This window comes from Gymnoscopelus braueri (genome assembly GCF_963280865.1).
Source record: "Gymnoscopelus braueri genome assembly, chromosome: 9".
Classification (NCBI taxonomy): domain Eukaryota; kingdom Metazoa; phylum Chordata; class Actinopteri; order Myctophiformes; family Myctophidae; genus Gymnoscopelus; species Gymnoscopelus braueri.
This window is the reverse complement of record NC_137610.1, coordinates 23,704,539-23,775,925: the sequence shown is the minus strand read 5'-3', so window position 1 is coordinate 23,775,925 and position 71,387 is coordinate 23,704,539. Positions and strand designations below refer to the sequence as shown.

Genomic DNA, 71,387 nt, shown 5'->3' with positions numbered 1-71,387 from the left:
TTGGTAAATAACTGTCTCCACGGATACAATCACTATGGGGACTCGAGGTAACTGTTGCTACCCCCTACTCCAGTTTACTCTTTAAGTACCCTGTCTGGCCACTGAGGCGTGTCATAGATTACGCATCACAGCCAATCACAGATGTCTGACGTCACAGTGTTAGTACTGTGATGTCAGACATGTGACACAGTACTGATGTCATAGACTGGCTTCCAAGATATATAAGGCCAAACGCCACCGGCTACTCAGCAGTGCTGCAGTATCTGTCTCGATTGACAACAGAAGTTATAAGCCTAAATAAGATCCAGACAACAGTTTGTACCTTTGATTTCAATCGATCCGCTATAACACACTTAAATACGGTCTTTGTGATCTGACAGCTAGTCTGGTGTAAGGAGTGTCAGAGATAGGTAAAGAAGATAGAGATGGCTAAACTGAGGACCTTTCTGTCTGGTGTAAGGAGTATGGTGGGAGAGGGAACAGAGGTGCATAAACTGATCAACATGTGCGTGACCACCATGGACAGAGAGCAGCTGGAATTTCAAATGAAGCCAAATACAACAGGCAAACAGCTCTTTGATCAGGTGGTGAAGACTATGGGTCTGCAGGAGGAGTGGTTCTTTGGCCTGGAGTATATTGACAGTAAAGGTGATCTCAATTGGCTCCAGCTCGATAAGAAACTCACCCAGCAGGACGTGAGGAAAGAGAACCCGCTTCAGTTTGACTTCAGGGCAAGGCTATTCCCTGAGGATGTGTCAGAGGAGCTGATCCAGGAAATCACTCAGAGACTCTTCTTCCTTGAGGTGAAAGAGGCCATTCTGAACGACGAGATCTACAGTCCCCCAGAGACGGCTGTGCTGCTCTCCTCCTACTCTGTCCAGGCCCAGTATGCTGACTATAGCAAAGAAGTTCATAAGCCAGGATACCTCGCCCAAGATAGATTACTTCCTCAGAGAGTCCTGGAACAGCAGAAGTTAACAAAGGAACAGTGGGATGACAAGATGCAGACCTTGCACGAAGAACGCAGAGGAATGTTCAGACAAGACTCCATGATGGAGTACCTGAAGATTGCACAGGACCTGGAGATGTACGGAGTCAATTACTTTGAGATCAAGAACAAGAAAGGTACAGAAGTGTGGCTGGGAGTGCACGCCCTGGGCCTTAACATATACAAACACGAAGACAAGTTGATACCAGAGAATGGTTTCCGGTGGAGTGAGATTAGAATACTCTCCTACAATGGCACTAAGTTTATCATCAAACTCACTGACAAGAAAGCTCCCGACTTGGTGTTCTATGTGCCACGATTGCGTATCAACAAGCGTATCCTAGCGCTGTGCAAAGACAACCATGGGCTGTACACGACTAGGAGGAAGCCAGACACTATCAAGATGCAACAGATGAAGGCTCAGGCCAATGAACACAAACAGATGGCGAGGGCTCTTGAGCAGAAACTTGAGCACGCTCAAAAGGAGAAAGAGAGGTTAGAGCGAGAGAAGGATGAGCTGTTTGAAAGCCTGAGACAGAAAGAGGAGCATACACTCAGGGCCCAGAAAGAGCTTGAGGAGCAGACCCGGTGTGCTTTGGAGTTGGAGCAGGAGAGGAGTAGAGTGAGGGAGGAGGTGGAGAGGTTGGAGAAGGAGAGACTCGCTACAGAGGAGGCAATGGCAGAGCTGACCAAACAGGCTGCTGACCAGACAAAGAACCAGGAGCAACGGGCTGCTGAGTTGGGTGAATTCATGGCTAAGATTGGCATCCTGGAGGAGGCCAAGAGGAAGCAGGAAGAGGAGGCGTCAGAATGGCAACATAAGGCGATGTCGGCCCAGGAGGACCTAGAGAAGACCAAGGATGAACTGAAGACAGCCATGATGACTATGCCCGCGTTAGCGGCCCCTGTACCGGCGCAAAAGGAGAATGACGAGCAGGACGACGATAGCCACACCAAGGCCAGTGTCGAGCTGTCCAATGACCACGACCTGCGTAACGAGGAGGAGGAGCGTGCCACCGAGGCCCAGAAGAATGAGAGCACCAAAATGCAGTTGCAGGCATTGAGCTTGGAGCTGGCCCAGACTCAGGACGAGACCAAGATGACCCAGAATGACGTGCTGCACGTCATGAACGTCAAGGCCGGCCGAGACAAGTACAAGACACTGCGGCAGATCCGCCAGGGCAACACCAAGCAGCGCATCGACGAGTTTGAGTCCATGTGAGAGAGACTTAAGGCAGCTATATGCTCCAAATTAATTATTACAAAATGACGCCACTTAGCAGCGGTGATAAGCTCTGAGGTGGACACCTCAGCCCACGTACCTGTTTTCACTCTCTCAGTGGTTCTTAATGTTGGTCCCGGGACCACCAGGGGGGTGTGTGTATTGTAAATGGAACCAGATGGACCCTTACTGGTTCCAATTGTAGACTCAGTTGAATTAAAGGATTTTACAGTGTAGATCAGGGTCCCAGAGCAAAAACCAAAATACTGTGTCAAATGGGGGTCCGAGGCCTAATGCATATCAAACTGGGGGTCCTTGAATTTTTTAAGGTTGAGAATCACTAAACTACATTATGTTGTACCTACAGTACAGCCTGTAATACATTGTAAAGTCTTCAGTGATAAAACTAGAATTGAAAAAAAAGTTAGCTAATTGAAATAGGGCTGCAACAGTTAATCGAACGAATCGATTTGATCGTTTATAAAATAAAAAATCCATAATCAATAATTCAATAAAATACTTTGGGCACGTCATTATAGGGATCGATTATTAAATGAGTATTTTATAAAAAATAATGCAAAAATTGTGAAAATTTAGTTAGCTGGTTTCTGCCGGATAGCAACGATATTATTATATTATATATTATAACAATATGTATTATAATGTATATTATATATTATAATATAATAAATATTGTATTAATTAAATTATTAAATTATTAAAATATTAATATCTTATATCTCTCAGACCCAATTAGTTCAGAATGCGGCCGCCACATTCCTTACTAGTAGGTCACATATAACGCCAGTGCTGTCTGCACTGCACTGGCTGCACATTATATGTTAGATTTTAAAACCCTTTGAATAACTTCTAAAGCATTACACTTATAAAGCATTACATGTCCGTCGCATCGCACTACAATGAGTAGTTCCGTTGTGACTTTTAGATCGGTTAGTTTCACTATTTTTACACAAGTGACGAAGTATAAAATATTCGAAAACGAAATCAATAGAATGATTGCTTAGATAATCGATAGTTGCAGCCCCCCCTGCCCATAAAAAAAAAGAAAAAAAGGCCTTTACAATATAAATTAAAACAAACTAAAATCATAAAAAGAAAAAATACTTACCTTTGTTGATCAGCTATTTTCATTATTTGTCATATGATGTATAGGGCTAAAACAGTTAATGGTGGCCCAAACCTCTAGTTAATTAAATCTTCTAACACAGACGTTGTCAAATTGTATAAATCTGTACGTCCGTCCGCCTGTAGTTCACGTATCTCGAGAACCGTCTGACTTCAAACTTGGGACAACCACCCAAGAGACATTTATATGCCCAGCACCGATAGGCGGTTGTCCAGATATGGAGATCTAGTCCAGAACTGCAGAGCCAATCGATATGCCCATATGGCCTCGGAACTCCCACTGCCAATTGGATTGTGGCTTACAGAGGTAAACGGCTGTACCCTAGAAAAGATAACATACTCTCTAAGAAATAATATACACGTGTTATAGGATATGATACGGCAACCCTTTCTTACTTATCTAGAAAATATCCCATCCCACATGATTGATTGATCATTAGCATGGTCTGATGATACGTCCCAGGTGCATCCATGTGATGTTTTCTTTATAGTTAGTGACTCTATTTATATCGGCACAAATCACTACATCTGGGGTAGTCGGCAGGACATGGAGGAGGTTCTCGTGTGAGCGACATGAAAAGACGTGCGTCGTTGAGTGTGTATCGTCAACGGTGTACCGTAGTAGTGTGAAGCACGAGGACGCGCTACCAAAAACTAAGGGGGTAGGTAGTGCCCCAGAAAAACTCCGGGCACAACAATGCTACCAAGTACCAACCGAGCTCAGCTCTATATGGTAGGTTGTGCGTCCGTTTGCCGAGTGGGAGACTGGGGTTTGATCCCAACTCAGTGCAAATCAGTGTTAATTTTGACAGCAAATTCTGATTTAGTCTTAGTCCTATGAATAACACACCATAGTCTTAGTCGACTAAATGTCAAAATCTTAGTCTTTTAGTCTTAGTCTTAGTCAACAAAATGTATTTTGACAGCAAATTCTGATTTAGTCTTAGTCTTAGTCTTTTGAATAACACACCATTTAGTTATAGTCCTATTTTAGTCAACTGAAATTATATAGTCTTAGTCTAGTCTTAGTCGACTAAATATTTAGTTTTTTAGTCTTAGTCTTAGTCAACAAAATGAACAGTGGTGCGAATCACTACATCTGGTGTAGTCGGCAGGACATGGAGGAGGTTCTCGTGTGAGCTACATGAAAAGTCGTGCCTCGTTGAGTGCGTATCGTGAACAGTGTACCGTAGTAGTGTGAAGCACGAGGACGGGCTCCCAAAAACTAAGGGGGTAGATGTAGTGCCCCAGACGAGAACAGGCCACAACAACTCTGCCAATTGGGCTCAGCTCTATTGGCATGGTAGGTTGTGCGTCGATTTGCCGAGTGGGAGACTGGGGTTTGATCCCAGCTCAGCGCGAATCACTACACATAGAAATAAAGTTCTGTGTTTTTGGGGTTGCAGATTCTAATAGACACATTAGTTTTCTTGTCAGACCACAATTTAATAGGTGGAGGAAAGCTTATTATAATAGAGTGAATGTCATTGCACAACCAGGGCACAATGGTGACATCACTGCTGTGATGTCACCATTCAGCATGGGGTTCAGTGCCATCTGGTTTTACTAATAGTAATAGTATAGCTTATCGGTGTCACAAATGCTGTCTAACAGCCAAGAGCACCATCTATTGGAAACACCAAAAAACACAAAAAGTCGTCAAAGTTGTCTTTGGCAGTCTGGGCCTTTGGAAAAAAGTTGTCAAAGTCGTCCTTGGCAGTGAATGTTAAGTTAAGTGTGTGACATTGCTTTATGATGTGTTTCTTTTGTTTAAATGTTTTTAAAGCACATTGCCTTTTGCCATCATCCGCATCAGCATTATAGCAGGAGGAGTCTTTGCACTGATCACTGTAGCCAAAGTCAAAGTCTTCATCTTTCTCTACCAGCCCATTACCACAGATAGGCTGGCCAGATTTAACAAAGCAGAAGTGCATCCTCTTCTTCAGTTGCTTGCTCACATGGCATGGATGCTGCACATTCCTTTCCTGGGGTGCATTCAGGCGTTTCGTCATGAGGAGTGCCAAAGTTGTGTCCGATCTCGGGCTAAGGTGAGATGTGAGACCTTAGGAGGGACATGATTATTGGAGTTCTTCACAGTAACGACGCCTGTGTTCATAGAATTCTTTTTGTATAACCACCCATGCTTGTCACAGACGGTTGATTCCCAAGCAGCTCCGAGCACATTCCCAAAGTTTCTGTTGGTGAAGACATAGGCCAGACAGTAATTATCATGGTTCTGTTGTATAAACTCTGTCAGACTCAGGTCGGGAAAGCGAAAAGGATTGGACTCGTCATTTGATAATCGTTTTCACCACAAAGTTGATGTTGCGGATGCCATTGAAATCTATGCGCTGATAAATGGAGTTAATAAACTTCACATGGTTGGCAATCTGATCCATGACCTTCTGTCTTGTGCCGTAGTATTCGAAGAAGAGGTGGTCAGTCTGGATTAAGAGCTCACAGGTGGTCCTCTCATTCTGCATGGTGACTGGACCAGGAGCTCCGTCCACCAGTGGCTCATGTCGTGAACTGGATCCTGGTACTTAGGCAGTGACTCGTGAACTGGTTCCTCGCGGAGTCGCGGTACATCTGTATCCGATCAATTAGCTAGTAATAGTTAGATGTCGTTAGATAGCCGTGCCTGAATTGACAGGGTGTGCCAGCGTGGGAGAGTTGAGCCAAGGGTAAGCGGCGCTATTCATGACTTGTTCATGTGTACTTACCCGGAAGGTGTACAGATCACACTGGACTTAAAAGGCACTGGATGAATGATCGTTTTAGGTTAAGCTACTTTGATCTTTGATCTACTTTTATCTTGGATTTTTGAGAGGCCAGCGCCTTTTTCCATAAGAGTGGCATTTATGGAGCAGAAAGTGATATAATATTTCAGGTTGTGATACAAGGATGAAGGAAGGAAGGATTCGGCACAAATACTCTGTAAGGGCCACTGAAGTATCTACTGTGTGGACACACCGTGGAAAGGAAACGTGGAATAACGCTAGCCTTTAGTGAGAGTGCAGAACAAAAGGAGACGGTCCGAAGGTGATAAGGTTTTCTCCTGTGTCTTTATTTGTCGATAAGGAGCATCAAAATGGTTACTGCAAGAGGGTCCAGAAATTAGCAGCACACAGCATTCACATTCAAATGGCTCATATATACTGTAGATTTGAAAGACGCTCCTTAGTTTCAAAGCTCCTCCTAGTCCTCATTCTCAACCAATCAGGAGCTGATCCGTCGTGGCCCGAGCGGACAGCTACAGCACATATTATAGTAGGATCACACAGTACAGGGAATCAATTCAACAATATCTGCTTTCAGTACAGAACCATATTTCACAATGAAGTTTCATTATGAGATTAATACTTTGCACATTATACACTTTAGAATGATACCAAGAATCACATCCCCATTCATCTGTAAACAATAGTTAACTCAATGAGGCTTTTAATGACACAGGAATCAATTCAGAGTGAATACTTTTTACCTCTCCTGGCTTTTACCCATATTAAAACTACACAGGCCATAGTTAAAGGCTTTGTTCATTTTAACTTCAGTATATGTTTTCACCAAAAGATAATACCATCTTTAAAAGTAACTTTGTATTTTAACCCAGTGATTTAAATAAACTTGTGAAGGCTACTCAGACAGGTAGGCCTATGCTAAATAAATTCGGGCTTGACACTCTGTCCCCCAGGGGACCAAGCTTCAAACGGTCTGAATACAATAGAACAAAAGCTCATCTTCTGTAGGTAAACACATGTTTCTTTTGTTAACCAAGGCAAGGTGTTTGTCTTTGTTTTCCCAAACACCTACTGTGTCACTGTGGCCGACTTTCCAGGGCAAATGGCCCCACTCTTTACCTGTTGTGCCCCTTTAAGGAACATTAAGCAGACTTCTTATTGTCTCCGCCAGGCCGAAGGCATGGTGGAGAGTATGTTTTTGTCTCCGCCAGGCCGAAGGCATGGTGGAGAGTATGTTTTACCCTCCGTGTGTGTGTCCGTCTCAGCCAAGCTAACATTGGTCAAGCTTCACGTGACACGTGACGACACGTGACAATATGTAATATTGTACCGTGATTGGCTGACTCTATTCAGACCCTTTGCTTTGATTGGCTAGCGAGACGCATAATGAAATAATAACCTATAAATAGAACCACGCACTTTTTTTGGAAGTGAGGTCTCCGCCTGGTGGGAACCTGTGCTCCGAGGAGCACATTTTCTAGTTTTGACTATTTATTTGTACTAATTAAATGATTGATTGAATATTGATTGAATATTTTATTAGGCAAAAAAATGTAAAACAGCAGTTACATTTAAAATACTTTGTCTAACAGGTCCGTTCATAAAAGTCCTTGCGGACTTGTTTCCAATGAGGGCCTTGGTATTCAATTCATAGGCATATATAGTGGCACCACAGTTCAAATATCATTACAAAATAAACAGCAAAAAAACACTATGTACAACAAAGAAAATAAAAAAGAGGGGGAAAAAAATATGTACCTGAAAGGTGATTTTTTAAGGCTCTTTTAAATGAGCCCAGCGAACTGCATTTTTTGAGGGATGGAGTTAGACTATTCCAATCCTGGGTGGCAGTGCTGTAGAAGGAGAATTTGCCCATGTTTGTTTTATGGGTGGGTGGTACCAAATTGTTGTTAACGCTCCCTCTGGTATTGTGACTGTGGGTGTCGCTAACCTTTTGGAGGTATTTACTCAGATATGCGGGAATAGGGGGCATATCGGGCAAATTTGCATTTACAATTTTGAAGGCCAGTCCCATTTTTAGTTAATAAGTTGAGTTCTGGCCCATTTTTATGTATGACTATGGCTGGAAGATACTTCACCACTCTTATGGAAAAAGGTGCTGGCCGCCAAAAATCCAGGATGGCGACTGATGGAGTTGAATTATTTAAACTCCAAGATCAGATGGAAAAGATGGTTTGGTTGTCAAAAAAAAATCAGTCTGTATTGCTGAGCGTGCACACAGAGACAGTGCAAGTTACAGACAAGAACACAAAATCACACTAATGATACAATAACAAACAATAGTATTTATACACAGTTGGACTTCAATGACATCAGACATAGCAGGTGTATCCTCATGATTGGCTAAGACCCTCAGTCCATAAAGAAGTTATTCCTTCGATATCATAGGGACATGTGCCCGGTTTTATCTGTGACAGGATGACAGCTGACAAAGGGAATTAGTGACAAATAATTACATATCCCGGTCATACAGAGATACAGGTCATCAGGACAGTTAACACACCATTTGACATTAAATCACAAAGCGTTGACCAAGTTTACTGATTGGAAACATATGGGTCAAATAACTCTAGCAGCGACCATTTTTTCAAGATGGCCTTACCGGAGCAGATAGTGATATAATCTTTCAGGTTGTGATACAAGGATGAAATTTGGCACAAATAATAAGGGCCCTCTTACGGAAACTAATTCTAGTATTAGTTCTCTCCTTTCCTCTAGAGACGGCATGTGTTTTGAGCAGTACAGAACCTGGGCCCTCCGAAGTCACTGATTATCTCTGGAGGAATACAATAACAGCTCATTGGAGTTAACTTGACCTTCCATGACAAAGCAACAACACCTCCAGCGACGCCGGTCAGAGTTGAGGTCAACATGGTGTTTGAGACATTTGGACGCTGTTTGTCCAAGATAAACTGTCACACCATCAGCTTGCCATCTTCTCTCTCAACCTACGCTCCTCATGGCCAGCAGTCATCGTCAGAGCTGATAACAACTTCATTTGTGTATAACTATTGGGATCATTGACTGTTTAGTCAGAGAGATAGTTTTGCTGTACGGTGCCTTGTGTATTGATTCTTTCTCTTAATACAATGTCAACTTTTTAATTTGAGAACCAGCCTGTGTCCGTCTTTGATTTCATCTCATCCTTTTTACACTGGGTTTTCAGCTGTTTAACGACAAAGAGTTTTAATTAACATAGAGCAGGATTTACGACCCTTATCAGCTCTATCAGTGACTATTATTTCAAGATGGTATACCATTACTATGGGAGAATAAAAAATAAATAACAAAAAATACAACAACACAATAGAGGTTTCAGAATATTCCACTTAATCTTTCCAATCTCATGCAACAAAGTTAAGTCAGTTCCAAAATAAAAATAAAAGCTAATGCATGGTTGGAAATGGCAATTTTCGGAAAGAAGGAAGCAAAAAAGAAAGTGAACATTTTGGAATAATTTTGAAAACATTTTTAACACAAATGTTCTCTTATGGGGGTCCCTGACACATAATCTTTCCAGATGGGGCCAAATATATATAGCAAGGGGGTCCTTGACATGAAAAAAATGTTTTAGAAACACTGTTGTAATCCACTGCAGTGGTGTGCGACCTCATGCTGTCTACAACATCAACTGAAGCAGACACTCAAAAAAATTAACAATAATAATTGAAAAAGTGCTCCTCGCAGCACAGGTCTCCACCAGGCCAGGTAGGTTATAGTGGGCTAGAAATGTTCGGTATTCAGTCATTATAGAGGTGCGTGGAATCACTGCGTTCATGATTTGAGGCATTTTGTTGAAAGCGAACAATTCCTGCAAACTTTAGATGCCAATCTTAGCAAATCAGGATGGAATATGAAAAATCGACTATAGAGATAATGTATGTCTCGTCAATGTCTGTTCCAAAATAAAAATAAGAGCTAATGCATGGTTTAAAATGGCAAGGTCTATTACCAATAAGAAAAAAGAAAGCTCTGCTATTTCCGAAAGATTAAAAACAAATCCTGAAAATATAAAGATAATGTACCGATTTGTGTGATGTTTGGACAAAATCTGTAGGAGTAATATCAAACAAATTGCTTTGCAAAAATCCGCCTGCTGGTGGTGCCAAAGTGAAAAGAGTGGCATTTCTTCCTCAGCCTAGTGGACTGTGCGTGCCATGGTTTACGGCAATTGGCCGCTGCGCTCATGATTTGAGGCATTTTGTTCAAAACAAGCCGATCCTGCAAATTTTAGAATTCACTGCCAGAATAATACATAAATCATCCACTGACCGAGATTCTTCGATTTTCTTACCTTTTCAAGTAGTCACAGAATATTTATCTCCAGTATGATCGATCCCCTGATCGTTGCAAAACACAGCTGGGTTTTACTGTGCTTCCGCGAAAGAAAAAAAAAGGCATCGCAACCCCCCGTTCGCTTGTTATAGGCCGTTGAAAATAGTATGTCTCGTCAAAAAAATATTGTAAATAAAACACAGGAGGCAAGATACAGGCGATTTCCCAAATACGTTAACCAGGAAGTGAAACCAGCAGTAAATCTTGGGATCACGTGATCTCCTGGTTCTGTGTGCATCTGGGGATTAAATGGTCACTCATGTGTTAGCGAAGAGCGCCATCTAGTGGAAACACCAAACACCAAAAAACACAAAAAGTCGTCCTTGGCAGTGAATGAGTTAAGTGTGTGACATTGCTTTATGATGTGTTTCTTTTGTTTAAATGTTTTTAAAGCACAAATAATCTTGCCTTGCCTTGCCTTTTCTTGCAGATCGTAATGAAGGCAGCCATCAACAACGTCAAAGCAATGCCAATCAACAGCACTGCCCACCAATAAGTCACAATCCACTCAGCAATGGTTTTCAACAGCTCTGTGATGCTGTGATGCTCAGGTGGGTTGCTCTCCGTACTAGTGGGAGTAGTGGGAGTAGTGGGAGTAGTGGGATTGCTTTCTATGGGAGGTTTCAATTTGCACCTTTTGCCATCATCCTCATCAGCATTATAGCAGGAGGGGTCTTTGCACTGATCACTGTAGCCACAGTCACAGTCTTCATCTTTCTCTACGAGCCCATTACCACAGATAGGCTGGCCAGATTTAACAAAGCAAATGTGCATCCTATTCATCAGATTCTTGCTCATGGCATCAATGCTGCATGACGAGAACTTCCTGTTGTTGGGACTGTCCCCTGATGAGCTTTTTGGATACATGATGTAGTTCCCCCGTTTCTTTCCCGGGGTGCATTCAGGCGTTTCGTCATGAGGAGCGCCAAGGCTGTGTCCGACCTCATGGGCTAAGGTGAGATGTGAGATCTTAGGAGGGACATGATTATTGGAGTTCTTCACAGTAATGACGCCTGTGTTCATAGAATTCTTTTTGAATAACCACCCATGCTTGTCACAGACGGTTGATTCCCAAGCAGCTCCGAGCACGGCCCCAAAGTCTCTGTTGGTGAAGGTATAGGCCAAACAGTAATTATCATAGTTCTGTTCTGAGAAAAGGGTCATAAAATCTGTCAGACTCAGGTCGGGAAAGCGAAAAGGATTGGACTCGTCATTCACGGCACTGGTAGTGTTGATGATAATCGTTTTCACCACAAAGTTGATGTTGCGGATGCCATTGAAATCTATGCGCTGATAAATGGAGTTGATAAACTTCACATGGTTGGCGATCTGATCCATGACCTTCTGCCTTGTGCCGTAGTATTCGAAGAAGAGGTGGTCAGTCTGGATTAAGAGCTCACAGGTGGTCCTCTGATTCTGTATGGTGACTGGTGTTGCTTTGTTTACACCAGGAGCTCCGTCCACCAGTGGCTCGTCGTGAACTGGATCCTGGTACTGAGGCAGTGGCTCGTGAACTGGTTCCTTGCGGTACATCTGCATCCCCTCGAGCCCTGCCTGTTCAGTACAGCCACCCTCATAAGTATAATTGACGTCATCCTCATGATAGATGACAGAGTGATAGGACACATTCCTCTCTTCGAAGTACCTCTCAGAGGGCTCAACGTAGTATGTGCCTTGATGTGTTTCGATGTAGCCCTCAAAACGGCCATCAATCACAGACCCATGGGTATAGGTATAGGTACCATTTTCACTGTTGTTGAATGTTTCTCCAGTATAAAGGAAGTCAATATCTCCGATATCCATGGGCAGATCATCTGATACCAGTATGGTGACATCTGGAGAAAACTGGGCAGTGTCCCTCTTCATCTGCAGGTTAAAGTCCCTTCCATAAGAGTGGAAGTGCAGCTGCAGCATCTTGTCCTTGACTAGTGACTGCTGTTGGCTCAGGGCTTCTGTGTCATATGACAGGCCCTCATAATGACGGATGTATTTGTTGAGAGGATACTGTCCTTCAATATTCTGTAGAGAGAAAAGCATGAGCAACAGCTGTATACATATGATGCTGAAGAAATTCATCGTAAAGCTGAAGATACTAGCTATAGCCGTATGTGGTACACCGGTGGGTAAAATAGTTTGCTTTGTTTACTCTTAATGCACAACTAACATCTACATGAAATGACTAGCACCGACTATCTCATTATTTGACTATTTATCATCTTTTGAGCAAGCAGCCTGTGACGTAAGCCAACTGATGATGCGGTTATTGTGATGTCAGATCTCATTCTATTCCGAATAGAATAGAATAGAGCACCGAAGTCTTGACGTCACTGCCGCTAGAGGGCGCTATCCCCCTAGGTCGAGGCGTTATTCTTTGGGTTGAAATCCCCATAGGGGAATCTTAGATCTTCTCATAAGAACTGTGTTCGAAAAATAAACAAATCATCCGGGAGATTTTACTCATATGGACATGAAGCATCGACTGAAGGTGGAAATATATAAATGTACCCAAAGAGTAACACAATAAACGCTTGAAACGAGGTCAAACAACCCAACGACTACATTTCCCATGAACGAGACTGCTGTAGGGACAGTGATTTCGGACCCGGAAGTGTAGTTTTTAAGACTTATTAAGGCAGAATTAATTACAATTTCCCCAGAAGAATCAGAATCAGCTTTTTGTCTGAAATTCGTTTTCGTGCATAGTGCCCATTGTATCGTTATTTCCATAGAAAAAAGAGAGGGAAGAATAAGAGGGGGGGGGGGGGGGGCAAGGGGGAAAGGAGATCAAACAAGAGAAAAGTTATTTACTTACACATGGTACCTGAGATAAGATGTAAAGGCGCGTGAGCATAGCAGCAGATGTATACTGTGTATGATATACTTATGGACGTTAGTTAAGGTGCTAGAAAAACACAATGAAAAAGACAAAAGTCAGTGCGTTGTACATGGGATTAAGGTGCAAAATGTCAGTGCGTGTCAACCGCATAATCCACATAAAGTAGACTGACACTGGTATAATCCGCAAGTAGGTCCATGAGGAAGAGCTAAAGAACAGTCAAGTCAATACTTGTCCCTAGTATAATCCACAGGTAGGTCCAAGGAAGAGCTAAATCCAAGTAATTTGTCCCTGGTACAATCCACTGGTAGGTTCAAGGAAGAGCAAAGGTCCGAGACCAGCCTGACAGCACCGCCTTGGTCCGCCTGTCATCAGGCTGCTGAACAGCCAGGCTCATACTTTGTTCAGCAGTCTGACGGCAGCCGGTTGAAAACTGTTCAAGAAGCGTGCTGTGATCGTTTATTTTTTGTTGTTGTTGTATTTAATCAAAATAACAACAGTGAAAACAGTATGAGCAGATTTCAATTAAATGTGTTAATCACAGGCCCGGGCCGCTTATTAAAAAAAGAAGCCAAACACACACATTTCAGGTACAGTAGCACCACAGAGAATACAGCGACGGACGGACAGAGGAACCACACACACACACACACACACACACACACACACACACACACACACTCTAACGATAGCCACACACCAAACGCACTGAAAGTAGCCAAATCAATGCCAAATTGCAAATTACTCTGTAAAAAGGCCAAATTAACATAAATCATAAAGTGCAACACAATCACCACTGTCTCCGTGGCTGTTTGGATGTCTACTGTAGGTTTATGGATGACCATTACGGTCACGTAGAAGATGAGTGAGGTAGGCTATGGCTTTAATGTTGTCTGAATTAAACTGATCAGCTGCTCATTGGAACCAACACATCTTGAATGAATAGTCCTACCTGAACGAATGGAATATGTTGGTATTGTTGCTGGAACAGCTATTTACATTAATATTCACGCAACAACAAAGGCACCGCACAGCATTGGCGATTGCAATGTAAGCCTGCCCTACAGGGAACGGGCGTAGTGACGTCAGAGTTAAGATTCGCTGTTAACCCTGCCCACTTTCGACGCCATTTTCTATGACTAGTTTGACGGGCTGCAACGTCAGTCTGTGTAGTCTTAAGGTCCTTACACACCGGGGCGATTTTTTTCATGCGAATAGTACGTTTTATTTTAAAACCTTATAAAGTCAATGCAAGCTTACACACCAGTTTCGCGGAGCGAAAAAAGCTTCTTTTAATTATTCGGAACGAGTCCGAATTGTGCGTATATTCGCATATTCGCCGGTGTGTAACCGCCTTTATGCTTCTTGTTGAGCAAGCAGCAAGTGTAGACAGTGTACATTATCTTCCATCTCTCTTCTATCTCTAACTTATCTGTCGCTCTAATTTAGCAATGGTACGACGGTGCTGCATTGTCGGATGCAATAGCAAGTGTTCAGACGTTGGAGTTAAAATGTACGGATTTCCAACCTGGATGCTACACAGATATACTGTGGTCATATACTATGGTCACCAGTGTTGTTATGTTGTTGTTTGCACATCAAGCTGGTTTATGAGAGACAACTGAGAGACAAGAGATTAATGAATGAATATAATAATAATAATAATAATAATAATAATAATAATAAGGGTAATAATAATAATAATAATAATAATAATAAATAAATAAATAATCAGTACTCAAGATGACTCATTTTATTTCGGTTACACAACTAAGTAACAAAACTTTGTTCTTTTCAGGTAAACCAGCCTATGAAATGAATGATTGTGACTCTGACTGGGCACTAATAAATCTGTAGTGTATGCGTTCAGGACACGTCGTGAGTAACTAAATGTTGAGCATAGAGCATAGAATAGCTGGCGAACTACGTCATTCTGGGCCTGGCTCCGACCTAAGCCCGTTCCCTATACTCTATACTAATAGTGGTGTAAAGTAACTAAGTACATTTACTCAAGTACTGTACTTAAGTACAATTTTGAGCTATTTTTACTTTACTGGAGTATTTCCAATTTTCAATACTCTTACTTCTACTCCACTACATCTCAAATATTGTACTTTTACTCCACTACAATTATTTGAAAACTTTAGTTACTAGTTACTTTGCATACATTAATTTAACACTTTTTAGTACATATTGAAGATCAGCAGATCTACAAGCTCAAACGCGTCGCGTCCCCGAAGTGTTGAGAGCTTGTAGATCGGCTATTTTCGCATGTAACAACCTTACGTCATAGATTATGTCATGGTCGTCTGACATCATAGATGATTGATGTGGCGATCAGGGGCACTGAGGAGAAGAGAAGTCATCCATGGATCTGTGCAACAGAGTTAGCAAGTTCGACATCAGCAGCGAGGAGAGGAATGGGTCATGTGAGGGGGCCGTGGTGATCCTAGACGCGGGGGGCCAGTACGGGAAGGTGATTGACAGACGAATACGGGAGCTGTTTGTGCGCTCTGAGATCCTGCCCTTAGAGACTCCTGCCTTCACTATCAGAGAACAGGGCTTCAGAGCGATCATCATTTCTGGAGGCCCTGCCTCTGTTTATGCAGAAGATGCACCCTGGTTTGACCCAGACATATTTGCTATTGGAAAGCCTGTCCTAGGAATCTGTTATGGCATGCAGATGATGAACAAAGCTTTTGGTGGCACAGTACACAAGAAGAGTGTGAGAGAGGATGGAGTGTTCAACATTGGACTGGACAACACCTGCTCTCTCTTCAGAGGCCTGCAGAACGAGGAGATGGTGCTTTTGACCCATGGAGACAGTGTGGACAAGGTGGCCGATGGCTTCAAGGTGGTGGCCCAGTCAGGGAACATCATTGCTGGTATTGCCAATGAGCAGAAGAAGCTGTACGGAACACAGTTTCACCCGGAAGTAGATCTAACCGAGCCGGGAATTGAGATGCTACGCAACTTCTTGTTTGAGATTGCAGGCTGCACCAGCAACTTCACCGTACAGAACCGCCAGCGGTCCTGCATCAGTGAGATCAGAGAGAAGGTAGACAAGTCTAAAGTACTGGTGCTATTGAGTGGTGGTGTGGACTCGGCAGTGTGCACAGCACTGCTGAACAAGGCTCTGAACAAGGACCAGGTGATAGCGGTTCACATCGATAATGGTTTCATGAGGAAGAGAGAGAGCCAGAGTGTCAAGGAGGCCCTCACCAAACTGGGCATGAAAGTCAGAGTGGTAAACGCAGCCCATACCTTCTACAATGGAACGACAACCCTGCCACTCTCAGAGGAGGACAGAACACCACGGAAGCGAATCAGCAAGACCCTGAACATGACCACCGATCCTGAAGAGAAGAGGAAGATCATTGGAGACGTCTTTGTCAAGGTGGCCAACGAGGTGATACGAGAGATGAACCTGAAGCCAGAAGACGTTCTCCTGGCCCAGGGTACCCTGAGGCCTGACCTTATCGAGAGTGCCTCGCACATCGCCAGCAGCAAGGCTGAGGTCATCAAAACGCACCACAATGATACTGAGCTCATCCGCAAGCTCAGAGATGAGGGAAAAGTAATCGAGCCTCTGAAGGACTTCCACAAAGATGAGGTAAGAGCGCTGGGGAGAGAGCTGGGTTTGCCAGAGGAAATAATCTCTCGACACCCTTTCCCTGGTCCTGGTCTGGCTATAAGGGTGATCTGTGCAGACGAGCCCTACGTCTGTAAGGAGTTTGCTGAGACCAACAACATCCTCAAAATCATCATAGACTTCTCCACCAGCGTCAAAAAGCCAAATGTGTTGCTGCAGAGAGTCAGGTCATGTATATCAAAAAAGGAAGAGGAGAAACTCATGCAAATCACCAGCCTTCATTCACTCAATGCCTTCCTACTGCCTATCAAAACTGTGGGTGTCCAGGGTGACCGTCGGACCTACAGTTATGTGTGTGGTGTTACCTCTAAAGAGGCTCCCCACTGGGAGTCCCTCATGTTCCTCGCCAGACTCATCCCACGCATGTGTCACTGCATCAACAGAGTTGCGTATGTGTTTGGCTCCCACATGAAGGACCCCCCCACAGACATTACCCCAACCTTCCTGACTACAGGTATACTGAGCACGCTCAGAGAGGCTGACTTTGTAGCCCACTCTATTCTGAGAGAGTCTGGCTACTCTGGTCAAATCAGCCAGATGCCAGTTATCCTGACCCCCCTGCATTTTGACCGTGACCCCCTGCAGAAGCAGCCGTCCTGCCAGCGGTCCGTGGTGGTCCGTACCTTCATAACCAGCGACTTCATGACGGGGATCCCTGCAACTCCTGGTCACCACATCCCTGAAGAGGTGGTGCTAAAGATGGTGAATGAAATTAAGAAGATCCCAGGCATCTCCAGAGTCATGTACGACCTGACCTCCAAACCACCTGGCACCACAGAGTGGGAATAGAATCCCATCATGATGAAACACGACTACCAAGGACACGTGCACCCAACATCAGAAATGTGAAGATCATTCTCACCAGATCTACTATTTACAGTGTGTGTCTGCTTGACACCGACACTCAACCAAGTATAAATCAGTCATTAGACCTCGCTGAGTTGTGCCTGGAAAAAGCCACCTTTTTGTAGAGGTAATGGCCCTCTGGTCTAAAACGTACACAAAATAGGCTATCTGCTGCTGTTCTTCTCTCTGGAGCATCTCTCTGTACTCGCAGCAGCACCTGCGACCTGGCCATCCTTGGGCAGCCTCCCACGGACAAGGTCCCGCAGGCAGACAGGGCACACACTCCGCCGGCTGCAGAGCAGTTGCGGAGGTCATGGCACTAACCCCCTACCGACGGAGGTCATGGCTACCACTGGCCCCCTACCGACTTGAGTGTCCCTGCCCACCCGTACTGACCCCAGCCCGTGGTAGCCGCACTTGCTCCGGCCAGACCGCAGCAGTTGTGCTCCTTCTCTCTGCTCCTCTCTCACAGTTCCCTCCTTCGTCTCTGCCAGTCCCCTCTTATAGGCCTCTTAATTGGTGGCCACACCCACACCCAGGTGCAGGTCTTTAAGCTGCAGGTCCTCACCCAGCTTGGTTGAGGCCAGTCAGTGGAAAGAAAGCTAGGTTATAAAAATCATTTGCAACTCAACAGCAATACAGAATCAAATCATTAAACAATAATCTCACACTAAACATGCAGAACTAGTACAAAACATGTCAAAAACATAACATCACACAATAAACCAAAAGCAAACCAAAACACAATTTTTCCACTGGCTCACATTGAACAAAACAAAAATAAATCAGAGTACTTCACCAGTTAATTCAAAAGTCACCAAGTATACTGTGTATTGATAGTGTCATCATCATCATAGTTCATGGTAAGAGGACTTCACAAATGTTGCTGCGGATACCTGACTAAAGTTGGCCATCCAGTAGCATCGAGTGGAGCGTATAATGGAGAGTTTTATGGTCACGGAATAGATTCTTTGCCATCAACAATCACGCTCAGTGTGCGGGGATAATGAAGGGACTACTTTAATTTAAGTTCCCGAAGACACATCAGGTCAGCACTTTTAGTCCGAGTATACAGTATGAAGATACAGTTCCCATTGTAGGCAGCTCTATTCTTTTTCACAAGCAAGTGAAAGGATCTTTAACTCATACTGAAAGCAGATCTGGTGTTCTATCAGATGAGAGTGGAAGAACCTGCGTCCCTTTTATTTATGCCCATATATGGAGGTTCCTGAATCTGTCTGTCTGTGTCCATTTCATGCTCATATATGGAGTTCTGTATCAAGTTTCCCCAACTATGGAGTCCAGGCCAGTCGACGGCGGCATGCCTATTTATGGGCTTGCCACGGTTGGATTGATGGTTCTGGACAACTGGATCTCCATATACAGTATGCCTATATACTGTATGGGCATGAGTCAGACAATTACACTCACACACACACACACACACACACACACACACACACACACATGCACAGACGGACGGACAGAGATTTCACACATTTGTAGTAGGATAATGACCTTGTTTCCAGTAGTGGGTGACAATCCATGACTGCTGTGATAGATATTAACAATGATGGGCAATGAGGTAGCAAGAGACCTTTATTTTGAAGGTGGTAGGGAAATAGGGAGATTGAGATTCACTCAGCATCATGTCAAACTGCTCTGTCCAAACTAATAGTATAAAGCATTGGTTCTCAAAGTGGGATCCTGGGACCCCCAGGGGTCCTTGGGTGGGTTCCAGGGGGTCTCCCGTAATAGTAGTTAACATAGCATCACAATATAGAGCTTTCAGCGTGGCAGCCCCTGACCTCTGGAACTCTTTCCCCATGGAGATTCACCAGACGCCAACATTGGCCTCTTTCAAGTCTGCACTGAAGAGACACTTGAAGTTGTTCACTCAGGCTTTTGGTTCACACACCGATGGTGGAGGAAACCATGCAAGGCACCAACCAACCTGCTCATCGGGAGCAATTACGGGTTCAGCGTCTTGCTCTAGCCTGGGATCGAACCGAGAACCTCATGGTTCCCATTTGGCCGGTGTACCGGCCACTCTACCCCTGAGCCAATGCCGCCCCAAATAGTTTTTTATTTTTGTAATTGTAATTGTAAAGCGTCCTTGGGTTTTTGTTGTTATTATTATTATTACAATAATTTTAACCACTTTATCCATTTATATGTTGTCTATTTAAAAATAGCGCGTCACTTCGTGCCGGTGCCGCGCTGCAAGCTTGTACATCTGATATTTTTGAAAATATTTGAAACATTTTGAAAAGGTTTGGAAAATTGTGAATAATTTAGATTTTTTTTTAATACAAATCTTCTCTTCTGGGGGTCCTGGCACAAAACATTTTCAGATGGGGGTCCGCGGGCATTCGGGCAAATACATATCAATTTGCGGGTCCTTGACATGAAAAGGTTTGAGAAACACTGGTATAAAGTGTTTGTAACTTGGAAAAGGTGGATGGTTGGCCCTCATCATTGTGACTCAGGCAGCTCTGGGCGGAGCAGCTCTGTCTGAAGAGAAGGTTGAAGCCTGGATGCGGTGGGTCAGGCTGCTCAGGTTCTGACACTTTTCACTGGAACCCTGCCTTAGCAGAGGACTGGCACTGGATAGGAGGGGAAGGGGCCTGACAACAGGAGACGCATTAGATCAAATACAATGCAATTGGACCTCTGAGTGGAAATGAGCTACAACATCACCGACGCTAAAACATCGCCGACGCTGCAGAAAAGGTGTCAAGATGGTTGTGGATCAAGCGGGGGGATACGTGGACCAAACAAGCTACTTAGACACAAGCCAGGACCTGATCAACCCCGGCTGGGTCGCCTTGGCTAGAGTGTCTGTCTGATGTTGTGAGACCCGAAACACTCAGTGAACCCAGGCTACATCACTGATGTAGTGTCTAAGTGCTGCGTATTAAATTGAGTTATCCTATATTATCCATGAGTTTCCAGTGTCCCATGAGGCCTTGCGGGAATTATGGGCATCACTTCCTGTTGTCAAGTCATTCAATTAATTTGAGTGATGATCGGTATCAGTCAATAATGTGGGAACACATCAAAAAGGGTCATACCTGCATTAGCCTACCCTACAAGATCTCCCTCCACACAGCTGATTCAAATTAATGATCAATGGTCGCTCTTGACACTTGCTCTTAACTGTAGCCTCACTCCTGTCCTGTGTTTTATTCTTACTGGATGCTGTTGCTGTTGTGACACCTGAATCTCTGCGTGGGAATTAAATGGTGCTGTCTCAATTAATCCTATCCTATCCTACTACTGTAATTGAAACGACCTCCAAAGTACGTCACTCAAAAGTGTTATATACATACATGTGTTATATTATTATAGTGGGCAGTGGATAGACTTAATCCACATACTGTTATTGTGAACACTGACATGTGTTTTGGCAACACCAGTTGTTGTTTAACTAACCTTCACAAGTAAAGTGGCTATGGCTAGTAACTTCACAGATTTCTTTTCAAGCTGCTTATCTTAACAATTATCTATAAACCTGTCACCAGTTAGTCCTCAAGATATCTTAATCATCCAAGCTGTGCAGCCAGGTGACTATTCTAGTCTATACACAGTTGGTGTATGGTATCCAGGACTATATCATTTATTAAGGGTTAATAACAGTGTGGGAATTTGCAGGTGAGGCTCTGTCCTTTTGGAGTCAAGAGGATGAGACAGCAGGATGGTAAACCTATTCAAGAATGAAGGCTACAAGAAATATGAAATATGATATAAAATACATTGTTTCAGTAAAGTAGTGCTGAGTAGTGGCACAGTCATTCCATTTTCCAAAATTTGGTATTGATGGAAGTCTGAGGAGAGAGGTTCCTCAACAGCATCTTCACTCTTCGCCACTGGCAATAGTGTAAACTCTGGGATATCCTCCTCCTCTTCTGACCCAAGTAGTGCAAGTTCCTTTTCTTGTTGTTCCTCCTCATTCTTTTCCATTTCACTGGCCAAACCCTGGAGAGGTTCTGTTCTGTAGAACTCGTCCCATCTCAACATGGCGTCCAGCTGTCTCTTTAACTCGTCCCTGTTCAACATGGTGTCCAACTCCTCCCTCCTCAGCATGGCGGCCAGCTGTCTCCTTTTGTGCTCGCTCGCTGCTTTTGAACGAGGAACTTCTTCCTCGTATGCAGTTATCATTTTCTCAAACATATCAAATATCTCCTCAAAGGCCACAGATAGCTTCTCGTGTATGAAAGCCCTGAACAGCTGTGCTTGAGACACAGCTAGAGTTTGGACTATTCTAGGTTGGCCCCCAGTATCCGGCAAGGAGATGGTGTTTAGCCCTCTGATTAATGGCTGGTCCAAGGTGTCATGGTGGTGGTCCTGGTCTCAAACGCCATTCTTACCCTGGAACACGGCACCTCCCGTGCAGAGATCCTGGACAGATGTATCATTCTAAGACTGCCACTCTACTTCCTGAGCAGTGGCTTAGGAGGTACAGCAGACAGCTGTCGTAGAATGGGAAGGTTCACGGTTCAATCTCCGGCTCCTCCCTGGCTGTGTGTCAGAAGTGACCATGAGCATGACAGTGAACGCCTAACTTCTCCTGATGAGCAGGTTGGTGCCTTGTAATATGGTTTCCTCCGCTGTTGGTGTGTTATTGTGAAGTGCTTTGGAGAAAGACTATATATATATATATATACACAGTAAATGCAACATTTCAATGGGCTCACTGGTGACTGCCATTTAGTCAGACAGATCCAACTCATGAACTCTGTCATACATTATTTTCCTCTCTAGAGTTATTTCTCACCACTGTACTGTGTACTAAAGCAGAAACACCTTCAAATTATCCCACATTTGTCCCTTAGTTTAGACCACTGTAAATTCTACTGCACATTTTGAACAGTTTTACTAGATATCATTTCATCAATACATATTTTTTTAATTTTGAGAAGCAGACAGTATTTACTCAAGAACCTTTTTATTTTCAAAATATGACAAAAAACAAACAGAAATATCAAAATTAATATTAAAATTCCAAAATCTTTATAAGTAGAAATTTCATGACAGAGTTCTGAAAAGTTAAATTTGATGACTTTTTGATTATCATTCATTAAATGAATGCTCATCAAAAAGTCGTCAAATCTGCGTACTCGTCATTATCATCAACAGGGGTCACAGACAGAATTACTGTCTGTTAAGACCTTGCAAAACAGTTGGAACAGGTTAGTGGAAAATAAGTGAACACAAATAGAAATATAGAGTCCAGCTTCAAGACTCATCACACCAAGCCAGGGAGTCCATGTACAACAGAGGCTTTGCCACTTAAACCCTGTAATTAGTTGAACAGATTCACAGGGCCTCTATACTAGGTCCCGTCCTGTTTTCACTCTACACAAATTATCTTCGCCGAAAACAGCCGATCTACAAGCTCACAATTTGAAGGGAAAAAAACGCTGTGAGCTTGTAGATCGGCTATTTTCGCGGAACGATAGCCCCAGATTAGGGACGCTAGCAAGTGGTGAGTTACTGCTTTCTACTCTGTGTTCTGAATGGCTGGTACAATTCCTCTGGATCTTGGGAAAACGGTTGCCCTCGTGTTGGAGGAAAGAGAAAATATTGTGTGTCATCCCTTTGGCAGTAAGTCTGAATTCCTGGAGAATGTTGTTTTTTTGTATGCGTTAAGAGTGTTTGGAGTCCTCTCAGCTCTTTAGCCGTCAGAGCAAAATGGAGGTATGTGCGCAGGCGGTTCAGCTCTTGGGCTGGCGGAGCAGTCCGCGGATCCTGCGGACCAGGGCCTGGATGAAGGTGTAGCGGGATCGGACCTGGCTGTACAACCCCTCCACTTCCAGCAACTTCCTCTGTACAGCCTCGCCGAAACCTGCCGCCATGTCGCTCTGCAGCTGCACACGCAAAGCAGAGACAAGAGTGAAGCGTCACAGAAGGATCGATACTTGTGGAAGTATACATTTAAATTATGGTTGCAACAGTTCATTGAACTAACCGATTTGATCGATTATGAAAAATAATCGACTTTTGTCGTTATTTTATATACACACACACACACCAAAAAAGGCACTTCTCGAAAAAGTTAATTTTTAGTTTAATTCTAAAGTGGGTAAAGTGTTGTTCTCATGCACATGGGAAACAGCATTCACAGTCCCACAGTTGTCTTACTGTACCTGTTCTATGTCTTGCTGGCTGACTCTGGACTGGCCGAGGAGACGTCCTCCAGTTCCACGCAGTCCTCCAAATGAGTCTGAAAAGAATGACGAAGCACCATGAATGATGCAGTTTAATGATCTCAACAAGGATTTAAAAAAAAAAGCTTCATTTTGATTGCCATCAAAATAGTTAACAGTGCTGTAAGATGTATTATTTTGTTAAAATAAGTGTTAAATAACTATATTGCCATAGTAACTATGTCTGTTCTCCAGCTCTTTAGTAAACAGAAAATACATTTTCAGGTTGTGATACCAATTTCATCCAATCAGAAAAGAGAACCGATACAGGATAAACAATTGAAATCAGAAAATGCGCCAAAAAAAGTGGAATTGGACCACTTTCAAATTGAAAGTGATAAATGGGTTCTCTCTCCTGATTGGATGAAATTGGTGGCCCACCTGAAAATGTAATTTCTGTTTATTAGATCTGGAGCTGGAGAGACAGAAAGACTCCTTTCATAGAACAAACACTAACAATGATTACTATCAGAAATTCAGAATATAGAGCCTCAACCTTTTAATAATAATAAAAAAAAACAATCACTTACAGCACCTTTTTCACAAGCATCTTAATAGATTTCTTTGCAGATTAAATACAACAGCAAAATATATTAAGTGTTCAAATCTTCCCTCCTGGTTTACATTGCGTAAAAAAAAATGACGTCAGTCCAGGTTCACTATGCAATCAGAGCAGAGAGGTTCTGTCAGACTTCTTACCGTCACCAAGACGTGACCTGAAGCCACCGACTCCGGGCAACAGAGAGTCCTTGGGGTCAGTGGGAGTGCAATACAACAAGTAATACTCCAGGTGGCGCCACAACACAAATAAGCAGGTCTCTATAACATCTGAGAGGAGGTCAGGTCAAGGCATTTCACAGTATAATGTAGCAGTGTGGTACTACCAAAGCAGTAGGACGCTTCTGGACCAGAAAAAAAGGGGGGGGGGTTCCAGGGGGGGCCAGCTAAATAGGAACCAAATGGACCCTGTATAGATCTGTAACTAAGAGGGTACAAATGGAACCAAATGGTCTATATGGTTCATTCTCTTCCATTTGTATACCGGTCAAATAAGTATACAGGGTTTAAGATTTAAACCCCAAGTGATTATTAAGGAATTTCAAGCAAAAAGGTTTAGCATCACACAACCTGTAACTGTTATATGTGGAGGATCTTGTTTGGTTAAAGTTTCCATAAGTAATGAATGGATACAGGCACAGAGAGCTAGCAGCTTCGCTCTGTTGTTGATGAGCTGGACCAGTCGTCTTTTGGCCAGCAGGCTCCTCTGCACTGACGAGATCTTCTCCACCCCACCTGGACCTGACACCAATCCTTGACAAAGCTACACACACACACACACACACACACACACACACACACACACACACACACACACCAAAGACCTGTGGTTAGAAGAACTGGAGACAATAGGCAGTGGATTAAAAAAAAAACTAAACTCTGCGGTGGTGGGCAGGTAATTTACCACTGCACGCGAGCGCCCTAACCCTCACCTCCTTGAGCTCCTCTGGAGGCAGCTGATCTAGGCTCTGCAGTTTCCCTAGGCTCTGTCTGTGGCTCTGCTGGAACCTGAAGAAATCTGCAGCGCTGTTCTTCAGCAGGTACAGCACCAAGCCCAGGCCGGGGTCACGGGAGGAGGCCGCTGATAACAGGGTGGATGGTAGGTCTAAAGGAAAACACAACAACAAGGCTTCAGTCACATCACTGGACAAGAGGACAAGTGCTGTTCACAGTTCCTTAGTTGAGTTTGGTAACGCGTTAATGACACAAATTCGTTAAACTGGCTAGCCTCTCTCTGGGTTATGAGGATGGAGTACATCACTGACCTGTGCGACCGTCTCTGCCACCTGGTTCGCTGCCAGAGGTGCCGAAGAGGCAGATGCTGAACTGGGCCTGAGGTGAACTCTGCAGCAGCAGTGTGTGACAGTACTCCATGATGTTAGCACACACCTGAGGGACACAACCATATATATTTATTTTATTTAATCTTTATTTAAACCAGAACAAAACCATATTGAGACTTAAGTCTATTTAACGAGTGTGAACTGGTCAAGAGGTATAAATATTTCACAGCTTTGCCAGCAATAACAAATACAGGACAATAACATTAACAGACATAATATGCCAGAGGTGGGTATACTGGTCACCTTATTATAGTGATTTTTCAACTTCTATCAGTGGTATTAAAACAAGGCTTCCCTGTCGATCTTGGACTTCATGTGGCCAGTCTATGACATCAGTCATACACTTAAGTTAGTCATCTCCACATTTGGGCAAAGTGTCAGGCCAATCCGACCTCCATTGATTTTCAGTGTAAAATTAATGATTTAAAATGCATGCACAAGAAATTTGGCGCTGAACAGTCAAGCGGTGTGCGAGGTTAGCTGCACACACACGTAGGTTACGACTAATAATTTAAAATGAACACCACAGAAGACACTGGCATCTCTGGCAGCATATTTGCGTAAAAGACACGCAACAGCGCTGTTAACTGTAGCAATAACTCCCTCATATCTTAATAAGCACTTCTTTCTTAATTAACTGGTTTAGTGAAGACAGGTTAAGTCAGTTTACTTTGTTCCATTACCTGTTGCATGGCCACCTCCATCAATTCGCGGCGCTCTGCCGGGTCTCCAGGAGCGGCCACCTCAGCCTGCTTCAACAGTCTCTCCCTCTCACTGCCCGCCAGGCGGCTCAGCAGGGAAAGACACAAACGCTGCCAGGAAGGAACAACACTGTTAGCTCGTACTAGGACAACTTTTGTCAGTTCAGTTCAGGGCTGTCACGATTATGAATTGTTACTTGACGATGCCTGATGAAGTTCTAAGAGACCGAAACGTTGTATCCCTTTAAATACATTTTACAAATAATTGCGATTAACGATTTAATTATGTTTTTGGCATTGAACATTGGAACATAGAGTATGAATAAAAATTACATTTCAGTTCGCCTTTTAGGCTTTGTAAATAAAAAATGCACAGGGCAGACAATATGACAAATAACTTAAATATATAAAGATTTCCACTATTTTTGGAAAATATTTGAAAATGTATGAACAATTTTCAACATGGAAACGATTATGCAAAATAACTGCGATTATCTCAAATAATTGCTATGAGGCGATTATGTAATAATTGTCAACCCTTCACAATAATAGTCTCCCCACTGCCTCACAATGAGTCACATTTCACACTGGTCATTGTTAAGAGGAAATAGTTCCAACTTACACAGACACAATAAGCGTCACTAGGCCTGTCACAATTATTACATAATCGCAATCATTTGAGACAATCGCAATTATCATTATTTTTGCATAATCACCAGAATCGTTTCCATTCATCAGTATGAATCAATCTCTTGAACGTTTTTGAAAATAGCTGATCTACAAGCTCACAGCGCGTCACGGTGTGTTGTGAGCTTGTAAATCGGTTATTTTTGGAAAATGTTTTTAAGTATAAAATTATTAAATCCATGGTCTGCTTTGGCCTGAGAGAGAGAGAGTGATGGCAGCGTGACGCTCGTAGATGGGCTATTTTCGACGCTAAGGTAAAGAGTGGATGTTCACCAACCTGAAATCTGATGATGTGACTCTTGACCTCTAGGAGAGCGGCACTATTGATATTATCTCCTCCTATGTCAAGAACTCCTGAAATGATACAGACAGACATCACAACAGTATATTAGACACACTATCCTATCACTAGACAGCTGGATAAATCATGTGACTGTGTGTGTAGTAGGCTACCTGGCAGGGCTGTCTTGCTGATAATGCCGGTAAGCAGGGACAACTCCTGTAGAGTTCCCATGCTGAGATCTTGACAGCGAAGCAGGGACTGGATAGTGTCTGCATGGACAACCAACCACTGAAGAACCTACACACACACGCATGCACACACACACACACACACACACACACGCACACACACACACAGAAGCAAGCAGGTATGTCTGCATAAATGTATTGATCCCAAGTTAAGAAGGTGCAGGTTACTTGGCAATGCATCTGCTGGAATGGAATACATTATTTTGTTATTGTTGTGGTTGGCGTATTTGCTACAGAAGTGCATTTGCAATTTTTTTAGGGCAAAATTTAGGGTCTGGTCCGCCTCTCCCGACAATCGCAGGGACGTTCCCGATTTGAGGCTGATCCAAACGATCATCTGCCCAAATGATCCTGCAGTGAGAGGGATTCACAGATGTAATCTTAATGTTACACACACACTGACCCTTTTATAGACTGCTGGACTACTGCAAAGCCATGCTGTAAAAATCTGTTAAATCTGTGTGTCAAATCCTTGATTTTTTTCTCTTCCCACTCGCTTTTCGCTCATCCTTTGTGAAATTTTCCTGTTTCCGGGTTTATCTTGAGTTAACTGGTTTTGCCTGGTTTTGGCCAGACAGTTTTCACACGGTATAAAAAACGAACGGAAAGCTCCGGTTATATTTTCTTTTCTCTGGACGACGAACAGTTATCCTCTTTGTGTTTACCAACGGTCTGACATGCAATCATAATATATATAATTATATATATGAGGGGGGGGGGGGGAATACGTGCAATGTTGCCGGATATGGGGCCTGCAGCCTGGTGCGCTGGTGAAAATTACCTCACGACACTTCCCCTCAGAAAACTTAACCCTCTGGCTGCTGGTACATTCATCGTCTTTGTAAATACAAACGGCTAGACGATGGATCATTATGGATATAACATTTCTGTGACCGGTTGAAAAGGTTATAAAACACGAAAATCGCTGGCACTGGGTGAGTATGTTATGAATATACTCTGGCAGTCAATGTGTTAAGATTTGAAAATCCTTTGGCTGGAATGGGTTACATAGCACAGATGCAAAGATGTCTTAACAAGTGGTAAAATGATCTGCAACTAAACAACTTAAAAGCTTTTCAGAATAGAAAAAAATAAATAAAGAAATTGTGATTATGTTACAGGTTGCTTACCTGTGCTGCCCCCTGTTGGTGGTGTGTGGTGGTGGAGGTGAGGATGACCTGGAACAGTGTGAGTGTGGGCACGAGGATCATCCTGTAGCGGTCTAGAGGACTGGGGATGAAACCTGATGGGTCCCTCATCATCCTGGAGCACACACAGTTAGAGAAACACTGAGATTTATATAAGCATTATACCGTGCAAAGTTCTCTGGATAGTACAACAGTGGTTCTCGAACTTTTCATGCCAAGGACCCCCAAATTGATGTATATTTGGCCGCAGACCCCCCCCCCATCTGAAAACATGTTGTGTCAGGGACCCCCAGAAGAGAAGATTTATGTTAATACATTCAAACATTTTCAAAGATAGCAAATGTACAAGCTCGCAGCTGTGAGCTTGTATATCTGCTATTTTTGAATAGCCAACGCATAAAATTAAATACAATACATATCATCGCAGTCGGGCAGAAACCTTGTATACCGTGTACTATATTAACCATTTTCGCTACTTTTGCACAACGTAGTAGACTCAAGTAGAGCATTAATTTACATAACAAAATAATAATTGAAACATGGAGATATAACTGACAGCGACGATATGGTGGTGTATTTATCCACATTATGCCCTCACACCATCTCTCTCCCTCCCTGAGCCCATGGTTACCTGTGTGGGTCGCTGTCAGGGACCATGTCGAACACCTGACACTCGATCAGCTGGGACACCAGGCCACAGCGCAGCAGCTCCACGGCCCCCTGGCACGTCTTAGCCACGCGCGTCAGCAGGGCCTGAACTCACAGCGGACGACACAACACAACGTTGTTTTGATTATGGACATTTGTTGTAGCATTTTTCATTTTTCATTTGCTTTTATTTTTTTGAAGTATTTTTTATGTTTTTGTTTTATGTTTTGACTTTTTGTTTTCAATTGAAGTTTAGTTTTTGATTAGTTGCAAAAACATTTTTTGTAAAGGCTTAGTTTTAGTTTAGTTTTTCTGTTTATCTGGGTGTTTATTTTATTTCAAAATGGATTAATCGGGAAAGATTCAACAAGGTCAGAAAAAAATATACATATTTATTTCTGAAGATTTTTGACAAAGACTAAAACTAAGGAAATTTTCTCTATGATTTTAGGTCGTTTTTGTTTGTTCTGTTTCGTTTCAAATGTTTTTCCAATTCTAGTTTTCGTTATTTGGTCAGTTTTAGTTAACTCTAATAACTCTGGTCTCCTCCCCTCACCATCTTGCTCTCATAGATGTACAAAGGTTTGAGGAGCGGGGGCTGTGGCGTGAGCAGGCTCTGCAGGGCCACGTCGTCCTGCTTCAGACTCTCCACCAGCACCCGCAGGTAGCCGCTGTTACACACGTACACCAGCCACTGGCTCTGACGGTCAATGGACAGGATCCTGTCCAGCACAGCCAACGCCAGCATCTGTGGGACAGAGAGAGAGAGAGAGAAGTGGAACATCAGAGGAAATGCAGGGAGAGAAGTGTTATAGAGCAGTGGTTCTCAACATTTCTCATGTCAAGGACCCCCAAAATGACATGCATTTATCTGCGGACCCCCATCTAAAAAAATATTTCACAATTTTTCAATAGCAGATCAACAAGCTTATATGAGCATGTATATCTGCTATTTTTTAATAGCCAAAGTATAAAATACGGTCAAAGTGGTTCAAATGATTGTGACGCTATATGAACTAATTTTGCTGGGGACCCCCTGGTACCAACCCAAACCCCCCCCCCCAGAAACCCACTTTAAGAACCAATGTTATAGAGGGAATGAGAGTATTTTCTGGTCTTACTAATTCACACAGCTGCTCAGATGGCTCAGGTGAGCGCATGTGGGGAGCTGTTACGGGTTTCTTGCTCACTTTGACCCGGTCGAACCGGCAACCGTCCCATTCCCAGAAGGCTTCTCTACCCACTCAGCCACGAAAGTGCCCAAGAGAAAGCAAAAGACACATCTGACCAGATGATAAAGTAGGACGAAGCGTCCGTTATGTTCGGTGGCTTAACATAAAACACAATGAGAAGACTCTGATTCTATGACTCCAGAAATAACCACTTAAACCCTATACGTATACCTAGTTGACCGGAGTCCCCCAGGGCTCTCTACTAGGCCCTGAAAGCAGCAAATCTACAAGGTCACAACACGGCACAATGCGACTTGTGGATTTGCCTTTTTTGGCACCTGACACAGCCATACCACTTCGACAGAGTACACAACTAGAAAAAGTGCTCCTCGGAGCACAGGTCTCCGCCAGGTCAGGTAGGTTATTGTGGCCTCCCGGTGGCGCTATAATAGGCCAATGTGAAAAGGGTGCCATTTCTTCTTAGGCCTTGCACGGCAATCGGACACTGCATTCGATGATTTGAGGCATTTGATCAAAAAATGTGTTTTGCTAAATTAGACCTGCTGGTGGCGCTATAACATGCCAATGTTAAAAGGGTGGCATTTGCTCCTCAACATAGTTTGAATGTGCGTGAAAAGAATGATTTGCAGCATTTTGTTCAAAACAAGCCACTATGTCAATCTTAGCCAATCGGGATGGAATATGAAAAATATTTGGATAAAATCGGAAGGAGTAATATAAAAAATGTTGTTTTACATAAGTCGGTCTCCTGGTGGCGCTATAAAAGGCAGATGTGAAAAATGCAGGGCAAAGGTTTTTCCTTGACCTCTAGGGAGTGCGCTTACAAAGTTTTACACAGATCGGTGCAGTTATAGGTAAAAACACGAATCGGCCTGTTATAGCGCCACCATGAGGCTGATTTGAAAATTTTCAAGTGGCATTTCTTCCTCGGCATAGGGGAAATATGCGTGCAAAATTTCAAGGAAATTGCATGTTGTGTTCATGATTTGAGGCATTTTGTTCAAAACGGAGCACTCCTGCAAACTTTGGAAGCCATTTTTAGCCAATCAGGATGGAATATGAAAAATCCGAAAGACACGTTTCGTTTAATGACTACAGAGATACTGTGTACCAATTTGTGGGATTTTTGGACAAAATCTGTAGGAGTGCTGTCAAAAAAGATGTTTTGCACAAATCGGCCTCCTGGTGGCGCTATAAAAGGCCCATGTGAAAAATGTGTGGCAGAGGTTCTGCTGTGGCATCCAGGGAGTGTGTGTGCACAGTTTCACTGCGAGCAAGCCAACGGTGGCAGAGATTAGCTGTCCACAGACAGAAGGACGGACGGACGGACGGACAGGGGGGAAAACATACTCTCTCGCCATGCCTTTCGGCCTGGCGGAGACAATTAAGCAATATGAGGATAATGAGACTAAAAAGCGTTGAGTAGCAAATGAGTAGAAGCCAGGGGTTAAACTCATGGTGTCATTAAGTCCAGTGCATGATGCTGCTCGTACCCGTCCGATCTCATGACCGTCGCAGGCATCGCGACACACCACCTCCATGAGGGCCGTGCCGTAGCTCTCAATGATGGCCAGGTTCTCTCTCTGCAGTTTGGAGAAACCGTCTTCAGGAGCGGTCAGACGCTCCCACATAGACTTGCCTGCTGTTGCACATTGGATTAGAACAGATAGATTGCACTTAATGATCCTGCAGAGAGACATTTCATTGGTTACAGCAGCTGGGATGCATTAAATTAAAGATCCAATTAAAGATCAATACTTCAACATTTAAGACGTTGCAGCTCATTTCAGTTCACTCACTTTACCTTCTTTTCAAAGCAAGACACTTCTCTAATTCTACAGGTCATCTTAGCTCTTTTTTTTCTTCATTTAAAAAAAATATGTAATCAGTTTTGATTCCTTATCTTTTGTATTGTATTTAAATCTAGACTTCACACTCATGAACCATAGAAAAGATTCTCTAACAACTGCTTCTATCTGGATGAATTACATGCTAGCTAAACACAAAGGCTTTCACTGTGCTTCTGCGAAAAGAAAAAAAAAATGTCATCGCGAACCCCCGTTCGCTTGTTATAGGCCGTTGAATATACCATGTCTCATCAAAAATGCAGGGGAAAAAAGGACAGCAAGATACAGCCGTTTCCCCAAATACACTAACCAGGAAGTGAATGGAAGATGGTGATCTCCTGGATCTGTGTGTCTGTGCATGAAATGGTCACATATGTGTTAGCGAACAGCGCCATCTAGTGGAAAAACACTGAAAACACCAAAACACGTCAAAGACGTCAGTGGCACTCTGGGCCTTTGGGAAAACCCACGTTGAAGACGTAATTGGCACTGAATGAGTTAATGGGTTAAACTACAAACCAATTCCAGCTCTACACTTGTGGACGCGTGTGTGTGTGTGCATGCGTGCTACAGACTGACCTGACTGTAGCGTGTCGGGCTCGTCGGGTTTCTGGGCGATTTGAAGGTAGTAGAGCAGAGAGCCGTACAGGTGTGCACGCAGACGCTGAAATCCACCGCCTAGAAACAGATACAGATACCAGTCACAATAATGCTTTGAAAATTACATGATTTAAATACGATACAAAATGTATGATATGTATGAATGCACCAGCTCAGTGGCCTTGTGGTTAGGGTGTCCGCCCTGAGATTGGGAGGTCAGGGTTCAATTCCCCGGCTAGGTCATACCAAAGACTATAAAAATAGGACCCAATGCCTCCCTGCTTGGCACTCGGCGTCAAGGGTTGGATTGGGGGTAAGTCCCTGCGACATACTAACATCATGTACAGGGGATGTACTTGTACATCAAGCCGCCTTACTCTGCAGAAACAGGAGATAGGCTCCTGGCCCATGGGCCACATATCTCGGCAAGGTTCACTTAAGTCAAAATGCTGGTTTGTCGCTCACCTGTACAGAGGATGAAGTCCAACAGCTTGCGGAGGATGAGGTGCAGAGCAGAGTTGGCGATGGAGGCGAAGCCAGAGGACGCCCCGCCGTCTAGCCCCACCCCCTGCTGGTGCTCTGACAGCACTGATTGGCTGAGTTGGGCCGTCAGGGTGAAGACCGCCCCGGCAACGATGGGCATTAGCTCCCCTGCTGCGTCTTCAGATAAAACCTGAGGAGGCACAGTGGGCAGGACAACGCTTAAGCTCCAATTACACATAATACTTACAGAAGTATTATTTGGAAAATTGGAGGTTCAAGGTTCAACCTTATTGTCGACAATACCAATCACAGAGTAAAAGGCATGTGAAATTCATTGTGCGCTAAACCTCACACGACAACCTGACAACCTCCTCACTCAGCATCAGCAACACTGTCTCTCTCCTCCCTGACCTTGTCATGCAGATCCAGCAGCAGGTCTCTGATGATGAGCTGCCTGTCGTCAGCAGGGATGAGGTCAATGGGGCAGGCGGTCAGCAGAGTCTCCACCAGGCTCCTCCAGGACTGCAGCGCATGACGCTTGGCGCTCAGGCTCCGACGCACACGGTTGCGCTCCACCACCTGTTGCAGGATGGAGTTCACCTCCTGAGACATTGAGAAAGACAAGAAGCAGGAACAATTAAACAATTCACTTGTTCAAAGTCTCCAAATTTTGACCTTTTCAACCCAAAACGTAATCATTTCTTTGCGGCAGCCTACTGATCATTCCGGAGTTTTATTCAAATCAGACCATCCATTCTTGAGTTATTTTGCTGAGTCAGACCCTGATTGTGACTTTGTTGTTTGAGAACTACACATTTTATTATCTCTTTGAGGCAGACTACTAAAGAAAATCAGTTGGTTACTTTCACTTTCCCCACACGTTAGCAGTTGTCCTTCTGCTTTTACTATTGGTTTATTGCCATTCTTTGACATCCTCGTTCTAACCAAGGCACCTAGTCTGTGACAAAGACAGGTGGCGTAGTAAGGGAATAAGGTAACAAATTGCCAACAGTACTTTCACTTGCAGCAAGCCTTTATCCAGTACCAGAAAACACTACTGTAACTTTGCCTAAAGACACCAGCCAGTAAAAAGGACCAGCCAGCCAGCATACATACGGTACATGCACATATCATTCATCTGACTGAACAGGCCTCTCCATAAACAGCACACTCACCTCCATTAGCAGGGGCCTCTGTCCAATGGCTGCCAATCCTTGCAGGGCGTTCACCTCTGCGACCAACACGCGATGAAGCAACTGTTCGGAGCATTTAGAAAACATGAGAAAGGATCCTGCATCCTTGTAAGATGAAACATCAACTAGTGAAATATTGAAAAAGGTACGGGGGGAGGGATAGCGGTCATGAAAGACATACCTTAACGTTGCAGACCGTGTGGCCTTGCTCATTGACGTGCTCACAGTTGGAGATCACCTGCTCTATCTGGGTGCGCTCAAAGAATTCCAGCTGGAGAAGCTCGGGGACATCCTGGCTGAAATTGATGGCGTCCAGCACGCTCAGGAGCTTCCTGCGCACTGATGACATCATTCAAGAACGGAAGTAACGACATTGGTTTGATTAGCACCAGTGCAAAACTCAGATGTCCAAATGATTCAAATTCAAAACGAGAACTGAGAGACAAACTGATTATAACTGAATATTTCATTCACAGGTATGCTACGTTACTGCTCACCTTCAAGGTTAAAAGTGTTCTTAATTGTTACTGTACATCTTGTGTACAGGTACATAAGTAAAACATATTTTGTTCTGGTTCCTCAGACATTGTAGCAGCATCAACACTACTTGTATTACTACTAATGATAATAATAATTACCTTTAGAGACTGTGTCAAAATGCAAGAAACCACTGACAGATCTGGTCTCTTCCTCCATTCCTGATTCGCCATCAGCTGGGAAGAAAAACAGAGTATGCTTTATATTGAAAAGTCAGCATGCATGATTTTGTAAGCAATATAAGAAACAACAAGGAAAACAACAAAAAAAAAAACATTATTTTAGCATGCCGTAGCTGGCAAAGATCAACACGTTTCAGCACAACAAGCCTTCATCAGGGTCCACTCACTTGCTTGATTCTGTGTTCAAGAGCAAGCTATGAGGGCATATTTCAATGTCTGTGTTCGTGTATGTGACCTCCCATGCAGTACCTGCGTGGTGTGTGTGTACCTGCATGCTGCGGGTGTGCATTTGAGTGTACCTGCGTGCTGTGTGTGTGGCTGGTCGTCCAGTAGCAGGCTGACGAGGCGCTGCGTGTGAGAGCGCTGGCGGTTTAGTGATGTCACGCGTAGCTCGATGGCTGCAGTCTTCATCAGCCACGACATCTGAGAGAGAGCGGCAATCTCATCACCTAAAGACGACGTACGGGAGCAGGTTAGTAGATCACAGCGGGGCCCGTAAGGGACCATAAGGACAGTTCAATGTTAGTGTAAAAGGAAACCACTGTGTTCCTCTGTAGCCTTTGGAAAGGAAGCGCTATTAAACAAACATGTAAACTCTTTTCACCCAATTCTTTTGATGGTTACGTTGTAAATGAACGTTCACAATAAGGTGCGAGGCAACAATATTTCAACTTGAGTGAAGTAGAGGAAGATGAATTTTGTGGAATTGCGTCGTCCACTACCAGATGCAGCACTGCATCAACTTTGCCTCGACTTTGTATGCAATCACAATGCACCAAAATATCTTCGCCTCCTGTATGAACACGTCTTAAGAATATGATTTTACACACAACATGTCACATTGTGACACGCTTGTAAATTTGCTATTTTGAGCGAGCAACACCATCGTACAATTAATTAATCATCATCCTTACTAGCTATTGTGCCGTCTCACCACAGGCAGTCGTTGTCTTGTTTAGATGCTATTCAGAGCGACTCAGCAGAGTGAACCTGTACTCACCAGGTAGGACGAAAGGCAGGTGCTGCAGGTGCGAGAACAGGAAGTCTTGGCTAGTTCTCAGGTAGCGCATGGTGGGGCCCGATGTGTCTGAGTAGGCACACAGCTGGTAGATCACCTGAGGGAAGAAAGTCACACAAACGCAAAAACACCCTTCAACATTTCAGTTCATTCTGGTAACTCAGACAATTCATTCTTCTAGGTGGAAAAAGTGCCAGAAATTTCTTTACACCCTGAGAGTTAAAGTTGGAGTGCCACAGGCTTATTTCCACCTACTGTAAATAATGATCATTGGGTATTACCGTTATAAATATATCCAGATTTGACGTATATTTACAGGAAGTGTTAACACATTGGCTGCCAATTATTTCAGATTTTTAGCTGTTGTCTGCCAGAGATTTTTCATTGAAAAAAAAAGTACTCAGGAGCCGAGATACAGAATTTTTAAGTTTTAAGTTAACAAGGAAGTGGATAGGAGTTTAAATCTTCGATAAATCATATCTCCTTGGTCTTTGGGTTTTTTTTAGAACGCAGATCTGCGTCTTTGGCAGCCAATGTGTTAATCAGTAAATCTGTATTTCTGTGGATACATCCAACAGCTTCTTTGCCAAATGGAAATATCAAACTACTTTACAGTGATGCTAGTGTAACTAGGACATTAACTGCAAAAATAGAAGTTTACATGTGTCGATTACACACATATTATCAATAAATTCCACATTATGTCTTGACTATACATTTCCTGGTTGTTCATGTGCATTCACATCAGGCGCAACACGATTATTTTTGAAGCGACCTGATTTGCTAATAAGACAATGAGATGGGATGTATTGTAAGCTTCCTGATAAGTCAGGAAGCTTACAATACACAGGGAAGGTATACTCCCACCTTTGAACCACATACAGTAGGGTGGTCTTGCTTGCCCACCAAAATCATGGCGCTGTGTCTTTAATTAACACTCAGGATTTCACAGTGTCACGGTATCATATGTCACTGCTTTGTGCATTGTGTGTGCAGGGTGAGAGTACGTACCTGGTAGCAGAGCTCAGCCAGGTGTGGGGCTTGGCTATTGAGTACAGGCCCTGATCTCTTGTCACTGCCTCTCTGGAGCAGACTCAGAATGGCATGCAGGCAGCTCCGCGGACACCCAAGAACACCTGCAAAATGCACAAAACATAACTTTGCTACTGTCACAGTATTATCAAAATGACATTATCCATGATTGTAAATAAATCCTCATCATCACCACATAAAGCTGTGGTCTGACCTGGGTCCTGCAGGTTGGTGGAGGAGACGGGCTTCTTGATTTCGTAGCCCAGCATGTAGAGGGACAGGTTGGGGGCCTTCAGCTCCAGTGAAGTGATGAGGAGGTTGAGAATGTGGATCTGGGTCTCATGTCGGATCTTTGCCACCTTCTTCTGTGGGTCTGAGTCTGGGGTTATGGTCAGGGGGTGGAGAGGGGAGGTTTAGAAGCATGGCTGAACGAGTCGATAATGTAATACCGAGAGCGAAGAGTGACAGGGTTTGAATGCTGTAGCAAAGACAAAGGAATGCTCCACTCAACCTTATCTCTACAGTGTTAGAGGCTTAATTTTAAATCACCCTCTGTGGATTAGTGGAGTCACACAATCATTCACAAACATATACAACAGCCATTTTCCCCTCTGCCACTGGGAGCGATGGTCTCGAGAACTGCTCGAGAACCAAGCATTCACAAAGTATTCTGGGTATTGTAGGATAAGACAGAGAAGCACGTTCAGAATGGGACTGAAAAATAGCATCAATCAACATTAATGCCAGACTGATTAAACAGCCACAAATCTGACAGTGGACTATTCCTTTAAAGTCAAATAGAGGAGATGATCCAGAAATCAGGATGAGGAAAATATAAGGAAGACTCACCGTCTCCTTTTTCTATGCCTTCTTCTGCCTCCTCGTGTTCGAGACACTCTACGAAGCCTGCCATCAGCTTGTCACTGACAGCCTGCAGGAAAGATGTATAAAAAAAGTTCCAACGCAGCAGGAAAAAAAGGGGGTCATAAGGGGAGGAAGGTTAGTGAAAACAAAGGCTCAGGTTCGTGACTCCTAATCAGACAGACATGATGTGAATCTGTTCTCATTATACAAGTCATGATACAAAAGTTTGATCTGAAGAACATGTTTTTCTCTCTCTTTTGTCCATTATTCATGGTTTCACATATTACTCTGAGAGAACTGTTGGGTTTTGGGTCTTATAGGGCTGTAATTAATTGAATAATCGATAAGAGCAGTAAAAACAAAAACAAAACAGTATATATTAAAAATATATTTCTATCAACGTCACACAATGGTGTCATGCAAAAAGTGAAAATAGCTGATCTACAAGCCAACAACGTGCCACAATGCAATGCGTTGTGAGCTTGTAGATCAGCCATTTACACTATTTTGTAAAATGTGGTGTAATCTTTCATGTATAATGACATGCCCAAAATAGGGATTGATTAGTATTGATTAAAAAAGAAAAAACGATTAAATTGTTTAGTTCGATTAACTGTGCACCCCTAGTGTGTGGTGTCAAAAGTGGAACACATACCGGGCTGTGTGTGAAATCTCCCACCAGCCTCATCTGAATGTTGGGGTAGCGGGCGATTCGACGCAGGATCTTGGCGCTCTGGAAGGCGGCCTCTGGGTTGGAGCTGTTGTGGCACAGGTACCTGCCAGGGACAAGAACACAAGCAGAGGAGTGAGCCTGGATCCTCCAGCAGTGAATCCATCCCAAAATAAAAAACATACAAAGTAACTTAGACCAACTGCACTTACATTTTCACCAGACATTTTTTGTCTCGGCGCTACAAATTCCTGAAATGGACTGCCGGAAACCCTGATATGAAGGATTAATTTTAAACGCACTCCAGACTTTACAAAGTGTTACCTGTAAATCATGGTTATGGAATGCAAGTCATGTAAACAGAGCCAATGATTAAGTTTTAACATTTATTTATCTGATGGCTCAAGGTGAAGAAAAACAATAGTTGGAAAATTGTGATTTACTGTAATTCCATATTCCAAATTATAAAAGTTGTGTACTGATTGATAAAATGTGCTATTTAATTTCCTCTGCTGAAGTTTGTAAAATTATCTTCCTCAGTCTGTTTAAGACATGTAATTATTAGCTATTAATTGTCTAGTAAAGTTCAATCAATTTAAACCAGATATTGACCCCATATGTGAACGGTAAACAAGCATCAGCTACAGTATACTCTCATTACATGTTTTGCTTCACTTTATGGATTTAGAATGCATAATAAATGGATTTAGAATGTTATGCATAATATGACAACAGAATAAAATGAGATTTTATACAATAAGTTATAGTCTCCTTTTGTCTCCTAATTTTTTCATGTTTTTTCTTTTATTTAAACTAAGCTTTCTTTGGTAGTTATTAAATTAGTAAAATTGTTGTAATCATGCTGACATTAGTGGGGCAATGACATGGGAGTAAGGGGTAGTTTTGTTGTTGTTGCATATAAAATATATATACTGTAAAAACAAAGATGTTTTAGATGCAAATGACCAGATACAGTAGGCGGGCTGTAGACCAGAGCACTGCGCAGTAAATATAAACCAGGCGTTCCATGGGTACACAACAGTAAGTTTGGTGACGTGAGGTTACAGCACTGACCACGTTTCCACCATGAACATAAACACGCACAGTCACAGTGTCGTTAAAGCATGACTCATTCATCTATCCCGTTAGACAGACGACCCCCCCCCCTTTTTTTAATATATAGCTTTACTATCTTTTACTGTATTTTTGTATTGATATGAACTGTGGTGCCACTATATAGGACTATGAATTGAATACCAAAATTGAATAACAAGACCGCAAGGACTTTTTTTGAACTGACCTTTTAGACAAAGTATTTTAAATGTAACTGTGTTGTTTTACATTTTTGCCTAATAAAATATTCAATCAATCAAACCACATTCTATCAGTAGTACACAATAGATAAGGGACGAAGATAAGATCAGAAGGAAACAATGACACCAATTTTGGCCTGGAGCAACAAACAACCAGGCATGTCACTAGCGGTGCAACAGCTAATCGAACAAACAGATTTAATCGATTATAAAAATAATCAATTTTAATAAAATAATCTATATTTGGGACTGCGGGAACATTTATTTTTCCCCAAAACACTTTTTAGAAATAGCAAAAATAGGTGATCTACAAGCTCACAACCTGTCAAAATGAGATGAGTTTATAGATCTGCAATTTCCAAAATGTTTGCATGACACTGTTGTAAGACAAAGTATAAAATAGGGTTTAAGTGGTTAATTATAATAATTGATTTGTTATAAATAATCCGACCGCAATGTCCATACAGTATGTGCGTGTATGGGACCGACATCTTCAAACTCGCCGTGTGCAGCGACAAGGACTCAAGGGAGTGCGGTGCCCGCCATCGAGTAGTTTTCATGCATTCGGATATCCAGTTGTCCAGAACCGACGATCCAAACAATATGGACATTCCAATATATGGGCATATACTGATGACATCAGGGATCTCCATATATGGGCATATAAGGGACAAGGACTAACAGATACAAGGGTACTCTGACAAAGCCCCCGACACAATGACTCGGACATAGGTCGGATCGGCGGTGCAAAGTAGGTGTGAGGGCCACGTAGCGGCCCGAACTTCTAGTATACATAAATGCACTTCAAGATCATTAATTTAATCGGAAAAGCAATCGATAGAATAATCTTTAAGGAAATCCCAGCGTGAGGGGACGCTCTTACCTGGCGATGTTGACGATGTGGTCAGCCCTGCGACTTTGAGGGCTGACCCCCTGGAGGAGCTGCTCCAGAGGAGACACCAGCAGGGAGGCCTGGCTCTCCCTCAGGAGGTCCATGAACACAACCTCCTTCTGCAGAGCCAGGTCCAGCAGACACAGACAGTGCAGCACCGCAGACTCCAGCTGCTTCTTACCTGGAGGGCAGGAGCACGGCCATTAGGAGGCAGTGTTAATTTTGACAGCAAATGTTGGTATAGTTTTCGTCATAGTCTTTTGAATAAAGTTCCATTTAGTTTAAGTCATCTGAAATGTCTTTGTTTTAGTCCAGTTTTAGTTGATTAAATAGGATACGATTTCTGTCAACAGAATCTACAGTTGATTTAGTCAACTAAAATGCATTATGGCAGGCCTTTATGCCGTCGTAATGTGCGATTTCTACTTAGCTGTGTGCCGAAAATAGACGATCTACAAGTTCACAAGGCGTCGCAGATGCGTTTGTGAGCTTGTAGATATTGTGAGCTTGTACATCTGCTATTCAAAAATAGCAGATGTACAAGCAAAAAAAAAAATCTTCGAAAAGAATATCGAACATTTTTAAGTTTTGGATTTAGAATTTTTTAACACATATCTTCTCTTATGGGGGTCCCTGACACAAAACCTTTTCAGATGGGGGTCCGCGAGCCAATTATGTGGGTCCTTGAGTTTGAGAACCACGACCTAACTCACTAACTGAACCACTGCATAGTGTGTTTGTGTGTGCGTCTGTCCTGTGACAGAAGCTGCGTGGTCTCTCACCAGGGAAGAGTGTGTATGTGTCGAGCTGGCGCACACCCTCCTCCAGCAGGCTGAGGCAGAGGGCCAGCGTGGGCGAGTCGTTCAGCAGGTGGAACATGATGCTGTGTCCAGGGGGTTTGTAAGCGGGCAGCTGCTCCCCCTGCAGCTCCACCATGTCCTGGACAAAGTCTGACGGCTGGGGCTCGTAGTTCCGCAGCAGCTTGTGGAACACCTCCAGCACCGCGTCTGCTACCTCCCACTGAGAGAGAGGGGGTGGGGGGAGTAGAAACAGTGAAAAAAAACTGTAGCAAAAGCAAAAGCAAAAAAGCAACAGCAATTTAATACAATCAAAATAAATTCAGGTTTATTTGCTTAAAATATTTGTATGCTGTGAATATTCTCTGCAGAAAGCAAATAAACGTCTTTGTTCAAAATAAAAAATAAAAAAATTCAGCCACGGAGCCGCCTCAAATTCATCCAAAGTTACAAACTCAACTTGTGTGAACTTGGTGATATGTAAAGTAATAATATGCGCATCACATCGCATAATATGCGCAACGCATAGCATAATATGCAAAAAAAAAAGGCCGCAATTTCACAGCATAAAATCACATAAAAACCCTGCATATTTCATAGCAAAATCTAGGATTTTAGCCGGCATTTCAAGGATTTTAGCCCGCATAATAAAGGATTTTTGCCCGCGTTTTTCTGGAGGGTCTAAATACAGTGCAAACAGCTTTCGAATTTCGGGTTAACAGGGTCAGCACTTTATATGTTTTTTGTACATGTACGGAGAAGTACGGGCTTTGTGCGTAGATTATCATAGATAATCATAGACTATCATAGATACGAAAGCAAAGGTCAGACTCGATAAAATACATCTATGATAGCTTGATCTAAGGCTACTAAACTACCAGTGAGTGATCCGTACGGGGGTCAGGCACGTACCTTCTCAGCAGGACGGCGATAGGCTCTGGTGGGGAAGGGGAGGAAAACAGAGTCCCGCAGGAAGGCCAGGTACGGCTCGAAGCCCGGCACGCGTAGCCCCGCCCCCAGGTTGGCGGGCAGGCTGCTCTCCACCAATGTGCTGATGAGCTGGCAGAATGCCCGCGTCAGAGGGTACTCCTCACAGCTGGACTCGATCTCGTTCAGCTCCACCTGTAGGCCACACATTCACATACAGGTCACCTGACACACACACTAGGGGTGCAACACTTAATCGAACTAATCATTGATTATTATAAAAAAACATATTTGACTAAAATAATACAATTTCAAAAATAACTAAAATAGCCGATCTACAAGCTCATAACGCTTTGTGAGTTTGTAGTCAGATCGGCTATTTTAGATATTTTTTTGTAGGACAAAGTATAAAATAGGGCCAAAGTAGTTCTACTTCATTCCTACTGACCGCCAGAGGCAGTGTTTTCAACACCTGGATATCCATCACGCGCTCGCGTATGGGTCGAATATTAATACCAACAAAGTCACTCGTGACCTGTGTACGCGCACGCCACCTATATAGGTGCGATGCACACAGCGTTCATCCTCTTTCATCTTTTCGCCTCCGGAGCGTAAGGTCGACCAACTTCAGCTGCGCGTGAAGTCTTGCAACCAACACGGTTGGAGCTACGGACCACGTTCGTCCTCCAGAGACTGCGTAGCCTGATTTATATATTGGATTACCCCGTTCATAGGGGCATCGGAAATAAATTGGATTACCCCGTTCACAGGGGCATCGGAAAAGAACCGAAAGGAAGAGAAAAGGACAAGGAAAAAGAGAGGAAGCATATAGCTGCAGCATATAGCTGCAGCAACGGTGAATGGAGTTAGCGGCTGCTTGTTAGCATCCGTGGCTAACGACAATAACATCGAGGCGGTCCAGGCATGGAGCCATAGCTGTGCATCGGCGACGGTGAGTGAATGTTTGGGCTGTGTTTACGGAAATAAACAGATATATATTGCTAGCCTAGCATTGGGAGTGTCTCTCGCTCCACTTCTGCTGGTCGCTGGGCAAGAGGAAAAAAAAAAAAAAAAAAGGAGAGGAGTATTAGCGTTGAGTGTGTCTCGCTGCCGCTTTTACTGGAAAAGTATACTGCTAGCCTAGCATTGGGAGTGTCTCTCGCTCCACTTCTGCTGGTTGCTGGACAAGAGAAAAAAAGGACAAAAAGGAGAGGAGTATTAGCGTTGAGTGTCTCGCTGCCGCTTTTACTGGAAAAGTATACTGCTAGCCTAGCATTGGGAGTGTCTCTCGCTCCACTTCTGCTGGTCGCTGGACAGGAAAAAAAAGGAAAAGGAGGATTAGCGTTGAGAGTGTGTCTCGCTCTGCCGCTTTAATATACCGCTAGCATTGGGAGTGTGTCTCGCTCCGCTGCTGCTGGTCGCTCGGCAAGAGAGCAAGAAAATAAAAAAAAAAAAAAAAAAGCGTAACCACGGTGTGGCCCACTGTATTGTACCGTTAGCAATTGGCATTGGGAGTGTGTCTCGCTCCACTGCTGCTTTGGTGCTGCCATGCTGGCAATGTACGCCGTCTGTAACACATGCTCGGCTGCTCTGGGGTCAGAAGATGGCCATGACCTATGCCCACACTGTCTTGGCATTGGGCATCTGAGGCAAGCCTTAACGGAGGACGCTTGCGCTAATTGCAGTATCATGTCTTCCGCTGAGAGGGAAGAGAGGTTGGCTATGGCTGAGGAGGATACCGGAGAAGAGATGCCTTCCTCAGGAATGCCAGTCTTGAGCCCTGTAGGGGGTCTTTCTAAACGCCAGCGCCTATCTACTGGGACCTCAGGCGCCAAGAGGAGACGTCAGGAGGACGATCCGTTGTCTCGCAAGGTGGACACATTGGCCTCGGAGTTTGCTCAAATTAAGGCCCTTCTCCTCAACCTGCAGCCTGGTGCTCCCCGCACCGATGCTGTGGCCCCAGCTCCTCTACTCCAGGTTACAGATGGGAACTATGGCCACGATACGGTCGATGTTGCTGATCAACATGAGGACGATGTTATGTCCATTGCAGCCTCGGACTCCCAGTTTGCGTCCGGAACGGCAGAGCATGAGGTCCTGGAGGAAGAGGGGGGGTCCCCCACCCGCTCAGTGACAGGCTCTCAGGGGTCTGGAGCAGATGCTCATGTGCCTGGGCTCAATGCAGCTAGGGAGGCCGTTCAGCTGGCATTGTCACAGCTTGGACTGGAGGCCCCCCCTGGGGAGGCCCCCCCTCCTAATGCCTTCTTCAGGCACGCTCAGCAGTCCTCTTTCAGTGTGCCACCGTCTGAGGACTTCATCAAGGAGCTTCAGCAATGTTGGTCAGATCCCAGGGCCAAGGCCAGTCTCCACCTGTCACGAGACTGCAGGACCTTGGCGTCCATGGACAGAGCGGGGGAGTATGGGTTAGACCGCGTGCCGGCTATGGACCCTGCCATTGCATCCTTAATACTGTCCCCAGATGAGGCCCTCAGACCGGATGCTCGTTGCCCACGAGCACAATGCAGGGTCACCGATGACTACCTCACCAGGAGCTACGATATAGCAGCTCGGGCGGCGCGTATCGGAAATTCTCTTTCCCACCTTATACTGGCCCTAGACCAGTCCCTCCGCACGGCGGGGGGTGACGCCCCGTCACAGAGCCTGAGTGAGGCCTCACTCCACGCTTTCGCTTATATGACGAGGGAGCTTGGCAGACTGATGTCCACTCTGACTTTGGCTCGTCGCCAGGTGTGGCTCGCCCAGTCCCCGTTGTCGGAGGGGTGCAGGAGGACACTCCGCACACTACCTGTCATTCCGGGCCAGATGTTTGGGCCCGCAGCTCAAGAGGCCCTGGAGCGTAGTGTTCAAGCGAACAGGTCCAGGCGCCAGTTTGCGGACTTACGCCCAGCACCGTCACCTCAGCCTAGACGCACAGGCAATCCTTACCCAGCAGCCAGGGGCCAGAGCTCCTCGGGAGCCAGACGTCCCTTTCCTCGGCAGGACCAACCCCAACAGGGCCCCCAAGAGCCTTCTTTCCGGCCGCCCACAGGCAGGGCTCCTAGGCGTGGGGCCCCTGCCGGCCGATCCTCTAAACCATTCCAGGGCCGGGGGAGTCGGAGGTGACTCTCCCGACCCGGGCCCCAGCCGGTTCACCCCACAACATCTCAGCCGCTGGGAAGCCTTGACTCCAGACCCTTGGGTGGTGGCAACGCTGTCCGAGGGTTACAGAATTCAATTCAATCGTCGGCCCCCGAGTTTCACAGGGGTACGGATGACGGTGGTCGACGACCCGCTGAGGTCTCAAGCCCTCAGCCGGGAGATTTCAGAGCTCCTAGAGAAGAGAGCCATAGAGTATGTACCTGGTTCAGCTCAGCTAAGAGGGTTCTACTCCATTTATTTCCTTATTCCGAAGAAGGACGGCGGCCTTCGGCCGATCCTCGACCTCAGGCAGTTGAATCAGTACCTGAAGGTTTTTCGTTTCCGAATGCTGCGCACAGTGGATGTTCTCCAGACTGTGGCAGAGAACGATTGGTTCACAAGCATCGACCTGAAAGATGCTTATTTTCATGTGCCAATAGCACCACACCACAGACAGTTTCTCCGCTTTGCCTTCAAAGGGCGGGCTTATCAGTTCCGGGTGCTCCCATTCGGGCTCTCTCTCGCCCCCCGGATCTTCACCAGATGCGTAGCGGCGGCGCTTGCTCCGCTGCAGGCCAGAGGCATGCGGATCCTCCCGTACTTAGACGATTGGCTGGTATGTGCTTCGAACCAAGAGCAGGCACTCAGCGATACGTCCACCCTTCTGGCCCATGCCGCACGGCTGGGGCTCACGGTGAATCTCGCCAAGAGCTCTCTGGCTCCCAGTCAAACTGTTGTGTTCATCGGCATCGCCCTCAATTCGGTTTCAATGCGGGCCTGCCCCTCCCCACGGAGAGTGGACGACATTGTGGCCCTTGTCGCTCGTGTACGGGGAAGTACAAGGCCGACATACGGCCTGCTCCTTCGTCTGCTGGGCACATTGATTGCGGCATCCGCAATTGTGCCCCTGGGACTCCTTTCGTTGCGCCCCCTGCAGCGGTTGGTCAACGGCTTGGGCCTCGACCCCAAGAGGCACCAGAAGAGGCTGGTGAGGAACTCCAGCCAGTGCCGTCGGCTGCTAGAACCCTGGAGAAGGAGGGCGAGTCTATGCCGGGGCGTCGCCATGGGCTCACTGCCCTCTCGCCGGGAGATAGTGGTGACGGATGCATCTCTCTCAGGCTGGGGGGCTGTGTGGAGTCACAGGACCGTAAGAGGAACCTGGGGCCCTCAGCAGGGGCTACTACATATAAATGCGCTGGAGCTCCGTGCAGTGTACTTAGCCCTCAAACATTTCCTTCCCGCCTTGGAAGGAAAACATGTCCTTGTCCGATCAGACAATACATCAACGGTCTACCATGTGAACCATCAGGGAGGTGTCAGGTCCAGGCAGTCTCTGCAGGAGGCTCAGAGACTCCTTCAGTGGGCCTTTCCTCGCCTGGCCAGTCTCAGGGCAGTACATCTGCCAGGTGTTCACAACCAGGCTGCAGATATGCTTTCTCGCCAGAGTCCTCCTCCAGGCGAGTGGAGGTTGAACCCCTCAGTGATTCAGGAGATCTGGGAGAGGTACGGGAGAGCAGAAGTGGATCTGTTTGCTTCAAGCACATCAACACACTGTCGACTATGGTTCTCCCTGTCGGATCCAACCAGTCCATTGGGGCAGGACGCATTAGCTCACCCATGGCCCCTAGACTGCCTTCTATACGCATTCCCTCCAATTCCACTGCTCGGGCTGACGCTTCACAGAATAGCCACATGTGGTCACACGGTGCTGCTGGTGGCTCCATACTGGCCGGGGAGGATATGGTTTCCCATGATCCGACGGCTTCTCAACGGAGCGCCTTGGCCTCTCCCGTCGAGACAGGACCTCCTGTCGCAAATAGGGGGCCGCATTTGGCATCCCCAGCCAGATCGCCTCCAGCTTCATGTATGGCCCCTGAGGGGCCGGGTTCACTGCTGAACTCCTGCGATCAGGCGGTTGTCCATACCTTGCTGAACGCTCGTGCACCCTCCACTAGAGCGCTGTACTCTAACAGATGGAAATTGTTCCGTAGTTGGTGTGAGGGCCAACAAGTGGATCCAGTCAGGTGCTCGGTACCAATACTGCTCCGCTATGTACAGACATTGTTGGTTAAGGGGCTCTCAGCCTCTACACTGAAGGTGTACGTTGCCGCCATTTCGGCTCAGCACGAGCTGGTGGACGGTCGTACTGTGGGATCTCATCCTTTTGTGAGTCGCTTTCTGAAGGGGGCTCTTAGATTGCGCCCCCCGCATGTCACTCGGGTGCCCTCGTGGGACTTGCCTACGGTCTTGGAAGCCCTGTGTTCTCCACCGTTCGAGCCGCTGGAGCGGGCGGATCTCAGGTGGCTGTCTGTTAAAACCGCCTTCCTCCTCGCCATTACATCTGCCAAGCGAGTGGGGGAACTCCAGGCCCTGTCTGTCGCCAGGGACTGTTTGAGGTGGACTTCGGATGGGTCTGGGGTTACTATGTGGCCCAACCCCTCCTTCCTTCCAAAAAGGCTTTCAGCCTTCCATATCAACCAGCCTGTCGGATTGACGGCTTATGCCCCACAGCCGGGGGCAGAGGGATCGCATCCTGATCGTGGGTTGCTGTGCCCCATCCGGGCCCTGAGGCAGTATGTGGATGTGACTTCTGTGTTTCGGAAGTCGGACGCACTGTTTCTCTGTTATGGAGGGCACAGGAAAGGATGTGCTCTGTCCAAACAACGACTCTCTCACTGGATTGTTGAGGCCATTCTGCAGGCCTACGAACGCAAGGGTTTGCCTGTTCCTCATGTGAGATGTCATTCGACCAGGAGCGTGTCCACCTCCTGGGCTGCATTGAGGGGTGTCCCACTGGCTGACATATGTGCTGCAGCACCGTGGGCCTCTTCCTGCACGTTTGCCCGCTTCTATAGAGTGAATGTGGCCGCCCCTCATCCCATGGCGATGGCGGTGCTGTCGGCCTCTTCTACCTGCAACTGATGTTCAGGTAAGGGCAGGTTCCTCGTGACTATGTTGGTATTAGTCATCCAGGTGTTGAAAACACTGCCTCTGGCGGTCAGTAGGAATGAAGTAGAACGAGAGTTATGCATATAACTAAGGTTCTACGAATTCCGGATGACCGCCAGAGTTGACTGTCACTCGGAATCTCGTTCTCGACGAAAAGATTTCATGAGGATGAACGCTGTGTGCATCGCACCTATATAGGTGGCGTGCGCGTACACAGGTCACGAGTGACTTTGTTGGTATTAATATTCGACCCATACGCGAGCACGTGATGGATATCCAGGTGTTGAAAACACTGCCTCTGGCGGTCATCCGGAATTCGTAGAACCTTAGTTATATGCATAACTCTCGTTAATCATACTACCGTAATAATTTTTTTTGTTGATTATAATTTTCTTTTTGAATTTTTTCATGTTGATTTGTTGATATATATTATTATTTTTATTAGCCCAAAAAAGGCAACGCTTCTCGATTATTTGGTTAATCAAAAAGGTAATCAATAGAATAATCGGCAAGAAGATAATTGATAACCACCCTAACACACACACACACACACACACACACAAAACAGCCTACCTCAATTCCAGCACCCTGTCTCTGTCCTGGGACTCGCACCGTCTGGAGTATCTGCAGGTGAGAGTTAGTACATGGCAAAATCCTTAGTGTTCATTTAAATCAACATCCGGATTTCACTGTGTGTACATGCAATGAAAGTGCTTCTGGAATAACTGGTCAAAGCATGCGAGTGGAGCGGAGCAACCATATTTTAACTGGAGCACGGAGCTGACCAAGTTTGAGCATGCCCAGTCTAATGGTCGGATACACAGCAAATTAAACCCTTAACAGGTTTATGTCTCCGGTCTCGTAAGATCCCGCACTTAATTCTGAACGGGTTTCTGTGATTCAAATTTCTGTGTGTTTGTTAATTTCTTATGTCAGTTATGTTTATATTACCAGTCAATGAAAGGGTAGAAAGAGAGAGAGAACCAGGTGATTAGCCACAGGATTTATTATTATTATTGTCAGTCTTATTAAAAGGACAATACCTACGTAAAAAAAAAAAGACACTTGGATGGTGTGTATTTTGCGACATCGTAACTCTCACATAAAGGGTTTGTACGGGGTGAGTAGTCTAGGATTTTACTTTAGGGGTTATGCATTTGTTGCTCTTGAGTGGTGGCACGTAGCATGAAAACAGCCTTGTGTGCGTGGAGCGGCATTAACCCACACTCGCATGCCGTTTCTGTTTGTCCTATCCACAAGCCACTCTGATGTCTCAAACTGATGGACAAACATGATGAATCACAGAATGTCACCTAAACCACTTTCAAACTGGCATAGAAATAGTGAAAATAGAAGATCTACAATCCCACAACACTATTTTGACTAGTATATAGGGCTTAGGTTGTTATAGCCATTTAACTTTGTTTTTGTATTCATGTGAATGGACTTGTATCAGTATTGTGTCCCCTGGGCATACCTGTGTGTATTCCAGTGACTGCCACAGTGAGGCAGCGATCTCTGGGGACTTCCCGAAGGCAGACAGGCAGTGCAGCAGCTCCGCCTTGAGGACAGGAGGGACACTGCACTGCAGCAAGCCCAGCATCACCACCACAGGGGTCCACTGGGGGTGTTCGCACAATGCCAGACGAGCATTTTCACTCTGAAACAACAAGCACGTTCACCGTTTTATTGCAGCAAACTGAATGTGAATGGACCGAATACAAGATTTCCCTTCTCACCCATCAGTGCATTTACAGCAACCCCCCCCCCTACCTCAAAGAACTCCTCACACCAAAACCCGCCACCCGAAGCCTCCGTTCCAACAACACCAACCTCCTTGTTGTGCCTGACACCAACCTCCGCACCATGGGCGACCGGGCCTTCTGTCACACAGCCCCATGTCTGTGGAATGCCCTCCCAGACCACCTGAGAGCCCCACAGTCCACTGATGCTTTTAAAAATGGACTAAAAACCTACCTTTTTAAAAAAGCATTTTTCTAATTTTTCATGGACTTTGTTTTTTGTTTTATTTTTTCGTACTGAGTTTTAATTTCTAAATGTTGGCCCTTTAGTTTAGCCTGGTTGGGTCTATTATAATTGTTTTGTTGCCTATGCTGTTTTTATACTCTGCTTTTAAATCTGTAGCACTCTGAGATTCGCAAGAATGTAAAGTGCGTTATAAATTAAATGTATTATTATTATTATTATTATTATGGAAGTTTCACGAAAGCCAAGGAAGACATTTGTAATTCAGGAGAAAACTGGACTACCAGTGATAGCCGATCTACAAGCTCACAAAGGGTTGCAGCATGATGCTTTCTTTGTTAGCTTGTAGATCTGCTCTTACCGCTCTTGCGCGACACAGGCATGCAACCAAGTATAAATCAGGCTAGTACTAGTAGCCACAGTCGACATCTGCCTAGTGGTTAAAATGCCACTCCTGCTTGTGAATGTATGTGATGGGTCATACCCAGGTGATGATGGTAGTGAGCAGATTCAGGAAAGAGGTGAGCCCATCCAGCTCTCTCTGGGTGATGCCCCTCAGTGGAGGGTGGCGGTACTGCGATGCGTCTGGGTTGGGCACGTCTCGTCTCAGGTTCTCATGGTAGAGCATGAGAGAGTGGAAGAAGTGTTCCCAGGACACCGGGTTCCCTGCTACGCCCTCTCCTGCATCAAACATACACAAAGTTACCCCTCATTTATGCTTGGCTGCACGCAGTGTCATGCACTGAAATCGACACGTTGTGAGCTTGTGAGCAACTAAGTATAAATCAAGCTTTAAATGCCATTTGTGCTGATAAACAATACTTTGTATTTGCTACAATCTGCATGGATTTCTCTCTAAACACTTGAGTACAGACCTTCACCTAAGTCTAAAATGATTCCCACTTTACTTACTGGAAAGTAAAAGGGTCAACCAATTTGGGGCCACGGCCTTAGGAGCATGAATGCACACTGCAAATTTCATTGCAATCCGGTCATTCGTTTTCTAGATATGTTGGTCAAGGACAGACTGACATTATATATCCTCCTTGGTGGAGACTGTTCATTTCTGAAAAGCCATGTTTTTTTTTTAGGAAAAAGTTTTCCGCAGATAGCAGTGAAAATGTGACAATATTACCATGTGGTGCTCCGTTGGTTTTCAGCAGACTGAAGCAGTAGTGTGCACACTGAGGCCCGTTGGCCAGGCCCTTCAGCATGCGCAGATAGGCCATGCAGAGAGTGGAGGGCAGAAGGTCTCCCATTTGACGCACAAACTTAGACAGAACCACCTGCAGCAGAGCACAGAAATAAGAACCGAGTGTTGCAACAAAGGGACCCACAGAACCACTCAGTCTCTCAGATAGACATACGTCTATGGCTATTCTGTTCATTGTGCAGTTTTACCACTTCTACCACAGGTTTCCAGACTGACCTGTTTGTGTGGAGGTCTCTGTAAGGCCATGCCCAGGTAGGAGCCCTGGAGAGAGGTGTGTTGGAGAGACTCTGTTGGACACCAGAACTCCAGGGCCAGCTCCATGCTGAACGGGTCTTTACTGTAAAACTCTCCTATCTGGAGACACAAGAAATAAGGAACCAAAACGGCACTGTCAAATCCTGAGTGTTTATGTAACTCAGAAACTCAGTGCTACAGCTGACTGGATGCTAATAAATACCAACTTGAATGAATTGGGCTTTAGAAGCATGAGTTTGCCTTTTTTATGTGCCAATTTTCTCCCTTTCTCCAAATCTGGTCATTAAAACAATTGCTTGGTGACACCTCTGTGTCACCCGAGCGCCCTGCTTGATGATTTTATTCATTTAGTTTTTAGAATTTCAATTTGTGTGGATTTACTTCACTAACACAACACTTTGCACCCTTGTTAAGATAAGGGTTATGGACTGGTTTTATATCCACACGGGGAAAGTTCCTTAGATCTGTACATGATCTATACATGACATATGGATTACTGACCAGGGTCATTAAGTGGTCCAGGTCTTTCTTCAAGGAAGATGGAGGCTCACTGCCCATCTGCAGTGACATGTGCACCAGGCGTGCATCTTCATCAGCACGGTTACGTAGCTGCTTCACCTGCAAAGACAGAAAACCATCGATGTCAGCTTACCATGTGACAGAAAAAAAAGATCCATGCTGACTTCAGAGAATTTGCAATTTACAATTTTGGCAGACGCTCTTATCCAGAGTAACGTGCAAGATCAGAATAAGCATGAACTCTAGTCAACAAACAAGGTAGTCACATAAGTACAATGCAGAGAGAACAATTTAGTGCCTCGAAGTAACTAGGATACCAAGTCAACAATCTGAGGATGTGTCTAAACCAGGGGTCTTCAACAGGGGGTCCGGGACCCCTAGGGGGTCCTCAGAGTTGCTACAGGGGGTCCGCCAAATCTCTGTGTGATAGGATCATTGTTTTTTACACTAACCAACACTTGAACCGGCCAAAAATAGCCGATCTACAAGCTCACAACGCCTCGCAGCACGAGGCGTTATTTTCGGCAAAGAGGGGGAAAAAAGAGCAGACCAAGTGAGTGAAAGTTTACTAAGTATTGACGGTTTAGGTCGTTAAATGTCTGAAAATACACATTAACATGAATCCAACATCTATGAAAAGCTTTAATCTGCAACACAATTTTATGTAATATACAGTATAGTGGGGGTCCCTGCTTCATCTCTCTCTCAGTTAGGGGGTCCTTGGCCTGAAAAGGTTGAAGACCCCTGGTCTAAACCAATGGTTCCCAAAAGTTTCAGGCCCGACCCCCCAAAATAATAATATTTGAACTGGGGACCACTCACCCTTACAAGCACTTAGAATTGTACGCATTACATTTAGTTTGAGTCGGTTCCAGATCAATATTGTTAAAATAGCCAAACTACAAGCTCACGCCTGCGAGGCATTGTGAGACCCCAGTTTGGGAACCACTGGTCTAAACAACATACTATTTAAGTAACACTATTAACATTTGTGGTCACGCAAAAACTGATCTATGTAACAAAAACATGAGAACAGCGTCTGTGTGAAAGAAAACAAAAAACAGTGGTGCTGGCGACTCTCACCTTCATGGGCATGAGAGCCAGGAAGTCTGTGATGAGGGAGTGGAAGCGACGGATGTAGAACTCTTCCTGGGCGAAGCCCTCACATCCCAGCATGCCCTCCTTCAGGAACAGGAAGACGTCTCCCTGCAGGGCCTGCTCAGCCAGAGCCTCGTCTGCCTCCGTGAACTCCACCAGAGCTACACGCAGTTAGGCGTGTACGTGCACACACACACACACACACACACACACACAATTAACACATTGATTGCCAAAAACGGCTATAGCCGTTTATTTAAATCCAACCGTCGAGTGCCATAAACGGCTATAGCCGTTTTTTCCAAAAAAAAAATCTTCTTTTCCACAAGGGCCGCTCTCACGCAACTTAGGAATGATCCTATAGGACCCTGTAAAATGGAATGGACGGATGTGAATCCAGTCCAAAAAACATCACTTCCGTCCGCTCCAATGATATGGTCTTGAGAAAAAGGTCCATATCTCCATACTTTTTTACCGTGGTGAAAACAAGCCATTTTCGACGCGCGATCACTCTGCAATGGCGGATCGCGCTAGAAATATTATTGTTCCAGTCGTTAGACGGGACACTCGGCCATCACCCAGAGACCCGGTGCTCGGTAGGAGACTCAAAGTGAAACCTTTGAGTCTCCTACTGGATACATTAGCATCTTTCCGCCGGTCATCAAATTATTGGCTTAGGAATGCGACAAAAACAAAAAAATCTCGAATTCAAGGCTTCATGGGGTGTGTGTAATTGCTAGAAAATATGTCATTTTTTGGGTGAACTACCCCTTTAATATAGCTAATATAGGACATTAAGACACACCAATGAACAACTGTTAATATGAATGGACCCACCTAGTCGGGGCTAACGCTGCTTAATGACATTTTTGTTAATGGAGTGAGTCCTGAAGGAAAATATTTGTTGGTGGAGCCGAATAAACTAAAACAATAATCAATAATGATCCACTGTTGTTCAAGGTAGAACTGTTGCATAAAAGCAATATCACATTGGAGGTCATGCTGTGTTAGTGAATATCCGTACAGCTGGCACTAAGTCTGTTGCAGTACAGCCTTACCAGAGCCCTGTGGTAGCTGGGACAGAGCCCTGAGAGCCAGGGCCCAGGCCAGACGGCACACTGCCTGCAGGCCCGGAAGCTTCCAGGTTTGGCCTTCCATCAGACGACTGTGCACTGCAGACACATACTGCCTCTCTGTCAGCAGGGGCAAGGCCTGGAGCAGGTCTAATGAACCAAACACAGAGGCCATGAAGCTATGTAGTAGCAAAGAGACACGTGAACATCCGCTAACATGAAAGCTACAGGAGTGCACTTGGTGTGCGATATGAAATATTAGCTTATCATACAAACACAATCATTGTATAGTTAAGGTGGTGTGAATGATTTTTTTCATATTAAATTGTTAAATAACTATATTTCCATAGCAATCATTGCTCTAGACTCAGAGTGTTTGTGTGTTTGTTCAATAACAGGGGTCTCCTCATCTCTCCAGGTCTTTAGTTAACAGAAAATACATTTCCAGGTCGATTTCAACCAATCAGGAGAGAGAACTCACATAGGATACAGGATAAACAAGTGAAATTGGAAGTGATTAAACAAATAAATGAGCAGATAAAATTGGAACACAAGCTGATAAATGATCTTTGTAAGGTTCTCCCTCCTGACTGGATGAAATGGTTAACCCAATTGAAAATGTATTTTTTTGGTTAAGTAACTAGCTGGAGACGGGGAGACAACTGTGACTCAAAACAAACACTCTATAGCAATAATTACTCTAAAAATATAGCACTGTCTATAACTTTATAAGAATACGCTTTTTGTTTTAACCAAAAAATAATCACTTACGCACACATCATAACATCATTGACTGTCTCCATTCTGTGGTCAAATGCTTCTGGAGAAACTAAACTTTTCAGTTGCTCAGAACTTCAGGGGCAGTCCATTATTAAACATATGGGGGATTTATTTTGTGTGCACGACTGCCCGGTAATAACTTATTATCAAAAAAGCAATCGACAGAAAAATCGCTAAGAAAATAATGAATAGTTACAGCCTTATCTGAGTGTCTATGGATGGTCACATGCATACCAAAAGCCAAATCAACGAAAAAATAAGCCATCTTTCATTCAGTTCCTGGTACCTTCTCGATCTTCTGTGCCTTGCTCTAGGAAGCTGACATCCAGGCAGTACAGCAGTGACATGACCAGTGCCATGCTCACGCTGTCCAATGAGCCATCAGCTTCGGCAGTCACTGTCTCCAAGTGTCCAATGAGAGCCAGGGTATCGTCTTGTGTCAACGGCGACTGGCAGGTCCAGGAGAAAAGGCAGTCTGCCAGGGCCTGTCTGGATTCTTTGATGAGGTCAGATACCTGAAAAAAATATATACACAAATTCAGACCACGATCCACATTCCTGGACCTTTACTGTGTGATGCTTTCTTTTTTGTCAAAGCACAGAATAGATGACACATTCTTTGCTCTAAGCAGGCTTTCAATTCAACTGGTGAGTTGCTGTGTAAGGCTGCAGTATACTCCCAATGTGGTAAGTAAATAAGAACAAAATTACATCATAAGAACTCCGGCAGTGGCTTTCTGTTCGGCAGTTCTTGCACCTCCAATGTTTAGTCAAACTCCTCCGCTAACCGAACATTGTGACTGAGTGAGTGTCAGAGCATCAAAGTGGCCGAGATTTAATTTATTTCGTTTTGTTTCCGCACTCTGCCAAAGTCTTGATTCAGCCGGCAGTGAAAGCAATGATACATTTGAAGAGAAGTTGGCTGAGGAGGTTAAGAGGTACTAGTCTCCAGGGCCAACGTCCAGTAGGTACAAACACCTCTGTAATACCACTCTGAGTGACCATAAAAAACGGTCGCAGGAAATGGCAAAACCTCAGTGGCAAACTGGCCACAGAGCGTCAGAGGGAGATCCAGGTGGTAAAGCCACCGTTTTCAGGGCTGTACACAATGCTTTAGTGACTTGAGCGAGCCACTGTGTTGCTAGTAGGGGTGTGCGCAGATATTCGGATTTCCTATTAAACAGGGCTGCCCCTACAAAACGTTTACAAAATAATATTTGTTTATTCTATAAATATATTTTTTTATTGAGATTTTGCACCCATATTGCTGTCATTAATAAAATGTTGCTCTTAACAAGCAAAATAAGCAAATACATTAAGTATTAACAACAGTGATATGCGGGCCTGTCACACTGATTTGCGCATTGCTGGTCACCTGCAGCCTGACTGCTGGCATCGTCATTTCCCAGTGCAGTGAGTGAAGCTTACTCAGCTAGCTACAGACTCTGTCGGTTTGAAAAAAAGGATGTGAATCATCTTTTAACTTGTACTGCCCGCAGCAAAAATATTGGCGACAAAAATAAAAAAATATCCATGAATTCAAGTCTCCATGGGGTGACTAATCGATAGAAAAAAAATTTTTTGGGTGAACTATCCCTTTAAGAACTTTTCCCATGTCTCCAAACGAACAAAGCTCAGGAAGACTAGAGGCTCATTCATGTCTCTAATGGGGATCCTTTAATAACCATAAACATAAGCTCTTGTCGTTTGGAGTATGCTGTGTAGACTTTACATGCCAGACGACTGCTGCTAGAGGAGGTTGCAAAAATATATGTAATTTCCAGCTAAACGTGAGCTCTCACCTCCTTCCTGTGTTTTTCATTTCCCAGGCCACGCTCCTTCTGCAGACGCTCAAACTCGCGGGTCACATCGATCTCTGACACCAGCGTGAGGATGCGTTTGGTCAGGCCCTGGCTCATCAGCTCGTCTGTGAAACGCGTGGCCAATGCCACCAGCTCCCCACTGAGCAGGAGACAACCAACAATCAGTTGTTATTCATTTGACCACCTTTAATGTGGAAACAGTTAACAGCGAGTGCAGTGAGCAAAGGCATTAATTAAAGCAATAACAAATCTCATGACTGAACTGTTTTGTCAGGCCAAGTCCCAATCTGCAATTTGTGAATCAGCGTGAAAGGAGACCCCCACACTAGCACACTAAATATATTACATAACATAATCTCAGGGTTTATGGGAGATGCTTCTGAACATGTATTCTTTTGCTAGTTTGACCAATTCAAATACTCTTTAATCTTAAAATAACTTTTAGGGTTATACCTCATTTATACTTGCTTGCGTGTGAAAATAGCAATATACAAGCTCACAGCACAATGCATTTTGAGCCTGCAGAGCTTGTATTGTAGATCGGCTATTTTCAGTGTGCAATAACGGGTTGCAACTAAAGAAAGCCAAGAGTTAGCGAAGACTCTGTGTGTGTGTGAGAGAGGGAGTAGTGACCTCAGTTCCAGGGTGAAGGTCTTGCCGTGGCGGGACTGGATGAGGGAGCGCAGCGAGTTGGCCACGCACAGCTTCCCATCCCAGTACAGTAGCACTGCCACCAGGCCTCGCGTCAGACCTGTGAAGTACGGCTGCTGGTGTTCACCTGGTGACAGACACAGATATACTGTATACATCAAACGCTGTCAGGTGGAAACCTTGTACTTTAGTCTAAACCCCATTTAGTCAAGAGCTCTTTTTAATACTTTTCATTGGTTAAATATTTAGAAAACCCATACCCCTGAGAGATGGATTGCTGAGAAGGAGCGCAACACCTACCATCAGCTCCCATTAATTACCGCATGACTTAGTTACCCAATCCGTGCTACTCCTACGATGAGTTGGCGCCGGTGCCCAGGATGGAACCCAGAACCTTGTGGTCCAAAGGCAAGTTGCTCTTACTGACTGAGCTACTACTGCTACCACAGACGCTTGGCACTAGTCATAAAGGTGACACTAAATCAACACGTCACATTGTGTTTACACAACACCTGACCATTTCTTACCAACAAACATTGAAATATGAATACCATAGGGCTGCAACTATCAATTATTTCCTTAGCGATTACTCGAATAATCGAGAGGCACCTTTTTTTTGGATAATCAAAAAAAGTTAGAGTTCTGATAACCACTTACTGTAAGCCCTGTTTCATACTTTGGCGTACAATGGTGTCGCATAAATACAGAAAATTGCTGATCTACATCATCACAACATGTTACATTGCGATGCGTTGTGAGCTTGTAGATCTGGTATTTCAATTATGCTTTATAATCGATTAAATCAATTAGTTCGATTAACTGTTGCACCTCTAGAATACCATGCGCTTTAATGTCTTTCTTCATCGTGTGGACACAGTACCTGCCAACAGCAGTTCCAGAGCCGCCACCTCCCCGATGTCAAACAGGTCACTGAGGATGAAGGCCTCGGACAGCAGCTGCTCTGGTAGGAGCCGTGACCCCTGCTGACCTTGGATAGCGATTCCCTCCGTGCTGGCCTTACGCACTTTCTCCCTCTGCTCAGCACTCTTTGGCTGAAAGGAAAGATTGAAGGCATGTAAATAATTAGTACAAAGTAAAGCACCTGTTAATTACAAGGTTAATTGCATGTGTGTGTGTGTGTGTGTGTGTGTGTGTGTGTGTGTGTGTCCTGTAGGACTGAGCGAAATACCTTGAGATCAATGTTGTGATGATAATATTGTATTGTGATGTTGATAATATAATTTCCCCCCCAATAAAAAAAACTGCTTTAAAATAAGGCTAAGTGATTAAAACCAAGAACAGACAACACTTATGCAATACTATGATATTACGTAATCTCATATCACGATTCACAATATCATTAATATATTGTTCTCACAGGGTTTCTGTGGGTTTCTGTGTGTGTGTGTGTTTCTCTCACAGGGTTCCTGAAGAGCGACAGGAAGTGTGGTTTGTGTTTCTTGAGTTGCAGGTCGAGGAGGTGGACGCTTTCTGGCTGTCTCCTCCATACCGCCCCCTCCACCGTCTCCCACAACTCCTTCAGCGGCCCCCACAGACTGGCTCCTACACACACACACACACACACACACACACACACACACACACACACACACACACACACACACACACACACACACACACACACACACATTTTAAACACTTAAACCATGAGTCTTCAACAGGGTGTCCAGGACCCCTAGGGGGTCCTCAGAGTTACAACAGGGGGGGTGCCAAATCTTTATGTGAAAGGAACCCGTTTCTTTATTAATGTTTTTGCATTGACCACTTGAACCCTAGAATCCCTATTCCTGGGGGAACATTTGCCAAGAATTGCAGATCTACAAGCTCACAACGAGTCGCGCTGCGACGTGTCGTGAGCTTGTGTTTTTCGGCAAAGAGATTTGGTGGAAAAAAGTGTAGACTATTGAGAGTTTCAGTGGTTAGCCTATTAAACATATTAAGAAAAATAAGATAATGTGTAAACAAACAAACAATTTAACAAACAAAACAAAAACACTAATTTACACAACACTGATGATAGTGCTGGCTAACATAAGCAAATGAAGCTATCTATTAAAAAGTTTAATCTGAAACATACAGTTTAATATAATATGTAGTGGGGGTCCCTGCTTCGTCTCTCTCAGCTAAGGGGTCCTTTGCCTGAAAAACGTTATACCCCTAACTTAAACCCTTCAGCAGCCGCACAGATTACACAATTTCACACACACGTTTTTTGTACAATTATCCCTATATACAGTATTTAGTTGACCGTAGTCCCCCAGGGGCCAGGGCTCTATACTGCTAGTATTATATTTGCCTCTGCACCAAATCTCTTCACCGAAAATAGGGGGTCATACCTATGTTCCCCACTAAGGTTAGGGTTAGGTTTAGGTTAGGTCCTATATTCCCTGCTCTCCCTAGGAAAGCGGGGAACATAGGACATAGGAACATAGGTACGGTCCCGAAAATAGCCTATATACAAGCTCACAATGCTTGTTCACAAGCGTGGGGAAGTGGTCAATATTTGACTTGAATGTCAACAACTCATCATGTGGATTTTAATAGACAGTCAAATTACAATTTTAAACTGAATTTGAGTTGTTTGCTTTGCTTCTTTTAATGAGTCTCTTAGCATGACAAAATGTACAGTATGCTATCCTGCTATATTATTACTATTTCTTAATACCTAAATTATGTTTTACTCGTGTGTGTGTGTGTGTGTGTGTATAATGTAATATAAAAATATATATATTTTTTATATACACACAAACACACACGTGTGTGCTACCCAGGCTGTCCCTGTGCATTTTATATGAACTGGTTGAACCTATAGTTTCGTTTCGTTTTCCAACATAACAACAAGACAGCTGACAGCCAGTCCAGTGCTGGTTTAACTAAAACAGTCAGGAGTTTCTCATGATAACAACCTTCATTTTAAAAGTAAACTATAACATTGTGTCTTCTTCTCCATCGCATAATGTATGAAATAGTGACAGTATATTTGTGTCCAGCTTACTGCCTTCATGCTAACGTTAGCTCCGTTAGCAGCGTTGCCATGTCGGCTTATAAGCAACTTAGGGCTTCTTTTTCTGTAAAGTGTCTTGTAGATATTGTTAGTTTTTTTAGGCTCGTTTCTAGTAGTGTAGTTGCTTATGGCGTCGTTCCAAAACAATATAATCTTTTTTTTTTTTAAACCAGTGGTTCTCAAATATAGTGTTTTTCTGCCACAGGGATAATTTGTGATGTTATGATGTTTCCAAAAAAAGATTCCACATTTATTTTCAAGAGTTTTTGAAAATAGCAGATCTATTGCTTCACGACGCGTTGTGAGCTTGTAGATCGGGTATTTTCAAAAAGCCGATGCATGTATAGGTTTAAAGTGATCATGTGGTCTTTTGGGCATGTTTTCCTAGACTTGGTTGCTTATATTTCTCTCACAAAATATGGCAACACTGTCCGTTAGCCTAGCTTCACGCTGAACTTGTCAAGTATCCTTGATGACCAGCACCATGTGGTCCGTGTGTCAGATAGAATGAAACTGTCCACTAAGACAGAACACATTACGCGCTTCTTCATACATAACAACGTCAATATAACACAGTAAGCGTTGAATTCGTTGTCTGAGGGAAAAAATATTTCATACCCGAATTTACCGCCATCTGCGCCGCCATGATGAACGTTTACTGTGGATCGGTTGTCATCCGGATTGACAGAGGATCCTGGAAATGCGCCTGTAGGAAATTTAAATTAATTGACCCTTTTAAAATACTGTAAGCACAATTACGATATGAGAGCACACATGTTTTTATATAATACATACGGCGGGCACTCAAGTAAACGAGGTGTTTAGAAAATTGATAAACATCTGTACAATCTCTTCAGGCGAGGTCCGGGATCAACACACATTTCGGGTTTCTGATCCTGTTGGAGCGGAAATAACTTTACGTCATAAGCCGGCCGGAACCAATGACCGGAACCCTGCCGGAACCTCTGGTGCCGTGGTGCACCTCCAAAATAATTCCCCTAGGTTAAAATGTGTTTGGTACAATAGTTTGGTTTCTTTTGGTATAATAATCGTCTTGTGTCCAAGAATGCCAAAGAAATCCATACTCACCGCGAGGTTACTTCAGGCTCAGAGCGGAACCATCAAGATTCAAGAAGTCACTAGTAGTAGTTTGACCCGGACATGTTTGTTTGTTACACTACAAAGCCCATGCTAGCATTTTGACAGCAGTAATGGAGACTTGACCGCTGAGATGAGCTGGTGTGTTTACAACTTACTGGTGCAAGACATGAAGCTGATGTCATAACTCTATCATAGAGGTTTAAAGAAGGGGTTTATACACATAATACACCATGGCTCGGGTTGTGAAAGTGTTCAAAACTCTGCGCAATCACTGGAAGAAATCAACGTTTGCTGTGTGTGTCCTGTCCTACGGTGGATACTGGCTGAATGGCAAACACTGGTAGGTATGATCTCACTGTACACTCACTGTGCTAGTAGGTATCTCTTGTGGATTATATCCAGATTATTAGAACCACACCCTGACAACTTGGTTGTCCAATATTATACGTTTTCTGTTATTAGGCTATTTTTTCTAGGTTTATTTTCTTTCTTTTTTACTGCAGAAATTGTATTGTATGTGTATAGCTGTATTTGTGTTGTATGCACTTGTAGTATTGGTATAAATGTATGTATGTACTGTGTGCGTGCGTGTGCATGTATGTATGCATGTAGCCGCAAGCAACTCTTTGATTCTTTTTTTAATATCTGGGGTATATCTAGAGTTGCAATACCAACCCTTGACAGCCCATACATCCAAACAGAAAAGTCCTATCTGATTGTATTAAAACAACGTTAAACTCACCAACATTGCAGCTGTACGGAAAGCTTGAATTATCCTCTTTCTACCTGCAAAGTTTTTGTTTCATAAAAATCCACCCTAGACATGTTATGAGCAACTTTCTATCGATACATTCCATGCATGTGATAATTTCGAAGTGTTAGAGTTTGGAAGCGCTCATTTTCAATAATGCAATGTCCTGCTGCCTCCTGCATTATGTGCAATTTCGAAACGGGTGGTATGCAGAACTCGAACACACTCGAACAAAAACTGTCTATTTAGTGACAGCTAAAAATGGGGATCCTGCATTTCGCCGTTATCTCTATATCTACAGTACATAGACAGTAAAGGAATTCTGGACCATATGATAGACCAAATCTTATCAAATGAAGGGTTTGTGGCCTAATCATATCAAACTGGATGTCCCTGACATTAAAAGGGTTGAGAATCACAGGTCCACTCCATGTCACAAACAGTGAAGCACCAGTCAGACATATAAAAGTGTAAAATCTGTCCTCTTGTTGCGTTCTGTGCATTGTGTAACATAATATCCTTTGTTTTATCAGTGACAATATTCTACGGAGAGAGGCATGCCTTGAGGCCAGGGTAAGAAGTCAAATGTGTCCAGTCTGAGACCTCCTGTCTTTACATAACATGCACTCGCCTTTTTCTTTTATGTCTTTACATAAAATTATTATCCCTGGTAGGAATTTGGTCGTCAACAGATAAGACCACAGGAGCAGCTAAGGAAAGCCACTGTGATTCTAAATCCTGCAGCTTGCAGTGGGTACGACACATCAGAATCTCTAACAAAACCATAGTAAGAGTCATGTTTACATCACTACAATCAATTTTTCTAACCCCCCCCCCCCTCTGCTACCACCAGGAAAGCCAACAACTTATTTGAAAAAAATGCCGCTCCCATTTTACACCTGGCTGGTGTGGAAATAACCGTGGTCAAGGTATTGTTACTTTGTCATTATCATCATGTTGATACATTCACATCAGGTCTATTTGTGTCTGTTTGTGCTTTTTGTTTGTGATTCTTCCACAGACCGACTATGAAGGTCAGGCAAAGAAACTGATTGACCTCATGGAGCAGACAGACATACTGATAGTTGCTGGGGGCGATGGTACCTTACAGGAAGTCATAACTGGTTTGCTGCGGAGGGCAGATCAAGTAGGTATTATACAGTTGCGATGATTTGTCGTTTTGTTGCAATATATTAATTTAAATGGTCTATATACTTAAAGGGGAAGACCACTCATTTTCAACATTGAACTATGTCTTTAATACACCTTAGAGCTGTTGTGTGGAAATAAGAAAAAAGTCCCCCCCCCCCCTCTATGTTGCCTAGAACTGGATAATTGATTGAGGTCATGTGATCAGTGACATACGCAGGGTGTACTTTTGGCTGAGGGGGCGGAGCCAAAAGTACACCCTGCGTATGTCACTGATCACATGACCCTCAATCAATTATCCTTTGCTCGGCAACACAGAAGGAAGGGGGGGGACTTTTTTCTTATTTCCATACAACAACTCTAAGGTGTATTAAAGACATAGTTCAATGTTGAAAATGAGTGGTCTTCCCCTTTAACGTTTAGCTTATTAGTTGAGCGGCTGAAATATAATTCTCTTGTGTAAAGCGACCTTTGAGTATTTAGAAAAGCGCTATATAAATTTGAGGTATTATTATTGATGAGGCTTCATTTCTATGATTGCCTGTGTGTCACTTGTATCTGAAAATATGTCCACCAGAGAGTGCTGTGGCTCAACTATGCTATACACACCCCCAGGTTGCCTTGTTTGTACATAATATAAAATATAAACATGAAAACAAGAGAACAAAAAGGGAAGCTGTATGTGTAGGTTAGACAGTTTGTCTGTCCTGTTTGTCTGTTGTGAGTCATTGATGGATGTTTATAAACTACAGGAGGCATTCAGCCAAATCCCTATTGGGTTCATTCCACTGGGCTCCAGGAATTCTCTGAGTCCGAGCCTTCACCTCCTCAGTGACAACCAGGTCAAGTAAGTAGCAGTGTCACTCATGGGGATTAAAACTGGTATTCCCATCACATATGTGTTTATTAAGCACTTTCATCCTGGCATCCCTATTTTGGGCAATGTCAAAAGTTTGAAAAATAAGCCAATCTGCAAGCTCACAACGCATCGCATCACGATGCGTTGTGAGCTAGATTTGCTATTTTGCTATTTTTGTGTATGACAAAGTATATATGGCTTAAGTGGTTAAGAATGATTTGTCAGACAAACAAACACAATTGCCAATGTTTGGGGGAGAGAAGCCGGGCAGGGAGCGATATTTGTCGCTGTGCTAGTGACTCCTATGGGCTGGGGAGAGGACTATCGGTGGGAGGTATTGAACAGGAGCAGTAGGACGGAGGCACTACGTCCTGCCGGTGGGGGCTTCTCACTGGCAGCCTGTGGCATGTTAGCCCGTAGGGTACAACAGCAATTATGGCAACACAGAAATGTGTGGGGAGGGACAAAACGACTAAATTGGGAGGTAAAAAAGGGGTACAAATATTTGGCTACTCTGTCCTCAGAAAGTTTCTTTCCTCCACTTTGTAGGCACATCACATCAGCCACCCTGTCCATTCTGAAGGGAGAGACGGTACCTCTCGACGTGCTGCAAATTAAAGTGAGTCAGATACTTTTCAGTTTGAACAATTTTGTATTAACAAATGTAACCAACCCTGCATTTGTCAGCAAAACAATTCCAGTACACATGTGAGATAATTAGTTATAGATGATTGAATAAGCATGCTATTTTTTATTAGATTAAAGCACTCTTTTTTTGTTGTTGTTTTGTTAACTTCACATTCACATTGTGGTGTGTAATCTCAATTAATAACAACTCAACTGCAATTCTCATTACTGTGTAATTCTAGAGTTGGCTAAAGTTGCTGTCTCTTTTTTCCTGTAGGGGGAGAAAGAGCCGGTGTTTGCTCTGATGGGACTGCGCTGGGGTGCTTTTAGAGATGTGGCTGCTACCATCAGCAAGTAAGAATTACTACTACTTCAGTTGTATTCTAAGACCTCACTTTCTGAATAGAAAAGTACTGGTGCTTGATTGTACATTTACGTGTACATTTTCTTCCTTAGATATTGGTACCTTGGACCATTAAAGACAATGGCAGCACATTGGTTTAGCACGTTGCGAGTAAGCCTAATTGTCTTTCCGTCTACATAACACATGTAATTTAATGTGCCATTTAATTGATGAGTAGCTTGTTGTCCCCCCTCCGTGATGACCTGCCCTTTACGTCCCTCAGGAGTGGCCTCAGGTACGCGATGTTTCAGTGTCCTACCTGGCGCCCAGCCTTCGGCCTGCTGACCTGCCCATAGAGAAGTATGTGCGGCCGAACCTGCTTAATCGCATCATCCGCAGGGTTAAAAATTACTGGAACCCACCTATTATAGGTAACGTTGCATGTTTATGTCTTGATGTTTATATCTTATGTTTTATCTTATATGTTTAATTGTTGCCTTTGTCGTGCGCCGAAAATAGAAGTTCTACAAGCTGTTGTGAGCTTGTAGAACTACTATTTTTACACTAGCACGCACTCAAGTATAAATCAGGCATTAATGTTTATACATGTTCTGGGGCTGCATCCGCTCTGTTTGTTTGTTTAGAGCCTCCGAAAGAAGAGGAGCCGGAGAGGTGGGAGGAACAGCGTCTGTCCACACACGAGTTGCTGATTAAAACGCACAACAATAACCCAGTGGAGAGGGTCAGTGGAGACAAAAGACTACTTATAAACTATGATCATTAAATACTGTAGTTGTTGTAGCCCATTATCCCTCAGAATATAATGACGGTACATTTTCCTGTTCATGCATCTCCTCTCTCAGCGGATAAACGATTCGCTGATGATCTGTGCAGAGCCAGACAACTTCACAGTGGGAGAGTTTATCACCGTTGGGTCAGTAGCTGTATACTGCATGCGCACACATGCTGTAAAGGCAGCTAGTTTGTTCAAATTATACATTTTAAATTAAACTTATGTTCTTTATTATAGAAAGAAAAAAGAGGAGGATCCATCAGTGTTTACTAAACACGGCACTAACCTGGAAGTGGGCGCCTGTCAACTCCAGCTACCAGAGGTCCGATATCCCTCCACTCAGATGAACTTATATCTCTTATATCATTTTGACTAAAAAGCAAACCCCTGAAATACTGCAGATGGTATCATTTGGTAGCTCACTATTATGCATATAATATATACTGAAGATCGGTTCTTTTCACTTGCCGCAAAGAACTGATCTTCAAGCTAACATGTCGCATCACGACGTAGCTTGAAAATCTATTTGTGGAGTATACCTACATTGAGCTTATGTGTGTCTCTCTAAGGCCCAGTGTATTTTCTGATTACTTTCTGTCTTTACCGTGACCCTACAGGACACAGGCAGCTTCTACAACATTGACAATGAAGCGTACGAGGCCATGCCTGTAGAGGTGAGGCTGCTGCCACGGAAACTACGCTTCTTTATCAGCGCTGAGCGCAAAGAGCAGCTCCGCACGCAGGTGCAGTGAAACCATAACTTCAGAGGAGGACGCATAAGGATACGAGAGTAGTGGAAGAAACGCCAGCAGTGACCCACTTGCCTCACGGTCCACACATCAGAACAACCTCTGCTTAGCCTGTCAGTGTTCAATTATCATGAACCGTTGGTCTGATATTAGTCTTATAATAATACAGTAATGTATGTCCATAAAATACCTTGGGAGCTGTTTTGACTAGAGCCCGACCGAGTTTTGGGTCCGATCACGATTTTGGAGAATCCTAGAGTGATTGTCGATTGTTTGACCTATATTTAGGAAAAGTATTTATTTTATTTAACCCCTTAAGCCCTGTTCAAACATATTTGATCTACAAGCTCATGCATACTGAGCTTGTAGACATGCTAATTAGTTTTTCTTCATATTTGACATTTTCACCTATTATGCCATGCCTAAAATAGGGACACCTTGTGGAAATATACCGATAGAAATCGGTGCCAATACTGATGTCGTCAAAAAGGTCAAATATATCAGCCAAACCGATATCGGTCTGGCTCTAGTTTCGACACAATCTGGAAGAATGAACACAGTACATACATGCTGTGTATAAACAAGGACCAACCTTTTGTGTGTTTTTTTTCAAGACATTATCATGGTTACTGAACAGTAACAGTTTACCAATATTATTGTGAAACTCATTAAACAATCTGTCCAATTTGTCCTGTCCCCCCTTTTTTTGTACACCAGTTAAAGCGGACTTTCAGAAATTCAGTGCTTGTCAATGCAGTCCTAATGTAATGACAAATATTTCACTAAAACTTCAGCTGCATAATTTAAAATAAGATAAATACAAGATCCGAGGGAACAAGAATGCTTTATTGTTTCAGAATGGCAGTACTGTGGAATCAAGTTGCTCGAAATCAAGAGTGTCTCATGCAGTCAAGGTCACGTATACATTACTGTTGTCTTACAGTGCTTTATATTCATATTGATTGGGTTGGTAGTTTGTTATTGTAAAAGATTATATTGCAGCTACGACCAAGGAGAGAATGGTTATGCGAGTTATGTATGTCAGTGCCATGTGTGTAATACAGATAATGCTTCCTATTGACATTCAGTGGGGTGACACACTATACAAACAACAGGGTCCCCACGGTCATGAAATTCCTGGAAATATTTTGAAATTGAAAAAAAAAAAATCCAGTACTGGAAAAGTTTGGGAATTGATCAAAGGTCCTGGAATTTACCAAGGGTCCTGGAAAAATATTTGGCTATGCATTGTTTTTGGCTATTGATTTTGTTAATACAAAACATTTTCATAAACATGTATAACATTACCGGTACACGAAATATGTAACATAAGTAGTTTTTCGCCGAACGGGCTGTGTGATGGCATATATTATTTAAATAAAATAAGTCATACGGATGCCATAATGAGTCTTCCAGTGAGCTATGCCCTAATTTTGAATGAAATGTACTATTCTATATTCTATGCTTTATTTTTGCTACACTGCCTATCTTTGGGCATTCTACATAGGAGTAAGAGACACATTATTGCGCTGAATGATTGTTATATAGGCCTGGAAATTGGGCTAAATATTCTGGAAAGGTTTTGGAAAAGTTTTGGAAATTCATTGCTAAAAATGTGTGGGGACCCTGAAACAAATCAATATTAGCTAATGCTGGTACGAGTAATGAGTCCGCAAACGACTCCACAAAGAAGGCATTTTATACAGTTGTGTGTGTGATGTGCATATTCTCTTCATATACATACACCTGCAAAACAAATACCTTGGGTGCCAGAATGCCTTTGTGTGCTGAAGAGTAGATGGACCAATCATGAACAGGAACAGCAAGGTTGATCACGGGTGTTTTAGAACAATGAGCTCAGTCTTTGAGCAAATACTTTAAAATACATTTTAAGCTAGTCAATTCATAGCAGTAAAAAAACATCTAGAACTTATACCTTTAAGGCCCCTTTTAGCACCAGTCCTCAAACATAAATTTACCTTCACTTTCAGACAACACTTACTGTACCATTATTCTTTGATCAGCCAAGAAACCATCCAAAGAACAAAGTCAGTGTCTGTTTCCTGAAGTCCACACAAAGCCAACCTCAACGTTTCAGTTACTCATAGATCATTACAAATATTTAATAACAAAAATCAACCCTGATGACACCTCAATCAGTTCACATAATGAGCCATCAATCTATGAGCAGTATCCAAAAGACACTCATCTCCAGAGTCCAGGTCAGTTCATCTCTAGAACTGGATTCACAATTAATGGGACTGATGAAAAGAGAGAAGAACACTCAACCGGAACAGATGGGGCCTTTTCTGTGAATCTGCCCAGGGGGAGAGAGAGAGGGGAGAGGGGGGGGGGGTGGGGGGGTCCACTCTTCCCCTCACTACTGGCCATGACATCACCACACAGACAAAGGGATGTTTGTCATGGAGACAGACAAGTGCAGAGGACTTCTCTGAATCTGAACAAGAAAACGGCAACAACTCTCAATGAATGTGTTCACTCAACTCAACAGGAACCAGGAGGAAGTTGGAACATGAAATCCAACTGTGCAAGGTATCTCCTTAGCACACAAAGAGCCTCTCCACGTCAGTAGGTAGACTGGCTCACACTGGCTCAGTATAAAGAGAACAGAGGAAAAACGATTAATCATTTTCGTCTGAGAAAGTCAGTCCAGTAGTGGAACATGGTGCAGCATTTCATGATGAGTGTGTGTCATCAAATCACACTTATTGACGATTCCCAGATCATCACTGATCACATCAAATCAAATTAAAACATGTAACACTTGACTTAGTGGTGGACGTACTCAACCCTAGTATTTGAGTGAAAGACACTCCTGGTCAAATATAACTCAACTACAAGTGAAAGTTGCTCAGTCAAATTTGTACTTGCTTTTAAAAATACTTAAGTATTCTGAATACCTAGTATATTTTCTTTTTAATATCAATGAATTTAGAAAATTCTAAACATTTTCAGATTTTTTTTTAAACTAGTGAGAATAGCAGATCAGCAGGCTCACATGCTGTTAGCTTGATAATACGCTATTTTCACAGTTTTTGAAGTAGCGGTTAAGTGGTACTTTTTTATCATGTATTATTTTTGTAAGTTTGGGTTCGGGGGGCTCCTTCCTAGATATCTAGAGTCACTCAAAAGTACAATATTAGTTTTTGAAATGTAGTGGAGTGAAAGCCACAAGTTAACAAAAAACAAAACAAATGAAAGTACAGATAAAAGTAACGTACAGATACAGTACTCAAACAATTTGCGTAAGTACAGTACTCAAGTAAATATATGTTACGTAACTGTCCATCACTGTATGATACAGCACTTTTTAAATGTTTTAAA

General features: G+C 43.9%; 5 protein-coding genes across 6 annotated transcripts; 3 read left to right on the top strand and 2 right to left on the bottom strand.

The window, feature by feature from the left end:
• Positions 1 to 515: 515 nt before the first annotated feature.
• On the top strand, positions 516 to 2,210 carry LOC308092667 (radixin-like; the record flags this gene model as incomplete). The annotated part of the gene is made up of 1 exon (XM_080438733.1): positions 516 to 2,210. The coding sequence occupies exon 1, from the start codon at positions 519 to 521 to the stop codon at positions 2,208 to 2,210; it is 1,692 nt and encodes a 563-aa protein (XP_080294859.1). The 5' UTR covers positions 516 to 518.
• Positions 2,211 to 10,840: 8,630 nt separating this feature from the next.
• On the bottom strand, positions 10,841 to 12,529 carry LOC308091560 (disintegrin and metalloproteinase domain-containing protein 10-like; the record flags this gene model as incomplete). Its single annotated transcript, XM_080437225.1, has 1 exon — positions 10,841 to 12,529. One exon carries the CDS (start codon positions 12,527 to 12,529, stop codon positions 10,841 to 10,843), a length of 1,689 nt encoding a protein of 562 aa, XP_080293351.1.
• A 3,128-nt stretch (positions 12,530 to 15,657) lies between these two features.
• Positions 15,658 to 17,730, top strand: LOC308091917 (GMP synthase [glutamine-hydrolyzing]-like; the record flags this gene model as incomplete). Its single annotated transcript, XM_080437670.1, has 1 exon — positions 15,658 to 17,730. One exon carries the CDS (start codon positions 15,658 to 15,660, stop codon positions 17,728 to 17,730), a length of 2,073 nt encoding a protein of 690 aa, XP_080293796.1.
• A 4,988-nt stretch (positions 17,731 to 22,718) lies between these two features.
• nup205 (nucleoporin 205) lies at positions 22,719 to 62,359 on the bottom strand. 2 transcript variants are annotated; one of them, XM_080437774.1, is made up of 42 exons: positions 62,289 to 62,359; positions 60,066 to 60,208; positions 59,526 to 59,697; positions 58,628 to 58,772; positions 57,974 to 58,133; positions 56,458 to 56,686; positions 55,377 to 55,541; positions 54,304 to 54,479; positions 53,203 to 53,319; positions 52,663 to 52,800; positions 52,369 to 52,519; positions 51,718 to 51,914; positions 50,725 to 50,907; positions 49,821 to 49,871; positions 43,146 to 43,355; positions 42,219 to 42,456; positions 41,428 to 41,617; positions 39,217 to 39,337; positions 38,547 to 38,628; positions 37,912 to 38,076; positions 37,677 to 37,801; positions 36,648 to 36,762; positions 35,947 to 36,096; positions 35,567 to 35,641; positions 35,110 to 35,267; positions 34,911 to 34,991; positions 34,147 to 34,338; positions 33,718 to 33,925; positions 33,232 to 33,330; positions 32,299 to 32,447; positions 30,169 to 30,360; positions 29,596 to 29,717; positions 28,947 to 29,079; positions 27,739 to 27,865; positions 27,563 to 27,639; positions 26,581 to 26,709; positions 25,820 to 25,943; positions 25,487 to 25,659; positions 25,188 to 25,317; positions 24,696 to 24,824; positions 23,937 to 24,013; positions 22,719 to 23,657 (listed from the first exon to the last, which is right to left on the bottom strand). In XM_080437774.1, exons 1-42 carry the CDS (start codon positions 62,314 to 62,316, stop codon positions 23,505 to 23,507), a joined length of 5,979 nt encoding a protein of 1,992 aa, XP_080293900.1. In that variant the 5' UTR covers positions 62,317 to 62,359; the 3' UTR covers positions 22,719 to 23,504. The 2 variants fall into 2 exon arrangements, with proteins under 2 accessions (XP_080293900.1, XP_080293901.1); XM_080437775.1 differs by having other exon boundaries at positions 32,299 to 32,444.
• Positions 62,360 to 62,865: 506 nt separating this feature from the next.
• On the top strand, positions 62,866 to 68,457 carry agk (acylglycerol kinase). Its single transcript, XM_080437577.1, has 14 exons — positions 62,866 to 63,111; positions 64,056 to 64,095; positions 64,197 to 64,276; positions 64,376 to 64,451; positions 64,544 to 64,669; positions 65,424 to 65,518; positions 66,080 to 66,149; positions 66,435 to 66,511; positions 66,614 to 66,671; positions 66,784 to 66,931; positions 67,145 to 67,242; positions 67,364 to 67,434; positions 67,531 to 67,615; positions 67,911 to 68,457. Exons 1-14 carry the CDS (start codon positions 63,002 to 63,004, stop codon positions 68,043 to 68,045), a joined length of 1,269 nt encoding a protein of 422 aa, XP_080293703.1. The 5' UTR covers positions 62,866 to 63,001; the 3' UTR covers positions 68,046 to 68,457.
• The last annotated feature ends 2,930 nt before the right edge of the window (positions 68,458 to 71,387 follow it).

Excerpts from the sequence above, each read along its gene's own strand:
- nup205 (XM_080437774.1), bottom strand. The coding sequence starts at position 62,316 with ATGGCGGCGCAGATGGCGGTAAATTCGG. Across the intron at positions 25,660-25,819 it reads TGGCAGAGACGGTCGCACAG|ACCTACCATCCACCCTGTTA; the intron begins GTCAGTGATGTA and ends GTTTTCCTTTAG. Across the intron at positions 25,318-25,486 it reads CTCCAGAGGAGCTCAAGGAG|CTTTGTCAAGGATTGGTGTC; the intron begins GTGAGGGTTAGG and ends GTGTGTGTGTAG.
- agk (XM_080437577.1), top strand. The coding sequence starts at position 63,002 with ATGGCTCGGGTTGTGAAAGTGTTCAAAACTCTGCGCAATCACTGGAAG. Across the intron at positions 63,112-64,055 it reads TGGCTGAATGGCAAACACTG|TGACAATATTCTACGGAGAG; the intron begins GTAGGTATGATC and ends TTGTTTTATCAG. Across the intron at positions 64,096-64,196 it reads AGGCATGCCTTGAGGCCAGG|GAATTTGGTCGTCAACAGAT; the intron begins GTAAGAAGTCAA and ends TATCCCTGGTAG.